The following is a 71,573-nucleotide window of genomic DNA, read 5'->3' as shown; positions in this document are numbered from 1 at the left end:
TTTGTTTAAGTGTTTAAATGTAAACATGTTTACCGTGTGGTCTCCATGGCAACGTTAATGCTGTCGGAAAGCTTCAAAATGGCCGCAGTGAGGGTCTATGGCTGGAGACGCTGGTCATGTTCAGGTCTGGGTCAAAGTGAAAAAGAGAGTGTCCATGTGCTTTAGAGAGGTTCTCAGACTCAGAGGAACTGCGCCAGCTTCAGTGAGGTGTGGAACATGTCTCAGACCCGGAGCAGAGGCTGCGAGATGCTGTCCAGCTGGTGGAGCCCGACGTCTTCTGTCATCTGTACGACGGCTTCATCGGACGGGTCACCGGAGACCAGCCTGAGGTCACTATCCACACACACTACCACTGCTGGGAGTAACTCCACTCAATATAACGAACACACTGATCTCTACCTCACTCTCTGTTTACTGCAGCTCCGCACAGAGGAGGGTGGGACCCTTGTGGTCCCCTCGGGCCCTGTGATCACATACAGTGTGAGTGAAGCTGCTGGGTTCATTGTGAATTATTTATACTTAAGTGAGCCCTGTTCTCATTGGTTTCCTCATTTAACTTCAGTGTGAATGGGCGGGGCTTAACTGCTGTAGGCTGAATAGGTGGATGTATGGTAATGTGTTGGTGTATGACGCCACAAAAAGGAGTGAATACTAACTGTTCATATTTGGACGGTGCGTATCTGGACCACTAGAGGGCGCTAACAGTGGTCACCGATGGAGAGAATGAGACTCATATGAGCTCTTTAACTTCTGAGCCTGTTTGTAGTGGTTCATTCTAATGTGCACCACCCCCCACCCCCAAAGTGTTCCAGGCTCTTTCTGGAGCGGCCGGTCGTTCGGCTTCATGGAGGAATGCAGAGGACTTTCTGGACTCAGCGTTTCTCCAGCACAGAGTGGCACCGTGCAGACAAGAAGGTATGCACCTTTATCTGTTCAAGACCTCCTGTCTGGTGTTGTTAATCACATCTGTGACTTTGTAGGGTCTTATTTGCCTGTGTGTGTGTGTTCTGTGTGTCTTCCAGAGGGTCCATGTCAGGCTCCACTACGTTGAGCTCACGCAGGGGGCACTTGCATATCACTGGTGGATTCACACCAAGGGTTTTTTCATTCCATCGGCTAAGGTCCACACCTCCTCCCACTGCACTCATCTCCAGCACCATTCTTTCATTTTCTCTCATTCATTTCACTAGTCGTAGTTTATATCATCCATATGACGACCAGAACTTCTCTTACAGTGCCCCGTTTGGACCGCATCCACCGCGAGGGTCACCCTTGCCCAGGTGAGATCTCTCAGACGTGTCTATGTTCACTTCAGCCTGGTCTTTTGATGGAGCTTGACTCACACTGTGAAGCTGGTGTAAGGAGCTGAGCTGTTGCTGTTGATTCTTTTTTAGCGAGTTGACGGTCTCCTGACGCGAGTGGCATCCTGCGCGTTCACCGAGGAACACAGCTGTAAAACATCTGGAGGTGTTGAGGTGGGTTCAGCGTGTTCTAGTAAACACTAACACACCTGCTCTTGTACAAACCTCACTTCCAAAAGAGTCGGGGACAGTTTAAAAGTTGTAAATAAACCGAGAAAGCAGCTATTCATTCTGTTTGTAACAATATACTCAGTGTTTTATCTTAAGAACTTATTAATAATCAGTGTTTATTTGTTTCATATTAGGGCCCTCTTTCCTGGACCTGATCTTTGTAGAATGCCTTTTGAAAAACCACTGCACTGCGCTGTTCCCAAGTACTGAGTGTGTTGTTGTTGTCCAGGTGACGAAGGTGCTCCGCACGTGTCAGTCCCTCTTCATCGGACAGGAGGCGTGGTCCTTCAGAACCAGCTCGGGCACAGAGGTGACCCGCCCCGACCCAGACCCTCAGCCTCAGCCTGAGCCCACTCCTGAGGTAAAGCAGATGTGCAGCTGTTATTACGGTAATTAGAACTCCCTGAATGATATAAGACTGGAACAGGAGGTGAATGTGTGGTGTTACAGACGTCTGGAGATGCAGAGGCTGTGGCTCGGGAGGTGCCCTCTTTGCAGTGAGTACAGGGGCAGCTTTAACCCTTTTACGTCCCACACTGAATAAAAGTGCTGGCATCTATTAACAGAACTGACCTCATGCAAAACCTGCTCCTTCTCCACAGCATCTACTCAGAGATTAAGAGGATGACCAGCTTCCCTCTTAAACTGCGGGCCCTGCGCCAGGCCTTCACTGTAAGAGAACCACATGAAACCACTGTATTTCTACCTCATCTGAAGGCCGCTGTCTTTAAGCAGTGATGAGTCTCCAGTCCGTTTTCACTGAAACTCCTTCCATTGCTTGTGTAGACCACACTCAGTGAAGCAGGCTGTCGCTACAGTCTCCGTGAAGCTGGCTGTATGATGTTGGAGGACCTGGCCGCCCTCAACGACAGGGTAAGAAAATGATCGCTGCGTCATATTAAATGATGTGATGTAATATAACTGCTTCACTAATGTGATTCTGTGCATCTCTTTACATCCTGCAGGACGTGAGACTCTTCCAGCAGCTCTACCATCGTCTGCTGGTGACGGCCGAGTCTCCCTCCTGTGGTGAAGGGGTTGTAGAGGAGCTGGCGGAGATCGGAGTGAGTCTGAATAACCAGACGTGATGGAAAGCATCGGCACTACTTATGAAACCGGACCGTGTGTGTCACTAACGCTTCCTCTCACTCTCAGATCCAGCTCTTCAACTTCATGGACGTCATCTTTGAGGTTGTGCTGCTGAGAATCCAGGCGGGGGCGGAGCCTCAGATCTGTCCAGTAAGATGTCCTTCTGTTTCTCCAGTGGAGCGTGTGTGTGTGGTGTCCATCACTGCTTCTAGAATGGATGTGACCCCTAGGGGCCTAGAATAACTAAATGGCAGCGCTCATGTCGTTTGAACTTCATTTTCAGAGGCCAGGAGGATTCCTCCACCACCTGATGGCCGTGATCTCCTCGGTCTCTGCAGTCACCAGGCAGAGCAGACCCAGAGCTGACCAGTGCCTGCTCCTTGTCCGGGTAACACTGACCATCCATCGCCACACGACACACCTGTGCAGCAGCAGCTCAGTGTAGAAATGATGTGCTTTTCTTTTGAAGGGGTTTGTTGGCCTCATTTGAGCAGAATCTCTACTTCTGTCTTTCAGAACGCGATGCTGCTCTTTTTGGAGAGCGTCTTTACGCTGGAGGAGTCAGAGTACAGCTCTCCTGGGTCTTTGTTCAGAGCGGTGTGAGAGATCTTCCAGAGCCACGCTGAAGATCTCTTGGACAGGCTCGAGGACATCTGACCATCTACGCCTCCTTCAGCTCCTCACTTTATTCTTCTCATTCATTTTTAATCACTAGTTTTAATAATAATAATAATAATGTAGTGTAATGCGTGTATATTATTAGAGTAGAGTGAGTATTATTTGTGTCTGTATTGATTTAGCTGTGTTTGTACAGTTCAAGGGAAGTCAAGGTCAGTTTCTGTAGATGGTAGGAGTAGGATCTGTAGATATGTGCATGGTTCATTTTAACACTGTCTCTGTTTGCAGTCTCTCTCTTCTCTTGCTGTCTCTATTTGCAGGGTTCCCACTGGATCTGAGGAGTTAGTTTGTGGTGTTAGACGAGCTGTAGATGTGCGTTTATACTTCGTGTCTGTAGATGCTAGAGGAAGTGTGTGTTGTGATTGTGTGTGTGATGTCATTCCTCGCCTTTGTGGACTGTATTTCCAGGGAATGCCAGGTGCCGTGTGATCACAGCCTCTATAAGCAAACACCAGTCAGTCCAGTAGTGCACCATCTCTGCTGGACTGACTGCTCACCACCACAACCCCCTGTAAGTAAACCATCCTGGTGTTTGTCTACTGTCCATTTGTAATGATCCTGTGTAGAGATGAGAAACACAAACACAGTGAATCTGAGCCCATGTTTCTGTCTGTCCTCCCTCTGTCTGAGGGGTGGAGCCTTACCACACAGACATGTACAGACCCAATAGAGCCTGACAGACCACAGGAAACCTCTGTGACTGACTTCAGAGTGAAGAGGGAGCACAATACGACAAGAACAGCACCTCGTTTTTCCTTTTATGGCCTGAATATCTCATTATTCGTTCTTTATAAACTCCATAAGCGAGTCTCCAAACGTCCACAGCACGCGTCTGAATGGAGGCTCTTTACAGGGTTCTTCTCCAGTCTCAGAAACAACCTCAAAAGCAGAAAGAGTGACTCCTCTAACGTCAGCGCTGAAGACAAGGTGAGACAGCCGTCTACAAGACTAGATGTGGTATATTTAACACATGAGCACTGGCACAATCACTGCACTCTTCTCTTAGGGGCGCTGTCGAGGGCGATGTTGAAGCTCTTATTAAAACAGAAGTACCTGCTTGTATCTGGCCAGCTCTGAGTCCTCAGTCTACAGTAGACTGCAGTTCTCATGAATGTCCAGCTGCTGCAAGGGACGTGAAGAGCCAGACGCAGATGTGAAATCCTGCGTTTCATAAGGACTGAGTAGGAGAGGACACTGAGCCTCAGAGACAGCAAACACATTTAAATACATCGCTGCAGATGAGAGTCCCCCCCTTGCTCTTTAAACAGTGTTTCTGGACGAAGTGTGGGACAGTTTCTGAACGTCCGGACTCAAGACGCTGAAGCAGAAGTCGGAGAACAAAGAATTATGATTATATTAATAGAGTTTACAACATTCATCACCTGTGTTTGAAGCATAAAGCATTTCAATGTGTTCACTACAGATCTCAATCAGCTGCTGCTGAGTAGCACAGTGTTCATATTAATATTCACTCATTCATTCATTGTCTGTAACCCTCATCCAGTTCAGGGTCGCTGTGGGTCCGGAGTCTACCTGGAGTCACTGGGCCCAAGATGGGAACACACCCTGGAGGCGGCGCCAGTCCTTCACAGGGCGACACACACTCACACATTCATTCAAAATATAAACTGGGCTCAGTGCTGACAGGGGATTCACTCAGTGGAGAACTGTTGGACGGTGCTGGACCCTGGTGTAACTGTGGGGGACCAAACCAGTCACATCATTTCCCTTGAGGAAGGGTCTTGTGTTTTTGAACACTGTTTAAAACCGGGCCCTCTTCAGATTTAAGAGGCTGGAGGTGAGTGAGGGGTTAAGCCACAGACCGTCTTCAAGCGCAGCCTGAAGTGCTCTCAGTCCATGTTTCTGTAAGATATCGGTGTGGACTGGAATCAGAGGGGTTTCTTTTGAGTGGATCACATTACAGCTGCAGTATGAAGAGGAGCACTGACTCTTGCTTGTGACACTTGGAGTGTGCTTCATTGTTGAGGTGATAATGTGAGCAGTGTTACTTTCTGCACTGCTCCAAGTCGAAGTCTCAGATTTAAAATGTATTTGTAAATTACTGAATGTTCAGATTCATCACTTTACAAATACATTTTAAATTCGAGACAGTGATTTTACAAATATATTCAATGTAAATTTAAACAAATGTATTTATTTTCGCATAAAATGATGATATATCTATGAAAACCAAACACGTGTTTATGAATGTAACTGTATTTGTACAAACTGCAGACCGTGAGACACAGAGTGTGATGTGTTCATTTGTGAACAGTGAAACATATCTGTGACTTGTGTTTAATTTGTGGATTAACATTTACGCATTTGTAAAGTATTTTGAGACTAATCTCTCTCCATAAAACTACCAGCAAAATCATTAAAGGAGGGAGAGGAGGTAAAGCGCTGCGGGCTCACACTGCCCCCCTGTGGCCCTCGTTGGAAATACCGCTCTTATGTGGCTCCCTCTCTCCCAGGCCCAGAGAGAGTGAGTGATCTCGGCACATCGACTCTCTTTGTCTTACTCTCAGTCGCTGCTATTGGTTTACATTGGTGTCAATCACTTCTGACCCGCCCCCTCAGAGCTGTGAGCGAATCCCTGTGGAGAGCGGCGTCCGGCAGCGCACCCCTCCCCCGGGGAATAGGACCCCGCTCACAGCCGGCAGCCGCTCATTGGTCCACAGCTGCACTGAATCTAAGAAGGAACGCCCTCAACTTTGAATTCACGAAGACTTTACGTCAAATCTTACCATTGCCTGGGCGCTAGGAGCTCCAGAACAGTGCGTTACCGTTACTCAGGAAATAAAGACACGTTTACTGTGGCGTGGTGAGTAAGGGATTGTCTTTTGGAGCTTTTCACCGGTGCGGCGCCTCTCTCCTGAGACTGTGTTTTTTTAAAGACAGAATCTGAAGAGATTTTACAGTCTGTTATGGTTTAAATGTCCGAGTTTAAATGTCGTCCTGCTCCAGGTGTAAACAGTCAGTACCGAGCAGGGGGCTGAAAGTCAGTGTGTGTGTAGTGGTGTTACTACTGAGACATATGAGGTGGTGTTGAGGGCTTTTTGATCAAATAATTTGACGCTGTGAACTAATTAATGTTGATTAACAATAGAGGGCGTTTCTGTACAAAGGGTTTAATGGAAACTTTTACATCTGAACATAAAACTGTGCACTAATGTGACAAATGTTGTCTTTAAAAAAATCCCTAAATAAAATAAAGAGCAGTTATTAACGATTCCTAATGAAAACAAGTGCACAAGTGTAGTACAATAGGAAACAGTGCTTAAACAGTGAGTGTGTGGCTGTGTTTGCGCTGCTGCTGCTGCAATTATATATGCAGTTATAACATCTTCATCTGATATCCATCATATACTTTAATGACTGCTGACTGACTAACCCTTCTGTTAGATGTAAGCAGTCACTGCTGTAAAGACACAGAGATAAGAGTTTATTACGGATGCTGGAAAAGGCAGTGAGAAAGCAGCTGAGAAATGAAATAAATAAATATAAATACACTCCACATTGGGTGCAAAACCAACAGAAATGTTAATATGTCTTCATTTTATGTTTTATGTGTTTTCAAAAGTTCTGCTTTCAATTCTTTAACTTTTAATAGAAAAGAGACCAGATGAAGGAAAGTCTTCGTATCATTGTGTCAAAGGATAAATGATGCACGCCGTTTACTTCAACACTTCCTTACATTCACTTCATAATTCATATGTACACAGTCTGATGAACACTAAACTGATATCTTTTGTCTTTATGGACTAATTAAGGTCATAATAATTATTTCATGTGCAGTGACTGCGTGCCCTGTGAAGGACTGGCGCCCCCTCCAGGGTGTATTCCTGCCTTGCGCCCAATGATTCCAGGTAGGCTCTGGACCCACCGCGACCCAGAATTGGATAAGAGTTACAGATAATGAATGAATGAATGTATGCAGTGACTGCAGTGATTAGTACCAGGGCTCGCACATTATAAGGGTTTTGGCTAAAGGTAGCTTGCTTCAGTGGAGCCCCCAGTGATTTAATTAGTTATTTCATAAACAAATTACTAATTCATTCACTTGAATGAACTAAAACATGCGCACAAAAAAGTGTATAGTTTTTTACTCATGGCCCCTCCAGGGCTCCATATGTAACCACCTACAAACATTCATACAGAGTCAGGTCAGGTGTAAGCTGCTTTATCTTCTTTATCCCAGTAAAGCCCTTTATGTTTTTCCTCATTGGGAACTACAAGCTTCTCTTTACACTGTGTTACAGCTTCAGCAGGAATCCACCAACAGAAAAGCTCCAAAATGACCGTTTAAAATGTCTTCACAGTAACTAATAAATATTCACATTTAGGACCATTTCTACTGTGTTTAGATCTGAAGTCTTACCTTCGTCACAGAAATCTCTGATGAGGAGCTGAAGCTCTGCTGCTGTGAGTGAGTCAGGGTGTGTGTCACTGGGCTGTTCTATAGAATTCCCTACAAAGTGAAAGTAAAAGTGCAGCAGGTCTCTGACAAATATAAACCTGAATGTTAAATATATTTGTATTTATTTCCTCCTTCATTTTCTTTCCTATATATTATTATTGTATTAAAAATCATATACTACTGAACGTTCAAGATGGACACTGCCCTTGTGTTGTTACATGGCCACAGCTTAAAAACCGTTAAATGGGACATGTTATGAAAAAAAAAAATCAGTGCATTAGTCTGTTCATCTGTGGATCTGGAGCTCCTCCCAACCCACACACTGTGAAACAATATCACCCAGTCAGTTTTCTGTTGTCTGCCCAAGTCGGAAACCATGGCATGAAATGAGTCATTCTAAATTTGTGCTGTACCTCACACAGTGTACACAGACTATAGAACTGCCCCGCCCCCTCGTCAGACTCCCTCCAATCACAGCACTGGACCTGTGTTTATATCATACTATTACTTGTATCAGTTTACCTCATCAGACTGTGATGTAGCTCAGCTTAAGACCTGCCTTTGATTTGAGATCAGAAACCCACTCTGAGTAGTTATTGTTAACAATGGGCCTATTATTATGGCAAAAAAATCAAATAGACCGCTAAAATACATTTCCTGTTTATTTATCATTGTCTGTATGCTGTTCTATATCATAGAGCATTATATTTAGCCCTCAACATATATTAGTTTATAATGATAATTGCCTAGCACCATTAGTCCTTGTTTGTAAACCTCAGCTGTTAAAGTAAAAATGCCTGAATGAAAATAACTCCTGGACTAAAGGTGAGTTTTGGGCGGAATGCTGTAATTATAAAGCAGGGTATGTTTGCATCTATTTTCAACTCTTTACTGTGAGAGCTACTTGACATTCTCCTGCTAAATAATTGTGGTCATGCTTTTTTTTCTTCAGACTTTCACATCAAAATAAGTAAGACGTAGAGGCAGAGTGTAGGACTGAGTCATGTTCACGGGCAGCAACAGGAACAGTGTTGTCTGAGGAGATGAGTCAAGAAGAGGGTGAGGTGACAGTACCTCCCTTAACATTACAGGAAGGGCATGTGGAGGAAGGAGCTGTGGATGAAAGTGAGGGTGCAATTGTAAAAACAGCCCACATGCCACGTCCTACAGATTCATCCCATGAGGAAGCATTTCACATCGGGTGCAATGAGAGCTACATTGCTATGGGCTGCAGTGTAAGGCTCTGTCAGGTTCAGAAACATTGGTTTTCTGGAAACTTGTGGCTGGAGTCTTCCCCCAGTGTGAATTCAATGCACTGTTTCAGTTGATGGCTTTTTCAACTTAAAGGCTTCAGACACTTGGGGCTTCTTTGCTTTTTGTCTTTTAGTCTTTTTCAAGGCTAAACAGGAAAATGACTCGGATTTTGAAATGACTGCAGGCGTCAGACTCATGGCTCAGGCCCCTCAAACATAGTCCAAATAGACAGAAGGTCTATATTAATTTTGTCCCTAATAGAGAACTATAGTAAACAGGGCTTTAGTTATTCCAGCAAGAATTCAACACCACACCCAGAGCATGAAGGAGACCTCTGACAAAGCTTACGGACCAGCAACGACGAAGACAGCCACACGCACCCTCAGAATGACCTTCTGAGATGAGGCCCAGGAGAGACCTGCATGGACGTGTCTCTCACAAGGCGGCAGATCAGCGATGACAGAGAATCCCCACAGAGAGCTTCAGAATGCCACCAGCTCCGACGGAGGGGTCGCTGTGTCTGAATAGGGGGAGAAAGGGAACGCCCGCGGCCGCAACCTGCCAGGCCTGCATCTGCATCCCTCCAGGAAGTCGTGCCGGAAAGCACAGCACGTCAACGACATACTCCCAGCTATCTCCAGTCCATCTCCACGAATACGTAAGGTCACATGGTCTCATTTCTTTCATTGCTCAGTAGGTTGGTGGTGAATGCTTCCTGGGATCAACAATAGCGTTTTCTAGAATTTAGGGTAATTATCATAGAGAAATCTCCTCATACATTAATCTCCCTGTTCCCTCATGTATCGCTGTAATCCCTTTCATTATATGAATGTCTAATTAATATTCATTATTTGATATTATTATTAATAATAGATAGATAGATAGATAGATAGATAGCTTTTATTGTCATTGCACATGTACAACGAAATTGAGCAGCAATCCTTAAAGTGCTTAAAAAAAAAAAAAAAAAACAGTAGAAACATGCAGTTTTATACAATATAAATAACAGATTATTGCACAAGCCCTGAGTAGTTGAAGAGATTAATGTGTGTGTGTTTGATGTGTATTACACAGGCCCTGAGTGGCTTAAGAGATTTGTGTGTTCAGTTGTGTGATGAAATCAATCCTTGGTTATTTGTTTGTGTGTTCAGATTCCATTTCAGAGTCAAGAACCCACGGCGGGTCAATGAGCATAATTCATTAATAATAGTCATTTCTAGCTAATTCTGCTGTATAATATGTGAAGATGACCTACTTATCTAAGCTAAAATTGGACAGTTAAAGACACTACATATTATTGAATGGCTCCCAAACATGGAGCTTAGCAAAACGAATTAAATAATTAAATATTAATAAAATAATAATGAATTATCATTGACTCCTATGTAGTGCTTATGCAACTGCAACATGTGCATAACTATTTCCACTACAACACAATCAGTGACCAATGGAGGTTTGTGAAGCCCCTGCCATCCGTGAAAACTGTTTCAAAAGTCAGAAGGAAAAAAGGAAGCAGAAGCAGATTTAAAAAAAGAGAGGTTTAAAAAAAGAAACAAAAGACAGGCAAAATACAAAGAAAAATATGTATGAAATAACTGCAAAATTATAAAGTAACCAAGAAACTTTTAAAACATTTATTTACGTTTTCTGTTTTTCGTCCACAATGTGGTTATTAACAAATTCATAACAGAGACTCATCATTCATTTATTAACAACTGTACAATTAGTTTAGAAACAGAAACAGCAACAAATCCATACACAGTAATAAAAACAGACATCTATTTAAATGATCATGGTCTGGAAGAAGAGCCAGAATTAAAGGATGAAGTTAAACAGTGGGAAATTTTGAACAACCTCAGTCAACGTACACGTTTATAATTTCTCTAAATGAAAAAAAAGAAGAATTATAGCTTATAAATTAAGCATTTAATCCACAGTTTCTGTTTATTTTTAAACATAACATAGTGGGAAATTCAGAAAATAAAAAGAGAAGCAGAAGTGAAGTGAATGTGTTCATCTCCTTCACCTCAGAGACTCAACCATGTACTCAGGTGTACCCAAACTTGTGATGAACTGCACTGAAGCTGCTGATAGAAAGGAGGCGTGTCACGGCTGTTGTGTCAGAACCTCGTATCTCTAAAGAGTGCCTTTACAGGAGCAGTGAAGTGAAGCCCTGGTCTTCAGCTTCAGAACAGAACTCACAGCCCTGAAAATCCCAGCTCTGGAGCTTTTTAACATCTGAAGGAGTTCAGAGATCTTTGGCACGTTCTCAACAAGCTCCACTATAAAGTTCATTACTGGAACCGCCTTGAAACAGATTTTACACAGATTCCTGAAGATAGTTGAAGATTTACTGAAGCTCCATCTGACACAACCCCACTGAATATTCACAACCATCCCAACCCCCTGAGGAGACACCATCACACAGACTACACCCTGAATAGAGGGCTTCAGAGTGTGTGTGTGTGTGTGAGAGTGTGTGTGGAGATGCAGTAGAAAGACAGACTTCTGTTTTTAAGAGATTTATTAAATGTTCATAATATTAAACTTTAATAAAAGTATATTTCAGAATTCTTCTTTTCCACCAACAAACATCACTCTTTCATTTCCCCCCACAACAAACCCCCAGAATCCAATCTCACAGAAAGGAGAAGAGTTTCTTAGAGAAGCCCCATCTTTTCCTTCGGTTCCTATGTTTGTGTTTCCTTTCAGCTTTAAGACACATCTCTTAACCCCCGTCCACTCAGCATCAACACACTGTCTGTGCTCAGTTTACACCATTAACCAGATTAACAAGAACAAAGACAGTTCAGTGTTAGCCCACACTTACATTGTGTTTGGCGTCGTTTGAAAACTAAATATTTAATATTTACAAATATCTGAAGAGTTCTGGAGGTGGAAGTGCACTATGACGAGGGTCTGTGTTTACACTGACGACACAGATGAACACAAACCACCCATTACACCCTGATCCCCTCTGTCCTCTTTCCTCCTACAGGAAACACCTTCACTCACTCACACCCTCACTCCTTCATTACAGAGTAACAATAGAAACCTCTCCCATGTTCTGGGCTAAGGCTGGTTCTCTCTGTTTGAAGCTATATTTCCTGCTGTAGAGAAGAGGCGCTCAGATGGTGTTGAGGAGCCTGGGATACAGAAGTAGGACCGAGCTGGACACGTCAGAGACAGAGAATCCACTGTTTTGTAACTGACTCCCCATAGATTTGATGTGAGAGACGATGGAGACCAGCGCACAGTGTAAATAAACACAGCGCTTTATAACGAGAGAAATCAAATAAACAGCTGAAAAATCCTGTTTACATCAGGGATATAAAAGAGAGAGAAGTGCAGGGGTGTAGCGTTCACTCAGATCCAGGTTTTATCACTGTTTTGTCCCTGAAGAGTCTCTCTGCTCGCTTTCTTTTACAAACTGAGCTTCATTTCTGTTTCATCGTCTTTTGTGATTCTCCTCACATTTTAAAGCAGCAGCTCGTTTGACAGAAAAGACCAATCAAAACAATAGATCACACACAGCACTATTTTATCTGACACAAACTCACTGAGGAGTCTGAATAAAGCCTAAGCCCAGCACAGAGGGGTTCAGTGAATGTGGTGGTGAGTGTGTGTAAGTGTGTGAGTGTGTGTGTGTCAGTGGAGACGCTGTAGAAGGACAGAGTGCCGGCCAGACAGTCCACATACACTCCTACTCTGTTAGAGCTGGAGGGAGGAGGAGGGACATCAGTTCTGTTCTTATTGTGACGGACAGAGTAACTGTTATTAGAGCACTTCAGACTCCAGGACTTTTCATTCCATCCAAACCAACAGTCAACACTGCGTCCTTTTCTCCTGATTGATTTATACGCCACTGAAATATAACCCCCTCCCCCACTCCACTCAGTTTCCCAGTAACAGCGTCCAGTCAGACTCTCTCTGCACAGAACCTGCCTTTCATCACTGAATCTCTCTGGATGATCAGGATACAACTGTTTGTCCTCCACACGCTTCACCTTCCTGTTCCCCTCAGACAGAGAGAGGAGTGTGTTCACTGTGTTTGGGTCCAGTGTGAGCTCACAGGCATCTGCACACAACAAGATACACACCACACAATCAGACACACCACCCACAATCAGACACACAATAGTACCGCATTAAAATAAGAATACGCTAATAAAGGTTATTAATTACACAGTGAACACTTTAAAAGTGATTAATAATCCTTTGTAACACAGAGAAAGGAAGTGTGACAGTGAACTCTGTAGTGTGTAGTGTGAGAGAACTTAGTGAAAATGTGGAGGTAAAGAATAAGCTCAGACCTGAGAATATGAGTTTAGTCATTTCACAGGTTAAGGTTCACCACATTATCATTAAAGTAGAAAAAGACACTCTGGTGGTGGGTAATTCATTAAAGGGTTAAACTCATTAACAAATATGTGCTGGAGCTGACGGGGTTAATGTCGACTGATGGAGGAGACACAGTGAGGTCAGTATTCGGCAAGATCTGAGGTTTAAATGTAGATGGATGTGGGTTCACTATTTGGCAAACAACAGGTCACTGGTGCCCTTTATATCTGTGTTATAACTGATTATTAATGTGTTAACAACATAACTATTAATAAACAGACTTTAAAAAGAGATGAATATCCAGAAAAAACGGAGAGATTAAAAAAAAGAGACTGATAAAGAAAAATAAAGTGAGTGTCAAAGAGAAAGAGGTTTATCACATTTCGTTGTTCCACTTTGTTTACAATCAGCAGAAAATATTACAATTAACAAAGAAAATAATCATCTCACAATGTCTCCAAATACATCATCATCAGAGAGAGAGGCAGAGAGTGATAGAGAGAGAGAGAGAAACCTACATTTTCTTGGTCCTGGTTTAATCCTGATCTCTCCTCCATGCTCCAACCTACAACACACACACACACACAGTTGTGAGTTGATGGTTGTGTTTGAGTGGTGTGTGTTCTCACTGTTCTCTCTGAGCCCCACATTCAGCTTCATTACGGCGTCATTCATTGATGTCATTTTTGGAAACAGAAGAAAGATCATCATCTGTGGTGTTTCATCCTCTGTCTTTTTATCACAGAGAAATATTCTGTTTCTCTTTCTCTGTGTTTCATTTCCTCCAACTTCCTCTGTTCCTCTCAGCCTTTAACACAGAATAATGCAGCAGAGTCGCTCTTCTACAACTGCTCCATTAAACCCTTTCTAGATCCTACACTCAGCTGCTCATTTATTAGGTTCTTCTGCCTTGTACCTGCTCTCACTGACCATTTCATCACACACCCCTACACTGCCCGACCAACACAACTCACACACTCTAATATTTCACTGGACCACCTTTAGCTTTGATTACACTCCACATTCACCACAGCTCTGTTTCTACAACCTTCTACAACACCACAACATTTATTTCCTCCAGAGCTGCCTTCATTTTTGGTGGAGATCTTGTATTGATGACGGGAGAGTCAGACCACTCCGTAAAGTCTTCTCCAGCATGTCCCAAAGACTCTCAGTGGGTTCAGGTCAGGACTCTGGGGTGGTCAGTTCATGTGTGAAAATGATTCCTCACCCTTTCACAATCTGAGCCTGATGAATCTTGGTGTTGTCCTGAAACAATCCAATGCTGGGACGACCTGGTCATTCAGTCCATTCAGGTCCTCAGTGGACTTCATTTTACTGCCACACACCACTGCTGAGTCTAGACCTGACCCACTGAATACCCCCAGATCATAACACTGCTGAGTCTAGACCTGACCCACTGAAGACCCCCAGATCATAACACTGCTGAGTCTAGACCTGACCCACTGAAGAACCCCAGATCATAACACTGCAGAGTCTAGACCTGACCCACTGAAGACCCCCAGATCATAACACTGCTGAGTCTAGACCCGACCCACTGAAGACCCCCAGATCATAACACTGCTGAGTCTAGACCCGACCCACTGAAGACCCCCAGATCATAACACTGCTGAGTCTAGACCTGACCCACTGAATACCCCCAGATAATAACACTGCTGAGTCTAGACCTGACGCACTAAAGACCCCTAGATCATAAAACTGCTGAGTCTAGACCTGACCCACTGAAGACCCCCAGGTCATAACACTGCTGAGACTAGACATGACCCACTGAAGACCCCCAGATAATAACACTGCTGAGTCTAGACCTGACCCACTGAAGACCCCCAGATCATAACACTGCTGAGTCTAGACCTGACTCACTGAAGACCCCCAGATCATAACACTGCTGAGTCTAGACCTGACCCACTGAATACCCCCAGATAATAACACTGCTGAGTCTAGACCTGACGCACTAAAGACCCCTAGATCATAAAACTGCTGAGTCTAGACCTGACCCACTGAAGACCCCCAGGTCATAACACTGCTGAGACTAGACATGACCCACTGAAGACCCCCAGATAATAACACTGCTGAGTCTAGACCTGACCCACTGAAGACCCCCAGATCATAACACTGCTGAGTCTAGACCTGACTCACTGAAGACCCCCAGATCATAACACTGCTGAGTCTAGACCTGACCCACTGAAGACCCCAGATCATAACACTGCTGAGTCTAGACCTGACTCACTGAAGACCCCCAGATCATAACACTGCTGAGTCTAGACCTGACCCACTGAAGACCCCCAGATCATAACACTGCTGAGTCTAGACCTGACCCACCGAAGACCCCCAGATCATAACACTGCTGAGTCTAGACCTGACTCACCGAAGACCCCCAGATCATAACACTGCTGAGTCTAGACCTGACCCACAGATGACCCCCAGATCATAACACTGCTGAGTCTATACAGTTACACACTGAACAGTGGAGACAGAGCGGTGAAGGGTGATACTCTAACCATTAAATACTACTAGAGCAGAGCAGAGGCTAAATGAAGAAGGAACAATGAGCTGTAGAGCTTTATAGAAATACAGTAACAGCAGATGACATCAGTAACTGAACACACACAAATACAGAAAGCTGTCCGTACCTGAGTGTGTCCAGTCTGCAGTGTGGATCCTCCAGTTTAACAGAGAGCAGCTTCACTCCTGTGTCTCCTGGGTGATTGTAGCTCAGATCCAGTTCTTTCAGGTGTGAGGGGTTTGAGCTCAAAGCTGAAGCCAGAAAAGCACAGCCTTCCTTTGTAACTAAACAACCAGACAATCTGCAGAGAGAGAGAGAGAGGTAAAGTGAGAGATGTGGTATTTACTCAGTGCAAAACAAGCTGCTGTTTAGAATCAAACCAACAAGCACCAAATTCTGTTTAATTTACAAAAACACTCCAGTATCAAACAGGCTAAAATCTAATGGTCAGGGCAGTTTCTCTCAGTGAATGCTATTGGCTGATGTCTCCTGGTTCTGTGACTGCCTCATACACTGTATATGTTCCTCCTACTGGGAGAAGCAGAGGTACTGTTTTCCCCGGGACAGCACCATGGATAAACAGAGTTGAGATAAGGTCATATTCCACTGTCTACAGTGGGTTCAGATCATAGTAATATGTGATAAACAAGTGGAAATGATGTTCACTGCAGGAAGGCGTTAGAAACCTTAGATTGAGTCGACTGAGAGTTGATTCTTTAAATCATTTGCCAAGAGTTGATGCTCGAGTCATAGTTCCAGATGCTCAAAGAATAGATTCGTTTGTGAGTCGACTCCTGTTCACTAGCTACATTTACTTTATATTTCACCCACTCTCACTCCACAGAGATGCTGTGTAGTGGAAATAGTATGCATATGTTGCGGTGGCATAAGCACTACATAGAGGAGTCAATGATTATTAATTATTATTTTATTAATAATCAATTATTTAATTCATTTTGCTAAACTCCATGTTTGGGAGCCATTAAATAATATGTAGTGTCCTTACCTGTCTTAATTTTAGCTCAGACAAGTAGGTCATCTTCACACATTATACAGCAGAATTAGCTAGAATGAACTATTATTAATGAATTACGCTCATTGACCTGCCGTGGGTTCTTGACTCTGAAATGGAATCTGAACTAGAAATTATAATTCCATACAAGAAAGGTGCACACACACAAAAAAATAACCAAGGATTGGTTTAATCACACAACTGGTTTATTAATAATAATATCAAATAATGAATATTAGGCATTCATATAATAAAATAGATTACAGCGATATATGGAGGAACAGGGAGATTAATATATGAGGGAATTTCTCTATGATAATTATTACCCTAAGTTCTAAGAAAGGCTATTGTTTATCCCAGCAAACTTTCAGTACCAACCCATGAGCCATGAGAGACATGAGACCATGTGACCTTACGTATCCAGAGATGGACAGTGAGCATATCGCTGACGGTGCCTTCCGGCACGACTTCCTGGAGAATTGCAGACGTGGGCCTTGTAGTTTGCAGTCGCGAGCGTTCCTTTTCTCACGAGGCTTTCAGACGCAGCCGTCGGAGCTGGTGGCATTCTGAAGGTCTCTGTGGGGATTCTTCATCGTCGCTGATCTGCCGCCTTTTGAGAGAGTCCAAGCAGGTCTCTCCTGGGGCCTCATCTCAGAAGGTAATTCTGAGGGTGCATGCAGCCTTCTTTCGTCATTGTTGATCCGGAGGCATCTTCCTTTTTAGGGTCAGAGGTCTAAGGCTTCCATGCTCTGGGTGTGGTGTTGAGATTTCGCTAGGATTAAACTATAGCTTTTCTTAATCTATAGTTTCTATCTGGACATAGAAAAATCGGTTCTCTCTGGACCACGAGGGGCCCAATACTGTTGAAGAGAGCCATGAGAGAGACTACGTCTGCAGAGGAGCGCTATGACTACCCTATCTGAGAAGCAATGTCTGCTGAAAGCAGGAGAGAGATGTTCTTCAGAAAAACGTCTTCCTCTCCAAAATTATCTAAGAGTGTGTCTCAGAGGAGTGTTAAAAAGAGTGAGCGAGAGCCCCTAAGTGTGGTGTGTGACTGGCTTTTACCAGAGTTTTGAAAACCCGCCCTGAATACCTGATTCGTCCTCAATGAGGGAGAATTGGAGCTTTTCTTGCTCCTGATTGGCTGTTTCCTCTACCTTGGGAGTGGCATCTAATAGAATTTATGACACTTGACAAGACAAAGACTTGACCATCCCTGGTGAGTGAATATCCCAGGATTCTGAATCATACTTTGCAATATAAAAGATTATATGTTAACACAAAGTAATATCATTAAGAAAAAGACAACAATTTTCTATATAATTATTAACCAACTACACACATAATATGTGGCTACCTTGGTTCTACATAAATTCATATAAACAAAAATGACTTTAAACACATGTAAATTAATCCCACCCATTTTGATTGTCCAAATGGAATTAATTTCAAACAGTTGTGCACATATGTAACTTCAAATTGTTTTAAACCAATGGGAATCATGTTTTAATTAAAGTTAAACTGATCCTCGGGAGTGTCTCTCTGCATCCTGCTTTTGAGAAGAGTTCCATGATCCCCCAAGACCTGGTTATAAACTTTCCTTGAAAGGACCTATAGTGTCAGTTTTATGACTCTCTGACACAGACAGCCAGGCACCAATTTGGGGCCAGTTAATAATAATACATTTTATTTTTGGCGCCTTTCAAGACTCTCAAGGTCACCGTACATAATAAAATCAAAGCAAAACAACAGGTATATAAACAAAGCTAGTTAGCTAAACTGGCTAATTAAAGAGATACATAAAATCAAAAATCAAAGGACTAGGCTAAAGACTGTATGCTGTCCTGAACAGGTGGGTCTTGAGGTGTGATTTAAAAATGTCCAGGCAGTCAATATTACGAATGTCCGGTGGGAGGGAATTCCAAAGACGGTGTGCGGTGCGGCTAAAAGCTCTAGACCCCATGGTGGTCAGACGGGCTGGAGGGACAGTGAGACTGATGGATGAGGAGGATCTAAGAGTCCGGCAGGGTCTGTTTATGTGGAGGAGCTCTGTGAGGTATGGTGGGGCAAGGTGATGGATGGCCTTAAAAGTAAGCAATATGAGTTTAAAGTCAATGCGAGATTTAACAGGAAGCCAGTGGAGCTGTTGAAGAACAGGGGTGATGTGATCAATGGATGGAGTTCTAGAGATAATACGGGCTGCAGCATTCTGAACCAATTGCAACTTATGAAGGGTCTTGAAGGGGAGACCAGATAAAAGAGAATTGCAATAGTCCAGACGGGATGTGACCAGGGAGTGGACCAGGATGGCAGTATTGTCAGGAGTGAGGGAAGGACGGAGGCGGTTGATATGACGAAGATGGAAGTATGCAGAGCGAGTGATGTTATTTATATGGGTTTGGAAAGACAGAGTGCTATCAAGGACGACACCCAGACTCCTTACCTGAGGTGGAGGGGGAAACAAAAGTATTGTCATTGGGGATGGAGAAACTGTTTACTTTTGCAAGAGTGGATTTTGAACTGATGAGGAGAACCTCTGTTTTATCACTGTTGAGTTTGAGAAAATTGGAGGAGAACCAAGACTTGACTTCCTCTAAGCAATTGCATAGGGAGGTGGGAGGGAGAGAGGAAGTGGGTTCGCTAGAAAGGTAGAGCTGGGTGTCGTCAGCATAGCAATGAAACTGGATGTTGTGTTTACGGAAGATATGACCAAGGGGGAGAAGATAGATTATGAAGAGAATTGGACCAAGGACAGAGCCTTGAGGAACACCGGAAGTGAGAGGAGATGGCTGGGATGTGAATGTCTTTAACTGAATAAACTGAGTGCCGTCAGAAAGATATGAGGTGAACCAGTCCAGTGGTGTGTTGGAAAAACCGATGGCTGATAGTCTATGGAGGAGGATAGAATGGGAGATGGTGTCAAATGCTGCACTCAGGTCAAGAAGAATGAGTATAGATAAAACACCCGAGTCTGCTGCAGTCAGAAGGTCATTTGTTATTTTGAGGAGAGCTGTTTCTGTACTGTGATGAGGACGAAACCCAGATTGAAACTGTTCATAGAGGTGGTTATTAGAGAGATGGGAATGAATCTGAGAGGCAACTGTCTTCTCTAGGATTTTTGAAAGAAAAGGTAGGTTAGAGATGGGACGAAGGTTATTGAAGTTGTTAGGATCTAGACCGGGTTTCTTAAGAATAGATCCAGAAGTGAGGGAGGAGTGAATAATGGCAGTTATCAGAGGCAATAGTGAAGATAAACATGTTTTAACCAGGGGTGTTGGGAGAGGGTCAAGTTGAGAAGTGGAAGGTTTAGATTTATGGATGAGATCAGAGATATTGGAGATAGTTGGAAGTTGAAATGTAGTAAATGGGTGAATATAAGGGGCTGGAACTGGAGAAAATAATGTACAGAGAGTGTCAGGAAGCAATTGTTGGTGTATCAGATCTATTTTGGTATTGAAGAATGACATTAGTAAGTTGCAATGGTCGGCAGAGTAGAAATGAGAAGGTAAAGAGTCTGGTGGGCGGAGAGTGGAGGTGACCAAAGAAAACAGGGCCCGTGTGTTTCCATCACCAGCTCTAATTAGTTGGGAGAAGTACTGGGATTTTGCTGTGCGAAGGTTGTCTTTGTATAGAAGGAGATGGTTATGATACAGATCCTTATGGATTGTGAGTCCAGTTTTCTTGAAGAGGCGCTCCAGCTGGCGTCCAGTAGCTTTGAGCTGACGTAGGTAAGTTGTGAACCAAGGAGCGGAATGGGTGAAAAAGACAGTCCGGGTTTTTAAAGGAGCGAGTGAGTCCAGTAGAGAGTGAAGTCCAGTGTTATAGAGTTGAACCAAATCATCAGTAGTGGCTGAATTACTCGGATTTGGAAGACTGTCAATACCTGATAAAAGTGAGGTTAGATTAACATTTTTGATATTACGATATGTAATGGTACGTGGTGGTCTATTTTTAGATAAAGCCATATTGATTTTGAAAGAAATAACAGAATGATCAGAGACAGGGAGTTCGTTGGCAGTACAGTTGTGTGGAGTTACACCAGAACAGCAGACCAGGTCCAAGGTATGTCCTTTAGAGTGAGTTGGCAAGTTGACATGCTGTTGTAATCCGAAACTGTCCAGGCAAGATGTAAAATCCTTAGTAGTGGTGTGGTTTACATTGTCCATATGTATGTTGAAATCACCAAGCAGAATAATATTGGAAAAATGTGAACAGAGGAAAGTGAGAAATGCTGAAAAGTCATTTATGAAATCCTTATTAGGCTTGGGAGGACGATAGATATTAGCCAGAACAGTTGGTTTTGGACCATGCAGCTGTATGGCTACTACTTCAAATGTGATGTAAACAGGTAAAATGAGTGTGGTGGCTTTCAACTGCTCACGGTAAAGTATCGCGATACCTCCTCCTCGACCAGTAACACGCGGCTGAGAGATGTAAACAAACCCAGCCGGCGTTAGCTCATTCAGCTGGGAAAAGTCCCCTGGTTGTTGCCACGTCTCAGTAAGACAGAGAATGTCGAACTTACGGTCGAGGAGGATGTCCCGGAGGAGAAGGCTTTTACCCGTGAGGGACCGAGTGTTGAGAAGCCCGACGTTAGCTTCACAATGGTCCGTGGATTCAATGGTGTTAGCCGACCTAGCTATCCTGACTAAGACAGCACGGTCCACTTTCCTGTCAGGGTTTCTCCAAGGGCGACGAGATTTAGACCAGATGGTACTTATGGCCAAGGAGTCGTCAATGTGGAAGTTCCGTCGGGATCCGCGGTGGATGTATCTGCGTCGAGGAGGCCGGGCGATGTCCGGGTGGATGTGAAGTACTGGCGGCACAAGGGGCAGGTGGAACCGCAGCTTGAGAAGTTCAGCAGCTGAATACTGGTGTAAGGTTGCAGATGGATGAATTACTGTGGACAATACAGCCCAAGCGAAGACAAACCTTACAGACAAGACATTAATCCACATGGCGAAAAAGTAGAGATAGGAAACAGCAGGAAAATAAATAAATAAATAAATAACCGGAGAGCAGCGGCAGCTACACGCGCCAGCGTTCACTCTCGCGGCCCTCTCTCATACATATCATACATACAATGAATGATATATCTTGGATATCAAGTTCTTTCTGAAAAGCTTATCTTCAAATTCCAATCTTGCTTGGTGTGTCTCTGAAGCGAGCTAAAGTTTGGGTATATCAAATACTCTCCGAAAGGCACAATTTCTTATTAGAAATTAATACACATTCACATCATATCACACTACAGCTGTGGGACGGCCTTAGAAGCATACTCTCAAAATTATTTTGGATACGGAGTAGTCTCCTATTTTACATTTTCCCCATTTCAAAACGAAACATTAATAACCACGGTACACATCCTCCATGTTTGTTTTTCTGTAGAAGGCTTCTCCCAGTAGGAGGGACATACAGTGTATGAGGCAGTCACAGAACCAGGAGACATCAGCCAATAGCATTCACTGAGAAGAACGGCCCTGACCCCGCCCCCAAACCTCCCATTTCAAAACCTTTGTAAAAGAATATAATATTCTCTCTCTCTCTCTCCATGGGTTTTTCACATTCGCGATTAACTAACACAATTTTAACAAGGTACAGATTTAAATGTTCCACCTGGTTTTACTGCGTCCTCTATTTTTGACATTGATGTGACGCCATATGTTTCCTTTTACAGACACAGATACACATTAAAAAGTACTTGTGTTGTGTTTTAATCCCAATGGAGTGTAGCCTTGGCTAATGGTTAGAGACCGGGCTTGGTACCGGAAGGTTGCTGGTTCAATCCCCAGGTCCAGCAGGAACATCCACGGCTGAAGTTTCCTTGAGCAAGGCACTGAACCCCAAACGCTCTGGATGTGTGTTTACAGCCCCTAGTGCACTAGTGTGTGTGTGTGTGTGTGTGTGCCACAGATGGGTTAAATGCGGAAGACAGATTTCATTGTACGTTATACAATGACAAATAATTGCACATCATACATTACATATTCCATTATGTAAATTATAATCTAGTAATCCATTTTTTTCCTTAATATTTTATACTAGAGCTTATTTTATTTTTTCTAAATGTATAAAGTCATGTTTGTGAGGAGTAGAAAATGAAGAATAAAATCCCAGAACTCTGACCTGAGTGTCTCCAGTATACAAAGTGAACTCTTCAGTGCAGCAGAGAGCTTCTCCACTCCTGAATCCTGCAGGTCATTGTTACTGAGGTCCAGTTCTTTCAGGGAGGAGTTCACCAGTAAAACTGAGCCCAGATCTTCACAAGACTTTCCCCCAAGTTTACACACAGTTAGTCTGTAAAGAGAGAGGACATTACTCACTGAATAGTTACAGGAACATTTCATGAACAGGTTCTCCTTCATATATTGACCTGGCTAGGAACATCACGCTCAGTGACAGAAGGAGAAACGTCACTGTGTTTTCTTTTCTCACAAACTGCCTCATTTCTCTAACGTCATTCAGAAAAGTGAGGTCAGAATCAGCTACAGTTTGTGACGGTGTGTGAATGTGGTACAGAACCTGAACGACTCACTAATCTTTACTGAACCTGTGTGAGTTCTGAATGTGTCAGTTCTGAGTTGTGTGTGGTGTTTGATTTCAGTAAAACCCTCCCCTGAGAAAAATCAGCTGATGATGTGTAGGTGCAGACATCAACATTTACAGCGCCCCCTCCAGGGTGTGTTCCTGCCTTGTGCCCAGTGATTTCATGTAGGTTCTGGACCCACCGCGACCCTGAACTGGATGAGCGCTTACAGAGAATGAACGAATGGATGAATGAATGAATGAATTAATGAACTTTATTTTAGCAAAAGTGAACACAGAAGAAAACACGTCTCAATGAGACCAGTCTCTCCCTCTCTCTCTCGTTGTCATGGTAATTGAAGTTATGTACCTCCACCCTGTCTGCACCCTTTTCTTTTGTGTGTGTGTGTGTATGTGGGGTGGGGGGGGGGGTGGTCTAGTTTCATACGCGGTCATAAGCCACCCTCAACTCCTCCCCTCAGACTTCTGAGTTCACCCCCCTGTTTCAGTCTTTGTGGGCGTGGTCTGGATTAACAAACGTGTACTAAGTGCTACTTTGTGCATGTTTTGAGAATTTGATCAGACTGGAGAATAGACTGAACAGATAAACACCTCCGTCTGGGTCCATGTTCCTTCTTTTTTTATCTTAAAATCAGATATTAAAAAAAAAAAAACACACATAAACAAAGTGCTCACTTTGATGTTTTTACACTTGCTCTTGTAAGGTCACTGTTGTCAGAGCTGTTAGTTTCAGAGCAGGACGGGTTTAGAACCACACTTTGAAACAATTGTACACACGGCAAGAAGGGGACTATATTCTACAGCCGTCTCTGAGGCTATTCCTCATTGTTATGGAGGAGAAAAGGGTTTTCCCTGAGGTGATTCACTGGGGTCAAGGTATTTGCGCTTTGGAAATTGATGGTAAAGACATCAGCGCTTCAAATCCGAATGCACGTTTAGGCACAACATTGTTTTTTATTATTGAGAAATGAAATAATATATTGAACTAAAATTAACAAGTTATTATGATAATGTTTCATTTCAGATCACTTTAATGAGGGAAAACACGCACTGCTCATCTTATATATTTATGTATATTTACAATTATTTATATGCATTTTAGCAAAATGATACAGTTGAAGGCCAAGGGGTTCTTCTGTTTAATGACAGTGGAATGATTCTGGCGTCAAACTCATCAAAGTATTAATTGTGTATTAATTTATTTATAATTGGTACAGAACAATTTCACCTGTGTCTCTACATCAGTCTCACCATTCAAAGACAATTAAGTGTTCATAAAATAAATGATTATAATAAGAAACACACACACACACACACACAGTAATACCTTGATTTATGAGTTTAATTCGTTCATGTTTTTCTTTTCATGTTCTATCTCTTAATTTGCTCGCTACACCGTTAATGCTACAATGCGTCACAGATTCAGAACCTGGTAACCGACTCCTAGTGATGGCACTCTTGACTCTGAAGCTTGAAGCACGCACACAACATTCTCTCATGTTAAATACCTCATAATGCAAGCCCACATGAGCCTCGCCTACGGACAAAACAGGCAATGGATTATGGAGAGAGATTAGTCTCAAAATACTTTACAAATGCGTAAATGTTAATCCACAAATTAAACACAAGTCACAGATATGTTTCACTGTTCACAAATGAACACATCACACTGTGTCTCACGGTCTGCAGTTTGTACAAATACAGTTACATTCATAAACACGTGTTTGGTTTTCATAGATATATCATCGTTTTATGCGAAAAGAAATACATTTGTTTAAATTTACATTGCAAATATTTGTAAAGTCGAAGTCTCGAATTTAAAATGTATTTGTAAATTCTTGAATCTGCGTTTGTGAATCGAGTCACTGACGAGTTTTCCGTGACGTGCATTTGTTCATTTTGTTTTTGGATTTTGAGACTTTCCTCTCGCATTTCACTCGATCCAAATACAAATGCAGCCTGATCCACAAATGAGGCCAGCAGTGGAACAAGCCGCCGCTAGCCACCCTCTCTGTCTCTCTCTCTCTCCCACACATGCACACACACTGGAGCAGATTAACACAGGGCATGAAAAAGAACAGCGGTTTGGTTATATGTAAATGGTTCGAAGTCTGCTTCACAGGAAACTCACTGCAAGCTTCATTAGCTAACGCTGTGCCTTACGAAGAGAAAAGTACGAAGTGGTGTTGTGTTACTAAAGTGGTAGTTTACTACAGAGCAAAAGGGTCTGCTCCCCTTCTCAACAGTAGAGAAAAAGGGCTCCAAAAGGCTGATTAAAACTCCTGACCCACGATAACAATTGTCCAGTCGCAGTTGCACGAGAAGCGCTGCCTTTCAATGTACAATTATGGGGAAAAGGTAATGAAAACCTTTGTCTTAAACACACATGGACATTTCATTTTCATTTGAATATTGAGAGACGAGGTGGAGCTAACACACAAAACTGAATGTTCTGTTTATAAAATGTTCATAAAACATTTGTTCACATTATTTTTCACAACATATATCGTATATCACTATTCAACTAAAATATATCGAGATATGATTTTCTGTCCATTTCGCCCAGCCCTACTGATGACTGAAGGATGGATTTATTTTTATTTCATTCAGTCTGTTTACATGATTTGTTATTTACACAAAGTACTAGACGTACAGGAGCACACACAGGAGGAAGCACTTTGGAAACTCACTTTTAAAGAACAAATGAAGTTTCTGCTATTGTTGCTCTGTATGTTTTCTGTTTACAGTTTAACAGCACAGCTATGAGTCTTTTGTTACACAGGAAAATAACAGTATTTTATTTAAGGAGCATTATTATTTAATATGTGCCAATAGTTTATTTTTGAGCAATGTCTCATGGACATCTACAGCTGAATGTTAATAAAAGTTCCTGTGTGACATTTGGGACCTGTAGCTTGGACTCAGAAGTGCCTTTTTGTGATTATCTCATGAGAAGAAAAATATCGAGATATATATCGTATATCGCCACTCAGCTGAAAAATATCGAGATATTATTTTTGGTCCATATCGCCCAGCTCTATTAAATATATATTATTTAATATAATTCATATTAATATAACATTTATTTAAGTATTTTCAGGGTTTTATTCATATCACCAAGAATATTGTTATTGCCAAAATTAGGGCCATATCCCCCACCCCTATTTACCTAGTTACTATTTACCTTTCACAGGTAAACTACTGTGTTGTTTGACTTCTGCAAAGGTCAAAGGGAATTGTATTAACCTTTTCCATTAAGGAATAATATCTCACCTGAGTGTCTCCAGTTTACAGTGTGAACTCTTTAGTGCCTCAGAGATCAGCTTCACTCCTGAATCCTGCAGGTCAGTGTGACTGAGGTCCAGCTCTTTCAGGGGTGAATTTGGTGATTTCAGAACAGAGCAGAGAGTTTTGTAGGAATTCAAGGACAGATTAAAGCCAGACAATCTGCAAGGCAAGGTACACACAGTGCTCAGGTTTTACATTTATCATGTTACACCTACACTGAACATCCCTAATGCTAACATTCTACTTCTACATTGACCCAAAAACAATCTGGAAATGGGTCTAATTCAGCATCAGCACTGAAATATTAAAATAAATTCACTGAGAGACAGCACTCACACGGCCTTTTTGCAGTTGCTCACAGCAGGGATCAGTCTCCAATAACCATGCTCAGTGGTGTTGTACTTCCTCAAGTCCAGTTCATCCAGCACCTCGTCTGAGTTCACGAGCATGTAGGCTAATGCTAAACACTCTCCAGCAGACAGTCTCTTATCTGAGTGTTCCTCTGATTTGAGATACTCCTGGATTTTACTGGATAAAGAGGAGTGATTCATTTCAGTGAGACAGAGGAACAGGTTGATAGATCTGTCAGAAGGAAGATCCTCTGATGTTATTATGTGTTTGATGTACTGAACTGTTTTCTTGATGCTCTCAGAGCTGCTCACTGTGTGTTTCAGTAGGTCCTGCAGGAGTTGTTGATTGGACTCCAGTGAGATGCCCAACAGAAAACGGAGAAACAGATCCAGGTGTCCAGTCTTACTCTTTAAAGCTGTACGCACAGCTCCCTTCAGCAGCTCGTTCAGTGAAACACTGTCAGACCACTTCATGTTTTTCGGCTTTAGAAGCTGCAGTTCCTCCGTGTTGTTGTTCACACAGCAGTGAAACACATAGAAAGCAGCCAGGAACTCCTGAAAGCTCAGATGCACAAAGCAGTAAACCTTCCTCTGGTAAAGCACAGACTCCTCCTTAAAGATCTCAGTGCAAATCCCAGAGTACACTGAGGCCTCAGTGACATCAATCCCACACTCTCTCAGGTCGTCTTCATAGAACATCACATTGCCCTTCATCAGCTGTTTGAAAGCCAGTTCAGACAGTTTCAGAAACATGTTCCTATTGGATCTCAGGAGTTCCTGCAGAGTTCCTCTCTCATCTTCCTCCTCATACTTCTCCTTCCTCATGATTGTCTGAGTGCACAGGAAGTGTGAGTACATTGCAGTCAGAGTTTTAGGGATTTCTGTGGTCCCTTGTTTCATGATTCGCTGAAGCACAGTTGCTGAGATCCAGCAGAAGACTGGAATGTGGCACATGATGTGGAGACTCCTCGTCGTCTTAATGTGGGAGATGACACTGTCGGCTTGGTGTTGATCACTAATCCTCTTCCTGAAGTACTCCTCCTTCTGTGGATCATTGAATCCCTGAATTTCTGTCACACGGCTGATGTACTGAGAGGGGATCTGATTGGCTGCTGCTGGTCTGGAGGTTATCCAGATGTGAGCAGAGGGAAGCAGGTCTCCTTTGATGAGGTTTGTCATCAACACGTCCACTGAAGACACCTTGGTCACGTCTGACACTTTCTCACACTCTGAGAACTTCAGTGGAATTCTGCTTTCATCGAGGCCGTCAAATATGAACACAGTTTTACACACGTCATATTCCTTTGTGTCCAGACCTCGGAGCTCAGGATGGAGGTCACACAGAAGTCCATGAAGACTGTACTGTTTGTCTTTAATCAGGTTCAGCTCTCGGAATGGAAGCACAAACATGAACTCTATATCCTGATTGGCTTCTTCTTCAGCCCAGTCCAGAATGAACTTCTGCACAGAGACAGTTTTTCCAATGCCAGCAATGCCTTTAGTCAGAACGCTTTTAAGTTTTTCCACTTGTGGATCTTCATCTTCTTCTCCTTCTTCACGTCTCACATCTTCATCCATCACAGCTCTGGTGTCGTCTTCTTCCATTTCTCCCATCGTACACTGTACAGGGTTAAATATGTCTAAACAGTTTATTGGTGTATCTGGCAGGTTTTGTTTCCAGGGTTTGTTCTCAATCTGTAAAACTTCATGTTCCTCATTCACTCCTTCCCTCTCTCCCTCAATGATGTAGAGCTGAGTGTAAACCCTGTTCAGGAGGATTTTATTCTCTTGTGTTTTGAATCCCTCAAATAAGCTCTCGTACTTGTTCTTCAGGCTGATTTTGTTTCTCTCTGAGACACTGAGCAGGACGTCTTTCACTGGTTTGTATTCATCCAGCTCCATGGACTCCTCCGTGTGTGGAAACTGAATAGAGCCTGTTTTAAACCTCTTTCTGCAGCAGGGACAGGTCAAGTCTCCTGAGTGGACAGACTGGTCCCTAAGGCTCCTGATGCACTGTCTACAAAAAGAGTGCCCACAGGTGATAGAGACTGGATCTGTCTGAATCTGCTCACACACTCTACACCTGGAACCATCCTGGAGCAGCACATCTGTCTCAGAGCTAGAGGAGAAATAAAAGAGGTGATGAATCAGAATGTGTAAGTGTGAGAGAGTCTGAAACTTGAACAAGACTTAAACATATGTTCGTACAAGTGAGTAATTCACTGACAACTCCAGAGACAACTCAGTTCAACCAAAGAGAAGCAACTCTCAATTTCTTCATCTACAAACCGGATTGTGAATAAAAGCTCAATGCAATGATGTGGAGATGGCCAATGTCAATATTTTATTCGTAATAGAACATAGATGACAGATCAAAAGTTTAATCTGAATAAATGTAACATTTCAAAGGAAAAATATGTTGATTCAAAATTTCACAGTGTCCACAAATCCCAAAAACGTTGGGACAAGTAGCAATAAGTGGCTGGAAAAAGGAAATTGAGCCTATAACGAACAGCTGGAGAACAAATTAACACTAATTAGGTCAATTGACAACATGACTAGGTATAAAAAGAGTTTCTCAGAGTGTCAGTGTCTCTCTGAAGCCAAGATGGTAAGAGGATCACCAATTCCACCATTGTTGCGCAGAAAGATAGTGCAGCGATACCAGAATGGTGTTACCCAGCGTAAAACAGCAAAGACTTTTAAGTTATCATCATCAACCGTGCACAACATCATCAAAAGATTCAGAGAATCTGGAACAATTGCTGTGCGTAAGGGTAAAGGCTCTAAAACTCTACTGGATGCTCGTGATCTCCGGACCCTTAAATGTCACTGCACCTCAAACAGGAATGCCACTGTCAAGGAAATAACAGAATGGGCTCAGGAATACTTCCAGAAAGCATTGTCAGTGAACACAATCCACCGTGCCATCCGCCATTGCCAGCTGAAACTCTACAGTGCAAAGAGGAAGCCATTTCTAAGCAAGCTCCACAAGCTCAGATGTTTGCACTGGGCCAGGGGTCTTTTAAAATGGAGTGTGGCAAAATGGAAGACTGTTCTGTGGTCAGATGAGTCACGATTTGAAGTTCTTTATGGAACACTGGGACGCCACGTCATCTGGACCAGAGAGGACCAGGATAACCCAAGTTGTTATCAACGCTCCGTTCAGAAGCCTGCATCACTGATGGTATGGGGTTGCATGAGTGCTTGTGGCATAGGCAGCTTGCATGTCTGGAAAGGCACCATTAATGCAGAGAACTATGTTCAGGTTCTACAACAACATATGCTCCCATCTAGACGTCATCTCTTTCAGGGAAGCCCCTGCATTTTTCAACAAGATAATGCCAGCCCACATTCTGCAGCAATCACAACATCATGGCTACGTAGGAGAAGGAAAGGGTACTGAAATGGCAGCCTGCAGTCCAGATCTTTCACCTGTAGAGAACATTTGGCACATCATAAAGAGGAAGGTGCGACAAAGAAGGCCCAAGACGATTGAACAGTTAGAGGCCTGTATTAGACATGAATGGGAGAGCATTCCTATTTCTAAACTTGAGAAACTGGTCTCCTCTGTCCCCAGACGTCTGTTGAGTGTTGGAGAAGGGGGGATGCCACACAGTGGTAAAAAATGGCCTTGTCCCAACTTTTTTGGGATTTGTTAATGCCATGAAATTTTGAAACAAATTTTTCCCTTAAAATGATACATTCTCTCAGTTTAAACTTTTGATCTGTGATTTGTGTTCTATTCTGAATAAAACTTTTTTGGAATCCGGTTTGTACTAATAATCATTTTAGCACAGAGGGTAATGTGTTACTGACACAGAAACACGGCTTAAACTGGAGAAAATAAACACGATGTGTATTTACAAAAAATAAATCAATGTCACATATTTAGAAAAGTGGATCACCTGCCTGACACAAGGCGCTAAGAAATGGAACCAATGTTGTTTCTCCTCTTTACTTCAGTGATGTACTGTTCACAGGATGTTACAAAAAAATCACAAATGAACACTTCACTGTTTGCATATTCCCTTTAGAACTGATCTTAATATTTTAATATTTAAAACTCATTCTGAAATACATCAAAGGAGAGGAATTAGAAACTAAAAGTGAATGAGTACATTTACATATTCTGATAATCATACTTCAGTAGACAAAGAACAAAGCCTGAAATATATCACTGGAGGATTTAGAACTAGCTCTGAAAAGCAGAGGTTTCTGGTAGTGGTCTCTGTAATAAACTAAACTCAGCACAAAGAGTAAGGAAATGTGTGTTTGTAGATTATTTCTTTGTTGTAATGCTTCTTGGCAATAAATCTTATACCATTAGAAAGTCTGTTAATTTCCCTTTTAAATGGTGTCACATTTATAACGAACATGCATTTGTGGGATGAGCAGTAGAGCTGAGTATGTGGGTTGCACCCATGAAAAATAGCCAAATCCTTTCTCTCCACAAACACAGCACACAAACGCCACACACTCCACAAACACACCACACAAAAACACATTCTCCACAAACACACCACATTAACACTGCGCACTCCCAACAAGCCACACAAACACTGCATACTCCATTGACACGCCACACGTGCACACACACACAAAAGAAAACTCAAGAAGAAATTAAAAGGCTGCTTGTTGAGGCGAGTCGTGCTAAAACTCACTAGAATGTGGTTCATGTCTCACCTCAGATCAGAACTGATTCTTTCATTGCTGAATTTTGGAGGCTCAAACATTGAGTTGTTGCTCTTCAGAGACACAGAGCTGGGCTCTGGAGATTCTGCTCTGAATGTCTGCAATCTGGAAATGTGAAGTGGAGACATAAGGAAGAGTTAAAGCCACGCTAGGCACTTTACACTCCACAAACACACCACACAGACACTGCAGACTCCACTAACACACCTCACACTCCACAAACACACTGCACACTCCACAAACACCACACACTCCACAAACACACTGCAAACTCCAACAAAACACCAGTCACCGCACACCCTACAAACACACAGCAAAAACTTTGCACACTCCACACAAACCCTGCACTCTCCACAAACACACCACACAAACCCTTCACACTCCACAAACACACCACACACTCCACACAAACACCACACACGCTATTAACACACCACACACACAAGAAAACTCAAGAAAAATTTAAAAGGCTGCTTGTTGAGGCGACTCATGCTAAAACTCACTAGAATGTGGTTCATGTCTCACCTCAGATCAGAACTGATTCTTTCATTGCTGAAATTTAGAGGAAGAAACATTGAGTTGTTGCTCTTCAGAGACACACAGCTGGGCTCTGGAGATTCTGCTCTGAATGTCTGCTCTCTGGAAATGTGAAGTGGAGACAAGGAAGAGTTAAAGCCACGCTAGGCACTTTACACTCCACAAACACACCACACAGACACTGCACACTCCACAAACACACCACACAGACACTGCACACTCCACAAACACACCACACAGACACTGAACACACCACTAACACACCACACAAAGCACACTCCACAAACATACCACACAGACACTGAACACACCACTAACACACCACACAAAGCACACTCCACTAACACACCACACAGACACTGCACTTGACTTTGTCAATTAATATTTGTAGCTTTATGTAATGAATAATATAATTATCACTAGAACCCCCTCCATTCACCACATCACTCCTGTCTGGCAACAGCTCCATGTTGCTACTCCCTCTCACACCCTCAGATCATCTCTCTCCATTCATCTGTCTGTCTCACTACCATGGGGAGTAGAGCCTTCAGCCGATCTGCTCCCCAGATTTGGAATTCTTTACCACCGGACATAAGGAATATAAACTCACTTTTACAATTCAAGTCCACACTCAGAACCCACCTGTTTAAGACTGACTCAGTTGTGTTGTCTTATTCCAACTTGTTTTAATGTTGCTTACTCTTTTGTTTCTTTATTATTTATTCTATTGTCTACTTTTTTCTGTAAGGTGTCCTTGAGTGACAGATGAAATAAAAATAATTATTATGATTATTATTATTATGATTATTATTATTATTATTATTATTATTAAACTCAAGAAAACCCTAAAGGCTCTTAGTTACTAGTGATGGGACGTTCCACACACTGTCGAAGCATTTCTCGTGAAACAATGTTTTTTTTGTATTAGGTTGAATGTGTGTTTTCAAAAGCTGGTGATATCATCAGTAAAAGAAGGAGCAGATTAAGCCACAGTGCAGCAGAACAAGTAATCTTACTGAATAAAAATACTCACGTCTACATCTGCTTAAGACAATGTGTGCTACTTATTTAAACATAACATTCTTATTTATCCCTCGAATATTCCATAATTAAATGCTGCATCGTACGACTGGGACCTCTGGGAATCAACATCACTGACAAGTGAGTAGCAGGAATCAATAAAACTGGAAAAAGTAATGATATAAAATCAGTAATAGAAGGTAACGCACTTTGAGTCTGAAGTTCTTTTTCCGCTGCTGAAGTTATGAGTCTCCATCATGAAGTTTCTATACTTTATAGATAAAGCTGGACACTGGACATTCTTCTCTGCTTCCTGTGAAAAGATATTCTCATTAAAGGCTGGACGATACGAACCAAAATGTATATCACAATATATTTCTTAATTTAGGTCAATATGATAATTCTCATACCGATATGAACAATAAAAAAAGACAAAGAAAAACTGCCAAGAACTGAAAGTAACATGACATTACCATCAAACAACACCCTCTTGGCTTCGTCAATATTAATATTTATAAACTAACTTTAAAACTGAGGGTAGTGCCCTGTAATGACCGTCAGTCAGTAACATGTGCTGTAAATAATGTATACAGAAATATGGAAAATGTGTTTTAAAATCATATCTTTGTTATTGAAACATTTAATATTGTGATATATATTGATATTTAAATATTGTCCAGCCCTAGGACAGTTCAATAAAATCAACCGAATCCAGCAGAAACCAATCCATCCCACAGCAAACAACAGCACAATGATTAACAGGGACAGGCTCAGGGTCAGAATTACAAACAAAGTCTAAATTGTGAGAGACAGGCAGAGAGAGAGAGAGAGAGAGAGAGAGAAAGAGAGAGAGAGAGAGAGAGAGAGAGAGAGGAAGACATACAGAGAGCGAGAGAAAGAGACAGACAGAGAGAGAGAGAGCAGAGACTCTGCCAGCAGTGCGGCTTCAGTCGACCTAAGACAGAGCTGCACTTCCTCACAGAATGGCCAAAGATCCGCAACGAGTTCTACATTAAATTTAGCGAAATACACCCGTCCTTCACAGCCCTTACCCCTACAGACAGACTCCCATATCTCCTGGGAGAACAGAGAGAGAGCTGCACTCTCGCAGCCCGATACGTCCTCGCCTGCCATCGCAAAAGGGACAGTGAATGACCCTGTCAAACACCCAAACACACATGCACACACACACTATGACCCCATATATAACCTTTTCCCCCCGTTCCAGTCACTGTTAAATGTTGCCAAGTGTTTCCAAGTTCTAAAAAGTTACCCCCTGTATTTATTTTATTCAATATATTATTGTTTAATTCAATGTTTTTCTTAAATTTTAAAATTGTAATCCAGGCTTTGACAATACAAATGTAACTAATTTGTCATGTCAATAAAGCACCTTGAATTGAATTGAGAGAAAGAGAGAGAGAGAGAGAGAGAGAGAGAGAGAGAGAGGATGTACTGAGCAAGAGTCAGATTGGATTCATACCAGATCACCGCATGTCTGATCACATTTACACCCTACACACCCTGATTGACTCACATGTTAAAAAGAATAAACACAAAATATTTGCATGTTTCATTGACTTCAAAAAAGCATTTGACTCCATTTGGCACCAAGGTCTATTCTACAAACGTATTGAGAGTGGTGCAGTGGGTGAAACATATGACATTATTAAATCCATGTACACAAACAACAAGTGCGGTATCAAGATTGGCAGCAAAAGGACAGGGCTGTTCTCTGAGGAGTGCGGAGTGAGACAGGGCTGTTCTCTCAGGAGTGCGGAGTGAGACAGGGCTGTTCTCTCAGGAGCACGGAGTAAGACAGGGCTGTTCTCTCAGGAGTGCGGAGTGAGACAGGGCTGTTCTCTCAGGAGTGCGGAGTGAGACAGGGCTGCTGCTTAAGCCCAACACTATTTAAAATTTATATAAATAAATTGGCCACGATTCTGGAGCGTTCTGCACGACTCAGAGATTAAATTCCTGCTCTAGGCAGATGACCTGGTTCTGCACAGAGCAGGGTCTACAGCAGAACCTGGACCTGCTGGAGCAGTTCTGTCAGAACTGGGCCCTCACAGTCAACCTGAAGAAGACCAAAACCATCATTTTCCAAAAGAGACCCAGATCTCAGGGACACTCCCCCTGCTTCACACTAGGGACACACAGGTTAGACTCCAGTACAGAGTATAACTATTTAGGGTTGAAGATCAGTTCAACATGAAGCTTCAGTCCAGTGCTCAATGAACTGAGAGAAAAACACGCAGGGCGTTCTACGCCATCAAACGCCAAATTCCCATTCAAATTCCGATTCGGATCTGGCTCAAATTATTGCAGTCAACTCTCGAACCCATTCTCCTGTACGGCAGTGAGGTGTGGGGGCCGCTCCAAAACCACACATTTGACCAATGGGACAAACACACAATGGAAATGATGCACACAGAATTTTGTGAAAGCATCCTGAAAGTGCACAGGACGACACCAAACAACGGCTGCAGAGCGGAATTAGGCCAGTACCCTCTGTTACTGAGAATACAAAACGAATGATTAAATATTGGCTACATCTAAAACACAGTGACCCCCTCCTATCACTACACAGCCCTGAGCCAGGAGCTGAGCAAAGAGAAGAGTTCCCTCACACAGCTGGTCCTGACCCTGACCTCACTAATCCCTGTCAGGACCAGTCTGAAACACCCCCAGTCAGAGTCAACCACATTATAACACACCAAAAACACAACTACATCACCCATTGGAACACACACACACAGGCACAAAGAATAATTCAGTGCTATCTGGCCCTAAATCAACAGTACAAATTTCTTCCACAATTCCACAGCTCCTCTAACGAAGCCAAACTGAGCGTCCTGCTCAGAGACACGGGGGAGAGTAGTGCCCTGGCAGCGAGATATATATCTAAAGCTGAGAGTAAACCACCGAGAACAGCTACAAACACTGTGTTGTGATGATGTGAATGGATTAGACACAGGATCCGCATTTAAGCTGATGCTGGTAAACACCATCAGCAGCACTTCTTAAGGTGGAAAAGAGAGTTCAAAAAAGCAGCTAAATTCACTCAGGGTCTGAAACCAAGATGTGCATAACACAGAATTTCTGTCAATGCAATCAACAGCAGAACAGGGCATGATGGTCCACACATATACATTTACAAGTGATAAGAAATGATAAATAATTGTATGATTAACTGGTGCCTGACTATATATATATTTCTTGTGTGAAACATTAAACAGGTGGCACAGTGGTGCAGCAGGTAGTGTCTCTGTCACACAGCTCACACAGGGACCTGGAGGTTCGGTTCTGGGTTCGATTCCCACTCCGGGTGACTGTCTGTGAGGAGTTGGTGTGTTCTCCCTGTGTCTGCGTAGGTTTCAAAAACACACGTTGGTAGGTGGATTGGCGACTCAAATGTGTCTGTAGGTGTGAGTGAATGTGTGTATTGCCCTGTGAAGGACTGGCGCCCCCGCCAGGGTGTATTCCTGCCTTGCACCCAGTGATTCCAGGTAGGTTCTGGACACACCGTGACCCTGAACTGGATAAGGGTTACAGACCATGAATGAATAAACATTAAACACACAGCAAATATTATGACTAATATATGGTGTTAAAATGAATAAGACTTTAAAATGACTTGGTGAACACTCACCAATGTGATGATGTCGTATTGACGTCAGGAGAAAGACGTCTAAAAACTTCGAAATTCAAATAGATTTCGAACATCGACGGACGTCGTCTGACCTGTGTTTACTGAGCGAGTACTGTATTGGGACAGGGGTGTCAGACTCTTTCCCTCTCTGCTGCTTGTTGAATACGCAGCTGATGACACCAGCACAGCACACTGGGAGTTGTAGTTCTCCTCTCAGCTTCTTGAATCTGGGGTATCCGTTAATTTTCCGGTCAAACCCTGTGTGATGCATCACTTTGTTTAGTAATGTTGTGCTTTAAGCATATTCATCTCTAAATAAACAAATTAATAATCCTTAAAGTAGTATATTATTGCTCTTAGCTAAAAGGCTAATCCGTGACACAGGCCGCTAGCAACAAGCTAACAATTGAACAGAATATTTTTCAATGTATTCACTGCATATACCTTTTGTGTTCTGGGTTTTTTTCTTTCACTTGTTCGTAAACATGTGGAATATCTATAAACATTAACACCCTGAATGAGAAAAGCGGTTACAGTGAATGAATGAATGAACGCATGTATTATCGGTTTGTGTGAAATTAAAAACGTTTATATTTGTTGTGTACTACTAAGCTTGATTTCTCCATTCCACCTTAAACAGGTGAAAATGCAAGGCTTTTCAAACATCATTTTTATATAATTTGAAGAATAACTTAGTTTAAAACACACACACCACAAAGAAACGCACCTTAAATCTGCATCAGTTTCTTTAAAAACAATGGTATTTACACGTTTCAATTCTGATGTTATTCACCCACTTCGTATAAAACATAGAAAACACAGTCCTATTTTTAAACCTTTCAAACATCGCCTTGCCTCACTTTCTTTAGATAAAACACAAAAACTACGATCTTTACTCTTTTTAATCAATACAGAGGCGTCTGTACTTCTATATTTTTTCAGAAATTATCTGCTGTTACATGTAAACATCCTCCACTTTTCAAACACAGGGTCAATATTTCCTCTCATTTTACTCCGTCTCTGGTCATGGAGACTTTTAGAAGAGCAGTGGGGCTTTTTGGGTCCGGTAAAATCTAACATTAACTAGTCATAAGTCATTTCATGGCTGTGAGACTCTGTTTGTAGACCTGGCCACACGGTGGACTGTAAAATGATTGGACAGAGGGCGAGATCATAGGAGCTCTGCTCCGGACTGGGCACTTCTCAAAGAGAATATACTGCAGTGCTGTGAGAGGCAGCAGTGTTTGAGCTTTGACTGTTTCCTTAATCTATGATCACACCCTGGACATTTAATGACTAAATACAGTTAATATCCTACATTGCTCCTTTAAGCATCCATGATGCCGTTTATATTATTAAAACTAAGTTGTGGTAGTTGTTGATTTAATCCTAGACTCCATTTATTATTTGACTTTGTTCATCTTAAATGCAGAACATAGCAGTTAATGAGAGATTTAACAGCAGTTAACATTTTAAATCCCAGGTGTATCTCTATTTCTCTGCAGCAGTTCCAGTGTGTTTTACTCTGATAAAAAATAACCCGTTTGTTGCCAGATATTCAGCCGTGTTTAGGTATTTGTAAACAAATGTCAAAATCACTCCTGTTTTTTCCTCGCCTGAAGCACAGACAAAAAGAGCGAAACAAAAAACAATAAATAATATTAAAAAAAAACATGGAAATGATTAATATTTTGGTCAAATATCTGGTTGTGTTTTCAAACAATTAAAACCAGAACTTTACTCCACCGTTTCCCTGAGTACGCGCCCTCGCGCTACTGTAATCCAAGGACATTGTGACGTGACTGGTGCCTTGTCCCTGAGTAGAAGCCTGTTTCTAGTCCAGAGCTAACACTAAACCGAACAGCTGTTTTATTAGATTCAGTCAGATATGAGTACTCCAAAACAAAACGATAACTCACACTGCTCCTGTTTCTAATGATTTTTAAATATATATCTTACCGTAATTACACCTGAAAAACATAATTAAGAGAAGGAATGGCAGATTAACACACATTTCTAATGTAAACAATAAGACCACTTTCCACAGAAAAATAATCTTAACGATTAAACACCTACCGAGTGAAATCCAGACCGTCTTCCTCTGAAATCTTCTTCAGCTCAGAGTCACTTTCGCTTTAGTTTGTTTCCTCATTCTTGTTTTTCACCTGTGGAACCACCTGATCTCACCTGATCATCACCCAGTGCTTAACGCCATCTAGTGGTCAGAAGAGCGTAAAATCCCAAAACTATACATCAGTACACATCAAAGTGTTCGGACTCTGTAATATTTTATGTTTTTAACCCATTGTGTTAAATCCAGTAAATAAACAGTGGTGGCTCAGTAAAGTTCACAGAAGTGTGTTCTCTGTGGAGGATGTGTTCACTTTCTGTTTAATAAAGAAATGATCAACACACAATATATGAATGCATTGGACTGTAACATAATCAAATCAAATCAAATCAAATCAAATTTATTTATATAGCGCTTTTCACAACTGATGTTGTCACAAAGCGGCTTCACAGAATTCCAGTAAGACAAGATTTGACATGAAATGTAAAAAACAAAATGTAAAACCCTCAAGTGAGCAAGCCAGTCAGTATATAATCAGTTCTGTTCTGGATATATACTGTGAATGAGGGAAAGAGAGAGGGAAAGTTCTGCTTTTCTCAGTTTAAAACCTCTTGTATCCTTCATGAAGCTGAAACCCAGGTGTCCACACATCAGCACAAGACTTAAACTCTCACTCAGTTACACACACAGCCTGTCCTTTCTGACACAAACTCACTGCGGAGCCTAAATAAAACTCCACACCTAGCACAGACCCAGACAGCAGACACATTTGGGCCGAATCTGTGTCAGTTTTGGGATTCATTTACGGTTCAGTAACGGCACTGGCACAAGTGTGGTGTGAGCTGGACCTGGGCCAAATGTCACGACCCAGGCCTGGCTTGAGTTACAGTTCGTGTTGTGTGGCCCGGCGTGGGCCGACTCTCAGGAGCTGGGCTTGACTTGGGTTATGGTGTGTGTTGTGTGAGTCAGGCGTGGACCAAATGTTGACATGTGGCTCATACACAGTGGAGCTGTGGCTGAGGTGAAGTATCCAGCCTCACCCTGAGCCAATGCCATCATTCCAGGCCAAATGTGACACCTGCTCCTCCAGTGCTTTTCTGAAATGAAGGGCATTAACAGTGGGTTTGTTGATACTTTGCTGCAGTAACAGTCTTCTATGTTCTAGGAAGGCTTTAAACTCTGTGCTGCAACATTGCTCTGAGGGTTTGATTGTATTCAGCGACGTTAGTGAGGGTCGGTGCTGAGATGAATCTCCAGCTCATCACAGAGGTATCATCAGACGGAGCTTCATCACTCCAGAGAGCACAGTTCCACTGATTCACCGCCCAGTGCTGGGAGATTTTACACTCTGCTTGGCACTGGACATGGTGACCTTAGGCTCATGTGTGGGTGCTTTATACCAGTGCTTCTCCAACTGTGCCTTATGCCCCCCACCTGCCCCCGGAACAGAGGGAGAATCAGGGGGCACATGTTTCTGAGTCAGAAACAGAGATGAAACTGAACACAGTCAGCCACTGCATCAAGAAACGCACCCTGAAACATTTCTGAAAGGAGAGAGCCATATAACATTTCTGTTCATAAACAGCACCAGGTTCTGAGCCCAGATTCATCTCAGATGCTGAAAGACTGAAAGTGCCGTGGTGAAACGAGTCCAGGTTTCAACTGTTTTTCCTGAAAAAAGGTAACGTTTGTAAAGTTTTAAAGTGAAATTTAAAGTGTTATTTATATAGAATCCCCTCATTTATTAATGATTTATTGCGGAGCTTTGTTACATGTGTGTAATCTCCTGTGTGATTGTGTAGTGGACACACCTCAGGTCATTGTGCTGATGAAAGTGGATGAAGCCTGTGAACTGGTGAAAAACGACTCGAGGAGAATTTACTGCAGCAGAAAGATCAAAGAGAAGGTGATATTATATGCGTTCATAATGTAAATATATATGTGTGAATCACTCTTTCTCTGAGCCAGTGTTCTGCATAAATACCTCATAAAGTGAGTGATATTCTTCAGATTCAACTCGACTGAAAACTGTGGGATTTCTCTGAAAATTAAAAATCAAGTGAAGTACTTTACGTCAAATTAATACACAATTAAATATTCAGCGTGTAACAGCTTCTAGATCAAATACATTTCAGAGCAATGTTCATTTAATGCTGCATTGTGTTTAAATAATTACTCGTGTCCTGCTCGTGTTAAACACTCGCCCCGTGATAAAAACCTTGACCATGTGCTAAAATTAGCATTTGTTTATTATTTTAGGAAGAATGATTGTGTCCACACACTTTTGCCCAGGGTCTGTTTCTGGCTCCAACACTGATTTAAACTAAACGTTACTTTAATGATCTCAAGAATTTAGGGATTCTACGTCATCAGAACGACAAGGAACTTTACTCAGTGGAAATTGTTGTTTTTTTTTTTAAATAAGGCTTTGTTCTTCAAGGTGAACCAGGTACAGAGCTTTTTACTCGACAGCCTCTTCCTCCTCACCCTCTACTTCTGGAGTCATAGCCACTACAGCTGTAGAAACACCCCCTGTGTCACGTTTAGCTTCAGGCTCATGGTTTTAATCCCAACAATAAAAAAATATTAATAAAAGTTTGTAATTACAGCAAGAATTAAACTGAAGAATTATTAAACACTGCTGCTGTTAACAGTGAGACTCTGATTTCTTTTCTGGGTTTGTGTTAAAACGATTAATATTTATTTACACTGTGGTTTATCAAGTGACTAATTTCATAGATTAAAACAGCATTAAAATCACATGAAGACACACAATAGAAAAGAATATTCTTCTCTTAAAACACTGTTGGTACATGATTATATAAACTGATTATATAAATAAAGCTCTTAATAGCTGTGGAGTTAGTCATGGGAACATTGGGTCTTTTTCTCTTTTTTACCAGAGAAATCACTGAGGATCTTTTGTGTTTACATTCTCTTATAGTCTTTACTCTCATACATTCAGCTTGTTGTTGCAGTGAAACACAACAGAATATTCTTCTTCAGTAACAGGGTGTGACCGCCACATCTGTGGATTAACATTTACGCATTTGTAAAGTATTTTGAGACTAATCTCTCTCCATAAAACTACCAGCAAAATCATTAAAGGAGGGAGAGGAGGTGAAGCGCTGCGGGCTCACACTGCCCCCCTGTGGCCCTCGTTGGAAATACCGCTCTTATTTTAAAACACTCATTCTTACACAGATGCAGTTTTCGGTATTTTCTGAAAATAGACAGTATGTACCTCAAAGTGACCAAACGTTTAAAACAGTCTGTCACCAACATAAAGGTTTTATTTGGTTGTTCTGCGATAAAACAAGTCAATTTAAGTTTATTCTAAAATATGTTCCCAGGCGCTCCCTCTCTCTCCCAGACCCAGAGAGAGTGAGTGATCTCGGCACATCGACTCTCTTTGTCTTCATCTGAGTCTCTACTATTGGTTTACAGAGGTGTCAATCACTTCTGACCCGCCCCCTCAGAGCTGTGAGCGAATCCCTGTGGAGAGCGGCGTCCAGCAGCGCACCCCTCCCCCGGGGAATAGGACCCCGCTCACAGCCGGCAGCCGCTCATTGGTCCACAGCTGCACTGAATCTAAGAAGGAACGCCCTCAACTCTGAATTCACGAAGACTTTACGTCAAAACTTACCATTGCCTGGGCGCTAGGAGCTCCAGAACAGTGCGTTACCGTTACTCAGGAAATAAAGGCACGTTTACTGTGGCGTGGTGAGTAAGGGATTGTCTTTTGGAGCTTTTCACCGGTGCGGCGCCTCTCTCCTGAGACTGTGTTTTTTTAAAGACAGAATCTGAAGAGATTTTACAGTCTGTTATGGTTTAAATGTCCGAGTTTAAATGTCGTCCTGCTCCAGGTGTAAACAGTCAGTACCGAGCAGGGGGCTGAAAGTCAGTGTGTGTGTAGTGGTGTTACTACTGAGACATATGAGGTGGTGTTGAGGGCTTTTTGATCAAATAATTTGACGCTATGAACTAATTAATGTTGATTAACAATAGAGGGCGTTTCTGTACAAAGGGTTTAATGGAAACTTTTACATCTGAACATAAAATTGTGCACTAATGTGACAAATGTTGTCTTCGAAAAAAAAATCCTAAATAAAATAAAGAGCAATTATTAACGATTCCTAATGAAAACAAGTGCACAAGTGTAGTACAATAGGAAACAGTGCTTAAACAGTGAGTGTGTGGCTGTGTTTGCGCTGCTGCTGCTGCCCTCGTGTGGTGCACATGTGTAAATGCGACCGGCACAAATCTGTGTGGAGACACTGACCGGTCGATCACGATAAAAACCGGTGTGGATCCTAATCGTCCCCGTCCTAATCCCCCTTCCCCTTGTTTTCCTGTGGTTGATGTCGTCACGTGATTGGATCAAATGTACGTCAATCAACAACTCGACAAGGACCCTCTAAACGATCAGACGGTTAATGCATGTCCGAGTTTTTACCCACATTAATATTCTTGTGTCTTATATGATTAATGAGAATCACTGAAAACACCGTCCCAGAGGGAACCACAGAGGGACCCCACAACTTCAACTTAAAAGTCTGTAGAATGATGAATAAAATAGTTGTGTAAATGTATCATTTATAACAAAATAAACTTTAACACTTTTCATTGATCATCGTGTGAAACACAACACAATTTAGAGTGTATTCTACGATTAAATGGTTATTTATATCATTATTGATCTTTTATTAGTTATTTTCAATGTTGTGTGTAGCTTTTACAGCAATTAATGGTTGTTTTTATTGTTCATCTTATTTTCTCATCATCATTAATCATGACGACAGTGACACTTCAATCACGGAATCAGAATCAAAAGATGGGAAAGGACTGATAATTAACCCCTGAAGCACTTTTTTACCAAGATCTTTGTGTTGAAAAACTGAACAGAATGAAATGCACTTTTATTAAATACATGTGCCTCGTGTTTCTTCAGTTTCAAATGGTATCATCTGTTCAGTGACGTACAAAAGTGTTCACATTTCTAATGAAGCTTTCTGTTCACTACGACACAGTGACGTTTCAAAATGATTGACAGTGAAGGAGGGTTAATGTGTGATGAGCTCATGAAAATACATCTACATTATCACTGTACGTCTATCGTCTATTGATGTGTTTTATGTTTTTAAATGTTCCTGTGTGTAAACAATTCACTTGAGTTCAACTGAACACCTTTATTCTTTTTGTGTTAAATAAACTGCCACAGTATTTTACATTGGTAAGAGATGGGTCAGTGTAGGAGCTGTATACGTCGTCTTCACCATATTAATGTTTTCTCTCTGTGTTTGTTTCCATGCGCAGTGGGGACATTAATGTTTGTCTGTGTTCATTAAATGTGAGAAAAAATGCTGAACTGTGACAAAGGAGACAAAGAGATGTTTTCACTTTCATCAGTTTATTATTATTAGAATTTCAGAATTATGGAGAATATTCAGTGAAAGGTCCATCGCAGCGTCCACAGCCCAACCCCCGAAAAACAAGACATTGGCAACAGTGGCAAAGAAGAACTCCCTGTCTGGAAGAAGCCTTGGAAGGAACCAGACTTTGACTTCTTCTTTTCCACCAACAAACATCACTCTTTCATTTCCCCCCACAACAAACCCCCAGAATCCAATCTCACAGAAAGGAGAAGAGTTTCTTAGAGAAGCCCCATCTTTTCCTTCTGTTCCTATGTTTGTGTTTCCTTTCAGCTTTAAGACACATCTCTTAACCCCCGTCCACTCAGCATCAACACACTGTCTGTGCTCAGTTTACACCATTAACCAGATTAACAAGAACAAAGACAGTTCAGTGTTAGCCCACACTTACATTGTGTTTGGCGTCGTTTGAAAACTAAATATTTAATATTTACAAATATCTGAAGAGTTCTGGAGGTGGAAGTGCACTATGACGAGGGTCTGTGTTTACACTGACGACACAGATGAACACAACCCACCCGTTACACCCTGATCCCCTCTGTCCTCTTTCCTCCTACAGGAAACACCTTCACTCACTCACACCCTCACTCCTTCATTACAGAGTAACAATAGAAACCTCTCCCATGTTCTGGGCTAAGGCTGGTTCTCTCCGTTTGAAGCTATATTTCCTGCTGTAGAGAAGAGGCGCTCAGATGGTGTTGAGGAGCCTGGGATACAGAAGTAGGACCGAGCTGGACACGTCAGAGACAGAGAATCCACTGTTTTGTAACTGACTCCCCATAGATTTGATGTGAGAGACGATGGAGACCAGCGCACAGTGTAAATAAACACAGCGCTTTATAACGAGAGAAATCAAATAAACAGCTGAAAAATCCTGTTTACATCAGGGATATAAAAGAGAGAGAAGTGCAGGGGTGTAGTGTTCACTCAGATCCAGGTTTTATCACTGTTTTGTCCCTGAAGAGTCTCTCTGCTCGCTTTCTTTTACAAACTAAGCTTCATTTCTGTTTCATCGTCTTTTGTGATTCTCCTCACATTTTAAAGCAGCAGCTCGTTTGACAGAAAAGACCAATCAAAACAGATATAGAAAAAAAAATAGATCACACACAGCACTATTTTATCTGACACAAACTCACTGAGGAGTCTGAACCCCAAAGATGAAACCCAGCACAGAGGGGTTCAGTGAATGTGGTGGTGAGTGTGTTTAAGTGTGTGAGTGTGTGTGTGTCAGTGGAGACGCTGTAGAAGGACAGAGTGCCGGCCGGACAGTCCACATACACTCCTACTCTGTTAGATCTGGAGGGAGGAGGAGGGAGAGCAGTGCTGTTATTATTGTGACGGACAGAGTAACTGTTATTACAGCAGATCAGACTCCAGGACTTTTCATTCTCTCCAAACCCACAGTCATCACTGACTCCTTTTCTCCCGATTGATTTATACACCACTGAAATGTAAACCCCTCCCCCACTCCACTTAGTTTCCCAGTAACAGCGTCCAGTCAGACTCTCTCTGCACAGAACCTGGTCCCAGACACTGAATCTCTCTGGATGATCAGGATACGACTGTCTCTCCTTCACACGATTCACCTTCCTGTTCCCCTCATAAAGAGAGAGGTGTGTGTTCACTGTGTTTGGGTCCAGTATGAGCTCACAGGCATCTGCACACAACAAGATACACACCACACAATCAGACACCTGGCCCACACACAATCAGACACATGCCACACACACAATCAGACATAACACACAATCAGACACACGGCACACACACTCACAAGAACGACACACACAATCAGACACACGACACACACAATTAGACATAAAATGGTACCACATTAAAATAAGAATAAACTAAAAGGTTCATAAATGGTTAAAAAGCCTGTTGTTACATGGTTATTAATTATGCTGTGAACACTTTAAAAGTGATTAATAATCCTTTGTAACACAGAGAAAGGAAGTATGACAGTGAACTCTTTTGTGTCTAATACTGAAAGTGTGAGAGAACTTGAAAATGTGGAGGTAAAGAATAAGCTCAGACCTGAGAATGTGAGTTTAGTCATTTCACATATTAAGGTTCACCACATTATCATTAAAGTAGAAAAAGACATTCTGGTGGTGGGTAATTCATTAAAGGGTTAAACTCATTAACAAATATGTGCTGGAGCTGACGGGGTTAATGTCGACTGATGGAGGAAACACAGTGAGGTCAGTATTCGGCAAGATCTGAGGTTTAACTGTAGATGGATGTGGGTTCACTATTTGGCAAACAACAGGTCACTGGTGCCCTTTATATCTGTGTTATAACTGATTATTAATGTGTTAACAACATAACTGTTAATAAACAGAATTTAAACCATTTATAAACCTTTATAAGTGAAGTCTTATTCTGAAGTGGTACCTACACAACACACAAACAACACAAAATGAGACACAACGAATGTAAAGAAAAAGAGCAGGAGAGAAAAGGAAAAGAGACAGAAACAGAAAAAGCAAAAGAGCACGAGAGAGAGAGAGAGAGAGAGAAAGGGAGAAAGACAAAAAGACTGATAGAAAGAGATAGTGAGTATCCAGAGGAAAGAGAGAGATTCAAAAATTAAAGAGACTGATAATGAAAAATAGAGTATCAAAGAGAAAGAGGTTTATGTTTTTTTGTTCCACTTTGTTTACAATCAGCAGAAAATATTACAATTAATAAAGAAAATAATCATCTCACAATGTCTTCAAATACATCATCATCATCATCATAGAGAGAGAGAGAGAGAAACCTACATTTTCTTGGTCCTGGTTTAATCCTGATCTCTCCTCCATGCTCCAACCTACAACACATACACACACACACAGTTGTGAGTTGTGGTTGTGTTTGAGTGGTGTGTGTTCTCACTGTTCTCTCTCAGCCCCACATTCAGCTTCATTACAGCATCATTCATTGATATCATTTTTGGAAACAGAAGAAAGATCATCATCTGTGGTGTTTCATCCTCTCTGTCTTTTTATCACAGAGAAATATTCTATTTCTCTTTCTCTGTGTTTCATTTCCTCCATTTCCCTCTGTTCCTCTCAGCCTTCAACACAGAAAAATGCAGCAGAGTCGCTCTTCTACAACTGCTCCATTAAACCCTTTCTAGATCCTACACTCAGCTGCTCATTTATTAGGTTCTTCTGCCTTGTACCTGCTCTCACTGACCATTTCATCACAGACCCCTACACTGCCCGACCAACACAACTCACACATACTAATATTTCACTGGACCACCTTTAGCTTTGATTATGCTCCACATTCACCACGGCTCTGTTTCTACAACCTTCTACAACATCACAACATTTATTTGCTCCAGAGCTGCCGGAGTCGGACCACTCCGTAAAGTCTTCTACAGCACATCCCAAAGACTCTCAGTGGGTTCAGGTCAGGACTCTGGGGTGGTCAGTTCATGTGTGAAAATGATTCCTCACTCTTTCACAATCTGAGCCTGATGAATCTTGGTCTCGTCCTGGAACAATCCACTGCTGGGATGACCTGGTCATTCAGTCCATTCAGGTCCTCAGTGGACTTCATTTTACTGCCACACACCACTGCTGAGTCTAGACCTGACCCACTGAAGACCCCCAGATCATAACACTGCTGAGTCTAGACCTGACCCACTGAAGACCCCCAGATCATAACACTGCTGAGTCTAGACCTGACTCACTGAAGACCCCCAGATCATAACACTGCCTCCAGAGGCTTGTACAGGGGGGCACGGGGCATGACGGGGGCATCACTTCATCCACTTCCCTTCTGACCTTGACACCCCCATCGCTCTGGAATAGGGTCAGTCTGGACTCATCAGATCACATGACCTTTCTCCACTGCTCCAGAGTCCAGTCTTTATGCTCCATAGTGAACTAAAGTCTTGTTTTCTGATTAATCTCTAACACTGAGCAGTGGTTTTCTAAAGACCACACAGCTGTTTAGTCCCAGTCCTGTGAGAAATGCTCTTACTTTCACTGTTAAACACAGCAGTGAGTTCTACTGTCCATTTTATACCATTCTACTTCACCAAGCGGTTGTGTGACCTCTGATCAGGATCATTCAGGAAAAACAAAACACACAGTTGAACAAAACTGATGATGAATTAAAATATTAATAACCAAAGAGTCAAAGTCTGTATATCACTATAATAAATAAAGCTCTGCTCTGGTTTGTAGCCTGTATGACTGATGACACCACTCTGGGTATTAAAGTCTGCTCTTCAATCTGTTGTCCATTGATCCCAACTCATTTAGACGCCCGGAAATGATAGGAATACAGAGATAATGATGGACTAGTCGACTCAGTTTCAGGATGCAGCAGCAGTAGAGGATCTTTCAGTCTGAAGTGTTTCAGCATTGAGGTCGTAGAACTGTTGTACCAGAGTACTCCTGTACTTCCCTAAACACTGAATGTACATTTCTGAAGACTCTTCTAGAGATAGTCTACAATCCACATAAAGAGACTGTTTTATATGGGGCTTAGTTTTACTTCAGTGTCTCACAAGCCTTCAGCCTGACAACAGTTACACACTGAACAGTGGATACAGAGCGGTGAAGGGTGATACTCTAACCATTAAATACTACTAGAGCAGAGCAGAGGCTAAATGAAGAAGGAACAATGAGCTGTAGAGCTTTATAGAAATACAGTAACAGCAGATGACATCAGTAACTGAACACACACAAATACAGAAAGCTGTCCGTACCTGAGTGCATCCAGTCTGCAGTGTGGATCCTTCAGTCTAACAGAGAGCAGCTTCACTCCTGTGTCTCCTGGGTGATTGTAGCTCAGATCCAGTTCTTTCAGGTGTGAGGGGTTTGAGCTCAGAGCAGAAACCAGAAAAGCACAGCCTTCCTTTGTAATTAAACAACCAGACAATCTACAGAGACAGAGAGAGAGAGAGAGAGATGTGGTATTTACTCAGAGCAAAACAAGCTGCTGTTTAGAATCAAACCAACAAACACCAAATCCTGTTTAATTTACAAAAACACTTCAATCTCAAACAGGTTAAAATCTAAAGGTAAAAGTTATAAAAAAGTTTTAAAAAATTTTAACATAATTTTAAAAAAGACCTGAATGTTTGTTTTCATAAATCTAAGACATTTAGACTAAGACTAAGAAATGAAATCAAATCACAACACAACATTATCACAGCAGTGTCCCACAGAGGGGTTATTACTAGAAGTAAATATACACACATTAATCCAGTAAAGGTTTCTATACCCTGACCTCCCTGTTTAAGTTATGATCCTAATATTATTCTTTTACAAAGGTTTTGAAATGGGAGGTTTGTGACCGTTTGGGGGCGGGGTCAGGGCAGTTTCTCTCAGTGAATGTTATTGGCTGATGTCGCCTGGTTCTGTGACTGCCTCATACACTGTATATGTCCCTCTTACTGGGAGTAGCAGAGCTGCTGTTTTCCCCGGGACAGCAACATGGATAAACAGAGTCGAGATAAGGTCATATTCAATTGTCTACAGTGGGTTCAGATCATAGTAATATGTGATAAACATGTGGAAATAATGTTTACTGCAGGAAGGCGTTAGAAAACTGTCGACAGTGAGGTTGATTCTCTGAATCATTTGCCAAGAGTCGATGCTCAAGTTGTACTTCCAGATGATCAAAGAATTGATTCGTTCACCAGCTACATTACTTCATATTCCACCCGCTCTCACTGCACAGAGACGCTGAGGGACGGCCTTGGAACCATACTCTCTAAATAATTTTGTATACTGAGTAGTCTCCTATTTTACATTTTCCCAGTTTCAAAACGAAACACAAATAACCATGGTACACATCCTCCATGTTTGTTTTTCTGTAGAAGGCTTCTCCCAGTAGGAGGGACATACACAGTGTATGAGGCAGTCACAGAACCAGGAGACATCAGCCAATAGCATTCACTGAGAGAAACTGCCCTGACCCCACCCCCTAACTGTCACAAACCCTTCCATTTCAAAACATTTAAAATGAAGAGGACAAAACACCATTTGAAAATAAGAAAACAGACAGTTTGAGAGTGAGATTATGATCTGTGTGTGAGCGCAATTCCTCTCTCTCTCTCTGCTCATGGGTTTTTCACATTTGCGATTAACTAACACAATTTTAAAAAGCTACAGATTTAAATGTTCCACCTGGTGTTACTGCGTCCTCTATATTTGACATTGATGTGACGCCATATGTTTCCTTTTACAGACACAGATACACATTAAAAAGTACTTGTGCTGGGTTTTAATCCCAATGGAATGTAGCCTTGGCTAATGGTTAGAGACCGGGCTTGGTAGAGGAAGGTTGCTGGTTCAATCCCCAGGACCAGCAGGAACATCCACAGCTGAAGTGTCCTTGAGCAAGGCACTGAACCCCAAACGCTCTGGTTGTGTGTTCACAGCCCCTAGTGCACTAGGGTATGTGTGTGTGTGTGTGTGTGTGTGAGACAAATGGGTTAAATGCGGAGGACAAATTTCATTGTATGTTATACAATGACAAATAATTGCACATCATACATTATATATTACATTATGTAAATTATAATCTAGTAATCCAGTCTTTTCCTTAATATTGTATACTAGAGCTTATAAAATAACTATTTTCTATTTTTAATGTATAAAGTAATGTTTGTGAGGAGTAGAAAATGAAGAATAAAATCCCAGAACTCTGACCGGAGTGTCTCCAGTTTACAGAGTGAACTCTTCAGTGCAGCAGAGAGCTTCTCCACTCCTGAATCCTGCAGGTCATTGTTACTGAGGTCCAGTTCTTTCAGGGAGGAGTTCACCAGTAAAACTGAGCCCAGATCTTCACAAGACTTTTCCCCAAGTTTACACACAGTTAGTCTGTAAAGAGAAAGGACAGTACTCACTGAATAGTTACAGGAACATTTCTGAAAGGATTAAGAAAGACATGTTGATTTTTTTTAGAGGAGAAACAAACAAACAACAACAAAAACAAAGTAAAAAATCCCACTGCGACTCATTTTTACACCAGTGGGGGGAGAAAATGCTTCATTTAAACATTAAAACACACAGTTTAACAGAACAGAACTGAAGCTTCACAGAAACCTCTTACAGCAGCTAAAGAGAAATGCCTCAAATAACAAGATAACTTTAGGAATAACAGAGTTCAGTCTGATCTTTTACATTACACTGATCAGACTCTGTGTAGAACACATTAAAAGATAAAAACCAAAGAGTCAGTGTCTGTATATCACTATAATAATAAACCTCTGCGCTGGTTCATAGCCTGTATGACTGATAATATCACCATGGGGAGAGTCTGCTGTTGACTGTTACTCCAGAAGTGGAGTCCTGAAGTGTTCAGAGAGCAGAGATAATGTAGGAGAAGATGATCTGATTTTTGTGAGTAGTGAATTATAATCTAGGAATCATCTTTTGCTTTCTTCTCTTGAGCTTGCTTTGCCTAGTCTCGGTGCTAGCCCATTTAGTTTTGCTAACGGCTATCTAAATGAGCTCGCAAGCAGCTACCCGCCATGGCAGGAAAGTCCCCCGCCCTTGTCCTCAAGGGTGTGGGTTCACTATTCATGAGATGGACCTACATGATGCGTGCCCAGTTTGCCTGGGAATCGTTCATGCTAGGAGGGCCTTACTGCAGCCTGAGGCATGCGAGTTCTGTCACCGGCTCAGACGTTCTACCCTGGAGCGCAGGGTGTCGTTTGTTGAAAAAAATTCTCGGACAAGCAGCGTTGGACTGTGAGGATCCCGTTTTCCGAACAAGTTGAGCCTTCTCACTCGGACGCTGAAGAGGCTGAAGCAGTGGGTGAGCCGTGTATTAATTGGGCTGAGCACATGGAGAGTCTGGGGGACGTGTGTGAAATGGGTTCGCAGTCACCTGCTCTCTTAATGAAGCCCCGGATCCCCGAGCCCGCAGCTGAACTCGAGGATGACGACCCTTTTGATCTCGGGTTAGATGAGCACGGTCTCTCCGAGGACGAGCAGGAGGACCTACCGGCTCCTCTTGTTGCAGTCGCTTCAGGGGGGAAACAGGACGAGGCGGACACGTCCTTTATCTCCCTTTATCGCCGTGCTGCTCAGAAACTGGACGTCCAGTGGCCCGCTCCTCACACAACCAAAGCGGCTACGAGATTCTCTGGGTTTTTCCTTCCCCGGTCCTGACAGCGGTGAAACACTGTCTCCCACTGTTTCCGGACTTCATCGCCGAGCTAAAGTCCTCATGGGCTAAACCACTGTCGACCCGTACGGCGGTTCCGGGTTTCGCTCCATTTCTCGACATAGAGGGGGCGGAGGAGACAGGTCTGCTGAACCCCCCTCCCATGCAGCCGTCACTAGCAGCTTATCTCGCCCCATCACACAACCTAGGGGTAGCAGGACCAGCCGTGCTTCCCTCTAAGCCCTGCCGTTTTTCCTCCTCGCAGCTGGATAAGGTTTACCGTGCTCAGGCAGGCAGTGTCTGTCAGTTTGGTGTCTGTTTCAAAGGTGTCTGTTTCAAGCAAAACAATAAACGATCTGGCATTAGTGAGCCTGAGGAAGCATTCTGTATGCTCCCCAGCTCAGCCACAGGAGGGCCTCATTTCCCCACAAAAATTTCCCCTGTTATCACGGCCGACTCGCAGCTCATGCAGCAGAGTGGCGCACATGCGCAGTCTCTCCTTGGGTAGAAAGGACAGTGTGTGTAGGGTCCCGTTTACAATTTCGAATTCCCCCTCTCCGCTTTTCCAGCGTGGTGTTCACCCGAGTATCAGGCAGTGCTGCAGCGGTCCTCAAGGAGGAGATAAGAAATCTCCTCAGCAAAGAGGCAATAAGAGTGGTGCCTCAGACCGAATCACGAAAGGGCTGGTACAGCCGTTACTTTGTTGTGCCGAAAAAGGACGGAGGGGCTCGTCCAATTTTGGATCTGAGAGTGCTAAACAAGCATTTGAGAGTTTTCACTTTCAAAATGCTAACTCTGCGCCAGTTCCTTCGCTCGATTGGCCCGGGGGACTGGTTCACGTCCATAGATCTCACAGACGCATATTTTCATATAGCAATCCATCCAGATCACAGAAAGTATCTGAGGTTTGCATTCGAGGGAGTGGCGTACGAGTGGCTCGTTCTCCCGTTCGGGCTTTCTCTAGCTCCTCACACTTTTACGAAGTGTATGGAAGCAGCTCTCGCCCCGCTGCGGGGGCGAGGAGTGCGCATGCTCGCGTATTTGGACGACCTCGCTATAATAGCGCGGTCGGAAGTGAAAGCTCGGACAGATACAAACGCTGTGCTTTCTCATTTGAAGCAGCTGGGTTTTTTGGTCAATTTAAAGAAGAGCTCTCTAATCCCCAGTCAGAAACTTTCTTTTCTGGGGTTAGAAATATGCTCGCTCTCCGGCCGAGCATGTCTGTCAGAGCGCAGAATATGGGCGCTTCGTTACGGCCTCGCTCAGTTTCAGCAGGGACGCAAACTGCGCGTTCGCCAGTTTCTCCAGCTGTTGGGCCAGATGGCTTCTGCAATAGCGGTAGTTCTGCTAGGTTTACTTCTAATGCAGGCATTTCAGCGCTGGCTCTTATTCCATCGCTTGATTGCCTCGTGTCAATTAGGGAAAAGGATAGTTGTGACAAGAGCATGCATGACAGCGTTGTCCCCTTGGAGGGAGTCCCGCCTATTGTGTCAGGGCTCGCCGATAGGCAGAGTTCTGTTTCGCAAAGTGGTGTCGACGGACGCGTCCCTAACGGGTTGGGAGGCAGTGTGCGACCAGGTTGCGGTGAAGAGGGCGTGGTCTCTGGCTCAACGCTCACACCACATGAATTGCTTGGAGCTACTGGTGGTTCATCTAGCTTTAAAGCACTTTCTCCCCGTTCTGTGTGGGCAGCATGTCCTAGTCAGGACAGACAACACCACTGTGGTGTCTTATATAAACAGGCAAGGGGGGACACGTTCCCTTCCTCTGTTGAAGCTGTCCCAGACCCTTCTGTTGTGGAGCAGTCTCCACCTTCTGTCACTCAGGGCGACGCATATACCAGGTCACCTGAACCTGGGGGCAGACCTCCTCTCCAGAGTGGGCCCTTCAGCACGGGAATGGAGAATCAGTCCTCTGGTGGCAATGCAGATATGGGATTGGTTTGGCAGGGCCAACGTAGATCTCTTCGCATCCAGAAAAAACGGGCATTGTCCTCTGTTTTTCTCTCTAACGGACCACAGCGCGCCCCTGGGAGTGGATGCGCTGGCACACCCGTGGCCCAACACTCTTCTCTATGCGTTTCCGCCAGTAGCTCTTATATTGCCAACACTGGAGAGAATGCGCCAGGGAAACCTTTCCCTAATTCCTGTAGCCCCCTGCTGGCCATCGAAACCATGGTACGCAGAGATAACCAGTCTCCTTGCAGGGGACCCTTGGCCTCTCCCTCTTCACAAGAACCTCCTGTCTCAGGCAGGTGGAGAAATAGTTCACCCTCGACCGGAGTTGTGGTGTCTCCACGCTTACCCGCAGAAAGGTCAATGTTAATGGCTCGTGGCTTACCTTCCAATGTAGTTCTCACTATTCAGAGTGCAAGAGCAGCCTCTACAAGAGGTCTGTATGCATTTAAATGGCATGCATTTGAGCTTTGGTGACAGGAGAGGGAATTGGTCCCTTTCCAATGTTCCATTGTTGATATTTTAACTTTCCTTCAGGAGTTATTTGAACGAGGGCTCTCTTTTTCAACAATAAAAGTCTATCTGGCAGCTATATCAGCCTGTCATGAGGGCTTTGGTGGGTTGTCACGAGGAGCACACCCCCTAACCATACGTTTCATGAAGGGGGTGAGGCGCCTAAAGCCTGTATCTAGACCTACTGTTCCTCACTGGGACCTGTGTATGGTACTTGGTGCACTATGTGCACCTCCCTTTGAGCCACTGGAGTCTGTGGACATCAAGTTCATTTCATATAAGACTGCTCTACTCCTAGCTTTAGCATCTGCAAAACGGGTGGGTGACCTCCACGCACTGTCAGTGCACCCTTCTTGTACTCAGTTTGCACCAGGGGACACTAAGGTGACTCTGTGTCCTAATGCAACATATGTGCCAAAGGTGTTGCCTATGTCTTACAGCTCACTGGCTTTTGAGTTAAATTCTTTCTCTCCTCCTCCATTTACATCTGAGGTGCAGCAAAGACTACACATGCTCTGCCCCGTGCGGGCACTGCGCACATACATTAATCGTACTCAGGATTTCCGTAGGTGTGACCAGCTTTTCGTCTGTTTTGCTAACCCAGTTCGTGGCAAGCCTTTATCTAAACAACGTGTCTCTCACTGGGTTTTAGAAACTATTTCTATAGCTTACAGCAGCAAAGGTATGGATTTACCAGAGGGGGTGAGGGCTCATTCCACAAGAGGAATAGCTACATCCTGGGCTCTTTTTAAGGGTGTCCCAGTTGGAGACATCTGTGCTGCTGCTAGCTGGGCATCACCTCATACATTTGTTCGTTTTTATCGCCTGGATGTGCTGGCCCCTTCGGTAGCTCATGCTGTCCTTTCTATAGGGTCTAACATGCACTAGGCTGCTTTCTTGGTTCGGTGTCTGTTTCTCGGGGCGTGAATTTAGATCCCATACAGCTTGTGTTGTACCGAGTGAATCGACTGATAGGGAACGTTAGGTTATGCATATAACCACTGTTCCCTGAAGAAGAGGAACGAGGTACAACATGGGCTGCCCCGCTTCACTATTAGCTCGGTGAAGATCAACATCTTGAACTGAAGAGAGACGCTAGTGTCCAGAGGTTATAGGTGAGGGGCGTCACTATGCCCTCGTCACTATGCGTCATCTGCCTTACAGGCGTGATTAGAGGTGTCTTCAGCCAGATATGGAAGAGGCATAATATCCCATACAGTTTGTGTTGTACCTCGTTCCTCTTCTTCAGGGAACAGTGGTTATATGCATAACCTAATGTTTTTGTACATGCCTGGCTTGTGTATTTAGACAAAACAAAACAATAAATAAAATATTTGGAGCAAATAATATAAAATAATTTTTTCTCTTAAATAAAAGTTCTCTTTTGGTACCAATAGTTCTATTCAATCACAATCACAGTTATCAATACTTTCAACTTATTTGGGTGCACCTTTCTGATTTACCATAGGCTTCAGTTCATAATAAAACCACTTCAACTAAATAAATCTCAAATTGCATTGATCTCACCAACTGTTGCAACAAAACCTCACTTTGGAGGGATGGATCCAACCTGTCCATACCAAGTCCACTACCTGCTGTGTGGAATGTGTAGAGTCCGAAAGCAGTCCTTAAAATTCCTAGCAAAGCATCCAAAAATCCAAGGGAATGTCTGTGTACGTGTGTGTGGGGGGAGGGGAGAAGAAGGGACAGCAGGTGCAGAATGGTGCAGCAGAGGTCCTTGTTGTAGCTGGCCTACCGCACTGTGCAGGGCAGCACAGGAAAAGGTTAACCGGCTCATCTGTGGGGTGGGCTCGCCATCACATCATGGAATGATCCAAATCGCATCAAGCGACGATTAAAATAAAACCAAGGAAAAATAAACCTGACCTGTCAACGACAGCGTCATAAATCACAATGAGTTATCAATCAATCACAACTCACAACTTGTTAGCACTTTCTGTAACATTAACCATGTTCACAATTGAATGAAGAGTCGTTTAACGCTACTCTTAAGAGTTTAAACATTCACCATTTCACTCACATTTACAATTTACAATATAAACAATTTCTTTAATCACCCTTAGGAACATTTTACTCGCACTAAACTCATGAAACTGCAAATTAACTATAGACAGAGAAAACAGTTTGCTCACCGATCTCACAAGTGGACAGCGCAGCAGCACAAAAATGGGGCCGCCTCTAATCTAACTCTCTTTTTTCAGCCAATCTCTGTCACATTTGTTCAATAAGCCCGCTCAACACTGAAACTGCAGCCGGAAAAGAGAGAGCAAGGCCCGCACTTGGAGGCAAAAGCAGTGGGCGGGACAATGCGCCGTTTGGCAGCAACCCATTGGCTAAGAGCGATACCCCCGTTCTCAGAAAGGGGGGTTAACTCTTTAATTGCTGACCATGACAATAATTCACTATAAACAAAACACAACTATTAACCAAAAACTCTTTTTGTGTTTTACAAGATCAAAAATAATTCTTTAGTTACAACCATAGTTAACTGTGGGTTACACTAAGATCGATAAAACTAATGTTGGTGAAGCATTAAAAATCAAGTCTGAACTGACAGAACTGACCTGAGTGTCTCCAGTTTACAGAGTGAACTCTTCAGTGCAGCAGAGAGCTTCTCCACTCCTGAATCCTGCAGGTCATTGTTACTGAGGTCCAGTTCTTTCAGGGAGGAGTTCACCAGTAAAACTGAGCCCAGATCTTCACAAGACTTTTCCCCAAGTTTACACACAGTTAGTCTGTAAAGAGAGGGGACATTACTCACTGAATATTTACAGGAACATTTCATGAACAGGTTCTCCTTCATATATTGACCTGGCTAGGAACATCACGCTCAGTGACAGAAGGAGAAACGTCACTGTGTTTTCTTTTCTCACAAACTGCCTCATTTCTCTAACGTCACTCAGAAAAGTGAGGTCAGAATCAGCTACAGTTTGTGACGGTGTGTGAATGTGGTACAGAACGACTCACTAATCTTTACTGAACCTGTGTGAGTTCTGAATGTGTCAGTTCTGAGTTGTGTGTGGTGTTTGATTACAGTAAAACACTCCCCTGAGAAAAATCAGCTGATGATGTGTAGGTGCAGACATCAACATTTACAGTGCCCCCTCCAGGGTGTGTTCCTGCCTTGTGCCCAGTGATTTTCTTCTGGTTTGATACGCAGTCATAAGACACCTTCAACTCCTCCCCAAAGACTTCTGAGTTCACCTCGCCCCGTTTCAGTCTTTGTGGGCGTGGTCTGGATTAACAAACGTGTACTAAGTGATACTTTGTGAATGTTTTGAGAATTTGATCAGACTGGAGATTAGACTGAACAGATAAACACCTCCGTCTGGGTCCATGTACCTTCTGTTCATTCTTTTTTTATTAATCAGATATTAAACAATGAAAAACAGATGGTTATTTGATTTTCATGTCATTCTCCAAATCCAAAATTTTTTTTTAAACAAAACATAAATTCACAAAGAATAAGAAACAGAAAAATGGTCAGTCTTTTTATTTTTCTCAAACCGTCGTCAAGGCAACTCAAGACACGTAAATACAAAGTGTTCACTTTGATGTTTTTCCACTTGCTCTTGTAAGGTCACTGTTGTCAGAGCTGTTAGTTTCAGAGCAGGACGGGTTTAGAACCACACTCTGAAACAATTGTACACACGGCAAGAAGGGGACTATATTCTACAGCCGTCTCTGAGGCTATTCCTCATTGCTATGGAGGAGAAAAGGGTTTTCCCTGAGGTGATTCACTGGAGTCAAGCTATTTGCGCTTTGGAAATTGATGGTAAATCCATCAGCGCTTCAAATCCGAATGCACGTTTAGGCACAACATGGTTTTTTATTACGGAGAAATTAAATAATATATTGGACTAAAATTAACAAGTTATTATGATAATGTTTAATTTCAAATCACTTTAATGAGCAAAACACGCACTGCTTATCTTATATGTTTACGTATATTTATGATTATTTATACGCATTTTAGCAAAATGATACAGTTGATAGCCAAGGGGTTCTTCTGTTTAATGACAGTGGAATGATTCTGGCATCAAACTCAAAGCATTAATTGTGTATTAATTTATTTATAATTGGTACAGTAAAATTTCACCTGTGTCTCTACCATTCAAAGACAATGAAGTGTTAATAAAATAAATGAATAAATAAAATAAATGGTGGAGGAGGTTGGGGGAGTTTTTCTTTTCGTGTTCTATCTCTTAATTTGCTCGCTACACCGTTAATTCTACAATGCTATAAAAACAGTGATACGATTGAGAAAAAAACTCGGAATAATTCGCTGCGTATAATGGAGCAGACACAGTGTAACTGTGGAATGCAGTGTGTTGCTTAAGTCATGCTATGGTATAGATTTCAGGAATAAACACTCAGTTCTCTTCCACATCAGGACCACAGTGTGATTAGTGTTTAAACCCTGAATCGGTGCACGAACCCATGGCATGTAGTTTCACATGATACAATTAATGAACACGAAAATGATGGATCCAGAGTGAGTAGAACTCCGGCGCCCATGCACAAGGCTTTAGTTTTTAGAAATTGTATCATGTGAAACTACATGCCCTGGGTTCGTGCACCGAATTATTCCGAGTTTTTTTCTCAGAATTATTCCAAGATTTTTTTTCTCGGAATTCTGACTTTAATCTCGGAATCTTGTTTTTTTTTCAACGCTATGGCCCTAAAACTCTGTCGTAAAATATAAATGCAGCCTGATCCACAAATGTGGCCAGCAGACGAACACTGTTGTTTTAGGACGTGTGGGCACACAGGGCATGAAAAAGAATAACAGCGGTTCGGTTATATGTAAATGATTCGTATTTTACCGGTCAGATGACAAGAAAGAAATGTATATGATTTAAAAAAACACACTGTTTTAAAAGGTTTGTTTTTGTAAACAGTGGGAGAACATTTACAGAACACCTCATTTATTTACTCTTTTCAGGAACTAAATTAGAAGAAGAAGAAACACCTTTATTGATCCTCTTAGGGAAATTACTTCTCTGCATTTTACCCATCTGTGGCAGTGAACACACAAACACACACTAGTGAGCAATTCTTCACAAACACTAGGGGCAGTGAACACACACACAACCAGTGCAGGGGGCTGCCAACCACCTCAGTGCCCGGGGATTAGTTCAGGGGTTAGGTGCCTTGCTTAAGGGCACTTCATCTGTGAATGAACTTTTCCTTGAAAAATTTAAGGAGCAACCTTCCAGCGTCATGCTCACTTCTCTAACCTCAAGGCCACGGCTGCCCCTGTTATTAGCTCCCGTTATAATCTGTGACTGTTCTCCTGTGTTTATGTCCTTTGTCATGTTTTGATCACGTGTTCAGTTCTGTTTTTCTTGCCATGTGTCTTTTCCGCTCGTTTCCTAGCCACGCCCTGCACCTGTGAGTCCTGAGCGTTCACAGGTGTTTCCTATCGTGTTTTCCTTCATAAGCTCCTCTCTGTGTCCCTGGTTTTTCCTTCATTTTGTGTCTGTGTCATTTGTGCTCCCTTTGTTTATTTCTTGTTCCCGTTACTTGTTTAATAAATCTCCATCTCTGCATGTGTTTCAGTCCCTTCGTCTCGTTCCTGAACTGACAGCTCCATAAATCCAGATCCATGTGGAAGATCTCAGTAAATAGTGTTGGAGAGTGTGGTTTGATGAGACACATTCAATAAAATGACCCATAAAATATGAAATAAGAATAAGAACAGAGTGAACATGTGCTGTGTGTAAAATATAAAGTGAATCATGAAGCTGAAGCAGCAGAGCCATGCCGTCAGACCTCCACAATCTGATATTTCAAACACTTTCAAACATTTCTGTCAGAAATTAAAAGATAAAAAGCTTGTCTTACCTGAGTATCTCCACTTTACTGTTTGAACTCTTCAGTCGGTCAGAGATCAGCTTCACTTCTGATTCCTGCAGCTCAGTGTGACTGAGGTCCAGCAATTTCAGGGAGGAGTTTGGTGATTTCAGAGCAGAGAAGTGAACTTCACAGGAATTCATGGTGAGTTTATACACATTCAGTCTGCAAAGCAAAGTAAATACAGCACAGTTCAAACAGAATGTGGATTTCAGACTCAGAATCAATTTAATGAGTAAAATAATACTTTCCATTATTTACATTATTCAGAGGGGCATTAATAACAGACTCAGTCTGAACATTTTTTCTGAATATTGTTCTGAATATTTTCAGCACTGTTTGTATTCTCTTCTCCACATGAACTTTCACCCCCAAAATTAAACTCTCTTTAAACTCCCTCTCACTTCAGGAGGCAGAAACAGGGGAAGAAAGAGTTACAGTCAGATGAAGACAGTGTTGAGGACTAGTCTCAGTGGAAAATAACTATAGTCTGCTCTAAATGTCACCAAAATAACCAGTGAATGAAGGAATAGATGCCTTTGTTAAATGTCAGTTACAGCTTCATCCTGATCAGAGTCACGGTGGGACCGGAGTCTTAATAAAAAATCACTGGGAGCATGGCAGGGACATCACACACACACACACACACACACACACACACCAACATGTGTGTCTGGACTGTGGGATGAAATCAAAGTCACTGGAGGAAACCCACACAGACACAGGGAGATGAACCCTTTATGTTACAGCTGGAAAACTTCACCCATATTCAGTGGACACTCAACAGGGGAGGGACAAAACATAAAAGATTCTCTGCATGTGTTACATTGTGTCAGGCAAACCTTTACAAAATAAGCAGCCAAAGCAAAAGAATGACAGTCCAGGAGGCTCTGGAAGTCATCATTGATCATGACAGTGATATAGAGGAGGATGTGTCTGAAGACGAAGACCATCTTGAGCTAAATTCTGATTTTAATGATTCTGATACTGGGGCGGCACGGTGGTGCAGCAGGTAGTGTCGCAGTCAAACAGATCCAGGGACCTGGAAGTTGGGTGTTCGAGTCGGGTGATTGTCTATGAGGAGTGTGGTGTGTTCTCCCTGTGTCTGCATGGGTTTCCTCCGGGTGACTGTCTGTAAGGAGTGTGGTGTGTTCACTCTGTGTCTGTGTGGGTTTCCTCCAGGTGACTGTCTGTGAGGAGTGAGGTGTGTTCTCCCTGTGTCTGTGTGGGTTTCCTCCGGGTGACTGTCTGTGAGGAGTGTGGTGTGTTCTCCCTGTGTCTGCATGTGTTTCCTCCGGGTGACTGTCTGTGAGGAGTGTGGTGTGTTCTCCCTGTGTCTGTGTGGGTTTCCTCCGGGTGACTGTCTGTGAGGAGTGTGGTGTGTTCTCCCTGTGTCTGTGTGGGTTTCCTCCGGGTGACTGTCTGTGAGGAGTGTGGTGTGTTCTCCCTGTGTCTGTGTGGGTTTCTCTGGACCCACTGCAACCCTGAACTGGATAAGCGGTTACAGACAATGAATGAATGACAAATCCTCCGGGGTTTCTGGTTTCCTCCCACAGTCCAAAATCATGGAGGTTAGGTGAATTGGCTTCTCTCATAACTTTCCTGGTGTGTGAGTGAATAAGTGTGTATGTGAATGAATGTCTGTAGTGCCCGATGCAGTCCTCCAGGTGAACGGTCATTCCTGGTTGAGAGTATGCTGTGCGTTTGGCTGCTACTTCTCACCAGTGTGTGTGTGTGTGTAGATGGAATGTTGAGTGTTGATTGTAAAGTGTCCTTGGGTTTCTAGAATGGTGCTATATAAGTGTAACGTTAAATAAAACACATTTAGATGCATATTTGGGGCTCCTCATCCTGGCTGGGCTCTATAAGTCAAAGGATGAATCGACAGCCAGTCTTTCAAAAGTAATAAAGTGGTGAAATGTTAAATGTTTTTTTTTTTTATGTAAAACGAGTGAATTATCCTAATTGAACCATTACCTGTTAGAGGTAAGGAACACCACTGCACTAAATATTGATTGAATAATTAGTAATGGAGTTAGTAATGACATATTCACACTGCTTGATAGGATTTTTTTGGTTTCAGACATCTTTTGAATAATTAAAATTGCACCGGGTCAAATTTGACCCGGGAACATCATTGCTGTTCCTAAAAAATTAACATAACAGGAGGGTTAAATGTTTTGTGTAAAACTAGAGCAAAAACTGTTTCTACAAACCTTTTCTATTCAGTAACACACAGAAATCTCACCTGATTATCTCCAGTGTACAGTGTGAACTCCTCCATCCCTCAGAGACCAGCTTCACTCCTGAATCCTGCAGGTCAGTCTGACTGAGGCCCGGCTCTTTCAGGGGTGAGTTTGGTGAGTTCAGAGCAGAGCAGAGACTTTCATAGGAAATCAGGGTGAATTTACAGTCTGTGAGTCTGCAAGGTAAATACAGGAGAAAGTGAAGTTAAAATAGAGAATGTGAAATTCAGACTCATGTGAATCAGGAATTATGAGATTTTCATACATCAGTATTTCTCCAATATTAATTATTCAGGGGTGTGTACATTATGAGCTCAATCTGAACATTTGTTCTGAATGTTATTCTGAATATTTTAGTGCTATTTACATTCTATTTCCACATGGAATTTCACTCTAAACTAAACACTCTTCACTCTTCTTTCACAAACAGAAACAGAGTGAGAGTAAACTACAGTCGGCTGGAGCAGGAGAATACACACATAAGAGCAGGGGAGTGAGTGACTGGTCTTAGTCTCACTTTAGCCCAGGGTCTAGTCTCTAGTCCTTCCTTGAACTGATCGTCTTCTGTCGTGTCTTATGTAGTCGTAGTAGTCCCTCTGTTAACAACAGCATTAATATCATTACTTTATTAACTCTGTTAACATCTTCAGTGTGTTGTAGCACATTTCCATTTTCCTTTCACAGATAAACTATGGTGTTGTGCTCTATCACAACTTTTTAGAGAACTGCAAATGGAGCACTGACCGTGTTAGGCCTGTGAAGAAATGTGTCAAAATAATCAAGGAAAACTTTTTTCTCCCTTTTTCCTTTTCTCAATGCATTTAAGAACTGTAGCACATATCACATGTTTATCATCATCATAGATTTTCTGAAATGCAGCATATTAATTATTATTATTATTATTATTATTATTATTATTACTTTATTAATTCATTATCTGTAACCCTTATCCAGTTCAGGGTTGCAGTTGGTCTGGAGCCTACCAGGAATCACTGGGTGCAAGGAAAGAACACACCCTGGAGGGGGCGCCAGTCCTTCACAGGGCAACACACACTCACACACTCACATCTACAGTCACCAATCCATCTACTAACGTGTGTTTTTGGACCGTGGGAGAAAACCGGAGCACCTGGAGGAAACCCAGGCGGACATAGGGAGAACACACCACACTCCTCACAGACAGTCACTAGGAGTGGGACTCGAACCCACAACCTCCAGGTCCCTGGAGCTGTGTGACTGCGACACTACCTGCTGTATCACTGTGCCGCAAATTATTATTATTATTATTATTATTATTATTATCATCATCATCACTGGTAAAATGCTGTTACTCTGATTTCTGCTCTGCAGGAATGGTTCTCTGTCTCTGTGCCTGAGAATAATGTTTTCTTTTGGGAATAAATTTCAGTTTACAAATAGAATATAGTAAAAACACAAATAGTAAAATTTCTCAAACTTATGGATGTAAAAACAATGGCCTAAACTTTTCGAGGGCAAACTACAGCCAATCAGAGCAGGAGAATACACTCATTATCCACATGGACATTCATCCAAAATCTCACCTGAGAGTCTCCAGTTTACAGTGTGAACTCTTCAGTGCCTCAGAGATCAGCTTCACTCCTGAATCCTGCAGCTCAGTCTCACTGAACTCCAGCTCTTTCAGGGGTGAGTTTGGTGATTTCAGAACAGAGCAGAGAGTTTCACAGGAATTCATGGTCGGCTTACAGCCAGACAATCTGCAACACAATGTAAACACAGTGCATAATACAGTAAAAAACGTGAAGGTGAGGAACTGTCTGTTAGTTTGGTTTGTTAGAGCAAATGTGAATGCTTCCTTTCGACACAGGTGCTCACCAAACAAGCAGCAACTCCTTTTTTATTCTGTGAAGTGGAGGAATTTCAGGTGCTGTTTTGAGTCCTTTATCCATTTGACCACATCTTGTTGTGTTTCCAGTTGGAAAAAATACCACCAGGTACACAGCCCCAAGAAGTGCATTAAGCTCAGTGCGGGGCATTGTTCAGACGACAAAACTAATGTCATACATGCGTCGCTTACATACGTCACACATTTATTCATTCATTATCTGTAACCGCTTCAGTTCAGTTCCAGTTCAGGGTCGCTGTGGGTCCAGAGCCTACCTGGAATCATTGGGCGCAAGGCAGGAATACACACTGGAGGGGGCGCCAGTCCTTTACAGGGCATTCGTCATACATCATCGCTTTTTTTTTAAAATACATATTTGGTTCAGGACCAAACCAGGACTAAACTATAACAATGTATGAATTTACATATTTGGTCTAACCCAAGGAAACAACTACAATCTGAACACTCCTTGAAATTCAGCCTCACAGGAATAAAAATGATCAGACTTGAGGAAAATACTGCTTTTATAAACTTGGGGGATTTGTGTGAGGTACAGTGTGAGTGAGAGAAAACAAGAGAAAGACATCAGTCTTATCCATGTTCATCAAACTCCACCTGTTCTGTAATGTCTCATTCATTTTATTTATCACATCCTAATTATACACACAGTGAGGAACGTCTACTCACAGTAAAACAATCTGGAAACTTATCTCAGTCAACAACAACACTGGAATATATTTTTAAAAAAAAACATATAGAAACAACACTCACACGGCCTTTCTGCAGTTGCTCACAGCTGGGATCAGACTCCAATAACCCTTCTCAGTGGTGTTGTACTTCCTCAAGTCCAGTTCATCCAGCACCTCGTCTGAGTTCACGAGCATGTAGGCTAATGCTAAACACTCTCCAGTAGACAGTTTCTTATCTGAGTGTTTCTCTGATTTGAGATACTCCTGAAGTTTACTGGATAAAGAGGAGTCGTTCATTTCAGTGAGACAGAGGAACAGGTTGATAGATCTGTCAGAAGGAAGATCCTCTGATGTTATTATGCGTTTGATGTACTGAACTGTTTTCTTGATGCTCTCAGAGCTGCTCACTGTGTGTGTCAGTAGGTCCTGCAGGAGTTGTTGATTGGACTCCAGTGAGATGCCCAACAGAAAACGGAGAAACAGATCCAGGTGTCCAGTCTTACTCTTTAAAGCTGTACGCACAGCTCCCTCCAGCAGCTCGTCCAGTGAATCACTGTCAGACCACTCTCTGTTTAGAGAACTCAACACATTCAATTCTTCATTGTTCTTGTTCATAAATCGAAACATATGGAAAGCAGCCAGGAACTCCTGAAAGCTCAGATGCACAAAGCAGTAAACCTTCCTCTGGTAAAGCACAGACTCCTCCCTAAAGATCTCAGTGCAAATCCCAGAGTACACTGAGGCCTCAGTGACATCAATCCCACACTCTCTCAGGTCGTCTTCATAGAACGTCACATTGCCCTTCATCAGCTGTTTGAAAGCCAGTTCAGACAGTTTCAGAAACATCTTCCTGTTGGACCTCAGCAGTTCCTGTCGAGTTCCTCTCTCATTTTCCTCCTCATACTTCTCCTTCCTCATGATTGTCTGAGTGCGCAGGAAGTGTGAGTACATTGCAGTCAGAGTTTTAGGGATTTCTGTGGTCCCTTGTTTCATGATTCGCTGAAGCACAGTTGCTGAGATCCAGCAGAAGACTGGAATGTGGCACATGATGTGGAGACTCCTCGTCGTCTTAATGTGGGAGATGACACTGTCGGCTTGGTCTTGGTCACTAATCCTCTTCCTGAAGTACTCCTCCTTCTGTGGATCATTGAATCCCTGAATTTCTGTCACACGGCTGATGTACTGAGAGGGGATCTGATTGGCTGCTGCTGGTCTGGAGGTTATCCAGATGTGAGCAGAGGGAAGCAGGTCTCCTTTGATGAGGTTTGCCATCAACACGTCCACTGAAGACACCTTGGTCACGTCTGACACTTTCTCACACTCTGAGAACTTCAGTGGAATTCTGCTTTCATCGAGGCCGTCAAATATGAACACAGTTTTACACACGTCATATTCCTTTGTGTCCAGACCTTGGAGCTCAGGATGGAGGTCACACAGAAGTCCATGAAGACTGTACTGTTTGTCTTTAATCAGGTTCAGCTCTCTGAATGGAAGCACAAACATGAACTCTATATCCTGATTGGCTTTTCCTTCAGCCCAGTCCAGAATGAACTTCTGCACAGAGACAGTTTTTCCAATGCCAGCAATGCCTTTAGTCAAAACACTTCTGAGGTTTTTGGCTTTTTTGTCTCTTTCATTTCCCTCAAGCACAAAAATGTCATTGCAGCTGATTGGAATGTCGTCTTGATGTTTTCTATGTTTTTCAATCTGTAAAACTTCATGTTCCTCATTCACTCCTTCCCTCTCTCCCTCGATGATGTAGAGCTGAGTGTAAACCATGTTCAGGAGGATTTTATTCTCTTGTGTTTTGAATCCCTCAAATAAGCTCTCGTACTTGTTCTTCAGGCTGATTTTGTTTCTCTCTGAGACACTGAGCAGTACGTCATCCACTGGTTTGTATTCATCCAGCTCCATGGACTCCTCCGTGTGTGGAAACTGAATAGAGCTTGTTTTAAACCCCCTTCTGGGACAGGTCAAGTCTCCTGAGTGGACAGACTGGTCCCTAAGGCTCCTGATGCACTGTCTACAAAAAGAGTGTCCACAGGTGATAGAGACTGGATCTGTCTGAATCTGCTCACACACTCCACACCTGGAACCACCCTGGAGCAGCACATCCCTCCTAGAGCTAGAGGGAGAGAGAGGAGAAAAGGGCAGAAGGAATGATTGAGTGAGTGTGTTTCAGTAATAAATTCAGATACTGAATGACTCTGTGGTGGTTGAGAGTATTTTTCTTTCATTTAAACCAGTGTGTGTGTGTGTGTGTGGGTGGGTGTGTGTTGTTTACACCGCTATATATGTGTGTAACTGAGTGACACTGGTATTTTAACACATCTGACATCTGTTATAATGATGGAGAATCCCAGAGACGGTTCTCTGCAGAAAATGTGTATAATCTTCCACACACTAGACACCAGTGCGTTTGTGCAAGCACCAAAAACATCCAGGGTGGGGGGTCTACATTATCGGTTGTAATATCACCTAAAATTCCAATACTGCAGCAATAACATCAACTAAAATAATCCACATATCAGCAAAAAATATATCAGGCCCCGACGTATTGTGCATCACCAAATAAAAGCTAAAAAATAATACAAAGAGAAGCCTAGAGCTCCATATACAGTATATTTCCTGATTTAGTTATTGAAGATTCCCACAAAGAAAAATACTCACCTCAGATCAGTGCTGGTTCCTTTATTACTGGAAACTGGAGGATGGTCCATCGAGATGTCGCTCTTCATAGACACACAGCTGGGCTCTGGAGATTCTGCTTTGAATGTCTCCTGTCTGAAACATAAGGGAAATGAGAAAGATTAGTTTAATAATTGAACTGAACTCTACAGAGGTCTACCATCCAGTATTCAGTATATTTCCTAATTAAGTTGAGGATACTAAAACATCCACAGAGAGATATTGGAAACATAGCCTTGAAGCCTGATGACAGGTCTCAATCACTGATTTTCAGAAAGAATGGAAATGTATAACAGGATGCAGTAGAGCAGCAGGGAGTGTCTCTGTCACACAGCTCCAGTTTCCTGGGGTTTGGGTTTGAGACACACCTTCAGGTGACAGTCTGTGAGGAGTGTGGTGTGATCTGCCTGTCGCCCTCCTGTCAGGGTTTCCTCAGGGTGCTCTAGTGTCCTACTACAGTCCACACGATGGTAGATGGACAGGCTGTTTAAAAGTGTCCATAAGTGTGAGTGTCTGTGATGGACTGGGGCCGTGTTCCTGACTAGTGCACCGTGATTCACACCATGGCCTTAAACAGGATGAACTGATGACAGAACAGGAATGAATGAATGTAGGAATGGAAATGTATAAATTAACATCTTTGGCTGAACCATGTGGAACACCACAAAAATCCTTTTTTGTATTGTTTTAATGCCTTTTTTTGTATTGGTTTAATGCCAGTGATAAAAGCAGTAGGAAATGATCTGAACTGGTCTTTATAAATCTATGGTTAATTTACTCAATGGAGAATAACCTGGGTCATTAAGAATAAGGTTTCCTTTCAGCTCACATGGCAAAAACCAGGCTCAAATGTTTTGTCAGTTCAATTATTGTCTTTTGCCCATCCCTACAGACACTTCAAACATGAAGACTGTATTCAACAGCAACAACTGCATCAAAGAAAAAAGTCTTGCAGCAAAGCAGCAGTGTACACCAAAGTAAGAAGTGAAGATGTGCTGTTTTTGTGTCTCACCTTGGGTCAGTACAGGTTCCTTTATTACTGAACATAAGAGGAACCACCATTGAGTCATTGCTCTTCATAGACACACCACTGGGCTCTGGAGGTTCTGCTCTGAACGTCTGCCGTCTGAAATAAATAAAGTGGAGAAATGAGAATGAGTTCAGTGTGGATATTTAGTGAAAGCTAAGGGTCATATTTGGAAGAATTGTTCTATTTATCAGCATCATTACTGTCAGTCATGATCAAAGATAATTAACCAGTCTGAAATTACACCAAGATTTTGTCCTTTGGATTTTAGAAATGTATCTAAGGGGCCTGCAGTTCAGTGTTTTCCTGATTTAGTTGAAGATATTGTGACATCCACAGAGAGACAATGGAAACATAGCGGTGAAGACAGATCTCAGCAGGCAGTGTCTCTGTCGCACAGCTCCAGCGTCCTGAGGTTGTAGGTTCAAACTTTGTCTCGGGTCACTGCTTGTGTGTTCTTCCCTCAGCGCATTGGGAAACCTTGGGAGGAACCAAGACTCGTATGGGGAACCCATCCTCCTTGGGTCGTCACCGGAGACACAACAGAGAACAGAAGTAAAAATGAACCTGACAGAGATATATGAGTTATAGTAATGTGAAAGTAAAATATTAGTGATATATGAGTCTGAGGGAGGAGGATGTGGTCAGTGATTCTGTGTAAAGGTAAAAGCAGGTGCAGAGTTAATTTGGGATAAAATATCATCTCTGCAAGGTCAAGTGTGATGCTGCCAAGATCTTGTACAGAATACACAGTGTCAGGGGCTGGATCAGGGCAGCACCTGGAGAGCAGCAGGACATTTCGAGGTATGAGAGAGACAGGAGAAAGAAAGCAGACAAGGGAGAGCCAAAAGCTTGTTTGAAAAGGTAGGTTTTTAATCTAGATTTAAAGATTGAGAGTGTGTCTGAGCCCCGAACAGTAACAGGAGGCTATTCCAGAGTTGAGGAGCTTTGTGAGAAAATGCTCTTCCTCCTGCAGTGTTTTTCATAATGTGAGAAACAGAGAGTACATGAACGTCCTGTGAACGAAGTGTATGTGATGGGAGATAGGGTATGAGACGTTCAGTAAGATACTGTGGGCCTAAACCATTTAGAGGTTTATAAGCTAAGAGGAGTATTTTATAATCAGTGTGAAATTTTACAGGTAGCCAGTTTAGGAACGACAGAATCGAGGTTATATGGTCAGATTTTCTAGCTCTAGTGAGCACTCTGCCTGCTGCATTTTGAACTAACTGAAGATAAAATTGACAGAGTTCAGCTCAGTTACCTTTATTCAAACAAGCAGTGACTAGCACCACATCTACAAATCAGGAATAAGGTCCTTGTGTCCCATAGAACACAGGAATGGAGACTGGTTCCTGTGGAAGTACTGTTTTGTTTACATGACAACAAGAGACACATGAGTCTGTTTATCTACTGGGGTTTATATAAAATACAAGTTGGCAGATGGTGCAGTGCAGTGACAGCAAAGACCACTGTTAACTAAGTCACAGGAAAGTGCAATGTAAGTTTAAGGTGAAAATGAATGTAATGGTAAAAAATTATCTTTATTATTTTGAAAATTGCTCCTATTTGTGGAAATATAACAAATTGCTCATTTATATTATTGATAATTGCTAACTCACTTGGTGTCACAGGTTCCACTGCTGAAGTCTGTTGTGCTTCGAGCCTCCATCATGAAGTTTTCACATTCACAGATACAGCTGGACCCTGGAGATGCTGTTGTCTGCTCCGTGTGAAGAGTTTTTCGTTTAAAACATGACTGAGATTCTGAAACACAGATCGTAATGAAGAGTTGAATCTCTCTCTCTCTCTCTCTTTCAAGAGAGAACACTCAAAGCTGGTTATAAAATCTCCCACCCTTCCCTTATTATTTCTTCTCTTCCTCCGCACCATTTTTAATTCACTCTCTCCCTCGCTCCACCTGCCATCCCTTTCTCCCCATTTAATCCAACATTCTCATCTCCTTCTGTTTCACTCAAAACATAAGTGCAGAGAAACAAGTTTACTGATTTAATGTGGTGAATATGCAAAAGAAGTACAAAAAGAACCAAGTGAACACTGAAATGAGCTGTGGCTCATTTTCGTCTAAAAGCTGCATTTCAATGTTGAGTCACTGTTAAATCAATGTCACAGGGCAGTGGTGAATCAT

At 42.5% G+C, this 71,573-nt stretch overlaps 3 protein-coding genes across 8 annotated transcripts; 1 reads left to right on the top strand and 2 right to left on the bottom strand.

Annotated features, from left to right (window-relative positions):
- The first annotated feature begins 232 nt into the window (after positions 1-232).
- LOC136687352 (uncharacterized) lies at positions 233-10,258 on the top strand. Of its 6 annotated transcripts, XM_066661746.1 has the most exons (17): positions 233-480; positions 805-915; positions 1,023-1,121; positions 1,236-1,280; positions 1,395-1,475; positions 1,762-1,893; positions 1,983-2,029; positions 2,135-2,204; positions 2,319-2,405; positions 2,498-2,596; positions 2,688-2,771; positions 2,905-3,009; positions 3,138-3,611; positions 3,708-3,810; positions 3,951-4,226; positions 8,672-9,631; positions 10,125-10,185. In XM_066661746.1, exons 1-13 carry the CDS (start codon positions 247-249, stop codon positions 3,222-3,224), a joined length of 1,281 nt encoding a protein of 426 aa, XP_066517843.1. In that variant the 5' UTR covers positions 233-246; the 3' UTR covers positions 3,225-3,611; positions 3,708-3,810; positions 3,951-4,226; positions 8,672-9,631; positions 10,125-10,185. The 6 variants fall into 6 exon arrangements, with proteins under 6 accessions (XP_066517843.1, XP_066517842.1, XP_066517844.1 ...); XM_066661745.1 differs by having other exon boundaries at positions 8,672-10,258; XM_066661747.1 differs by lacking the exons at positions 8,672-9,631; positions 10,125-10,185 and adding an exon at positions 4,306-5,527 and having other exon boundaries at positions 4,153-4,226.
- A 2,251-nt stretch (positions 10,259-12,509) lies between these two features.
- On the bottom strand, positions 12,510-33,163 carry LOC136678388 (NLR family CARD domain-containing protein 3-like). The gene is made up of 9 exons (XM_066656443.1): positions 33,153-33,163; positions 32,255-32,368; positions 28,654-29,153; positions 27,021-28,560; positions 26,670-26,843; positions 22,977-23,147; positions 15,966-16,139; positions 13,833-13,879; positions 12,510-13,051 (listed from the first exon to the last, which is right to left on the bottom strand). Exons 1-9 carry the CDS (start codon positions 33,161-33,163, stop codon positions 12,510-12,512), a joined length of 3,273 nt encoding a protein of 1,090 aa, XP_066512540.1.
- A 12,390-nt stretch (positions 33,164-45,553) lies between these two features.
- On the bottom strand, positions 45,554-71,096 carry LOC136678378 (NACHT, LRR and PYD domains-containing protein 12-like). Its single transcript, XM_066656432.1, has 12 exons — positions 71,047-71,096; positions 69,410-69,523; positions 68,380-68,493; positions 65,792-67,732; positions 64,719-64,892; positions 63,159-63,332; positions 60,902-61,075; positions 57,619-57,789; positions 51,104-51,274; positions 49,153-49,326; positions 47,210-47,256; positions 45,554-46,098 (listed from the first exon to the last, which is right to left on the bottom strand). Exons 1-12 carry the CDS (start codon positions 71,094-71,096, stop codon positions 45,554-45,556), a joined length of 3,849 nt encoding a protein of 1,282 aa, XP_066512529.1.
- Positions 71,097-71,573: the final 477 nt, after the last annotated feature.

Source organism: Hoplias malabaricus, chromosome 2, assembly GCF_029633855.1.
Source record: "Hoplias malabaricus isolate fHopMal1 chromosome 2, fHopMal1.hap1, whole genome shotgun sequence".
NCBI lineage: Eukaryota > Metazoa > Chordata > Actinopteri > Characiformes > Erythrinidae > Hoplias > Hoplias malabaricus.
Note: the sequence above shows the minus strand (reverse complement) of the source record. Positions and strands in the feature narration are given on the sequence as shown.

What these genes read in the sequence shown, in the direction of transcription:
- LOC136687352 (XM_066661745.1), top strand. Translation starts at nt 247, where the DNA reads ATGCTGTCCAGCTGGTGGAGCCCGACGTCTTCTGTCATCTGTACGACG. An exon ending in AGCCTGAGCCCACTCCTGAG is followed by an intron (nt 1,894 to 1,982) that starts GTAAAGCAGATG and finishes GTGGTGTTACAG; the next exon opens with ACGTCTGGAGATGCAGAGGC. An exon ending in TGGCCGCCCTCAACGACAGG is followed by an intron (nt 2,406 to 2,497) that starts GTAAGAAAATGA and finishes TACATCCTGCAG; the next exon opens with GACGTGAGACTCTTCCAGCA.
- LOC136678388 (XM_066656443.1), bottom strand. An exon ending in AGAATCAGTTCTGATCTGAG is followed by an intron (nt 29,154 to 32,254) that starts GTGAGACATGAA and finishes TTTCTCCTCTAG; the next exon opens with CTCTGAGACAGATGTGCTGC. An exon ending in TGTATACTGGAGACACTCAG is followed by an intron (nt 16,140 to 22,976) that starts GTCAGAGTTCTG and finishes CTCTCTCTGCAG; the next exon opens with ATTGTCTGGTTGTTTAGTTA.
- LOC136678378 (XM_066656432.1), bottom strand. Translation starts at nt 71,096, where the DNA reads ATGGAGGCTCGAAGCACAACAGACTTCAGCAGTGGAACCTGTGACACC. An exon ending in GGAACCAGCACTGATCTGAG is followed by an intron (nt 67,733 to 68,379) that starts GTGAGTATTTTT and finishes CTCTTTTTGTAG; the next exon opens with ACAGTGCATCAGGAGCCTTA. An exon ending in TAAACCAGGACCAAGAAAAT is followed by an intron (nt 46,099 to 47,209) that starts GTAGGTTTCTCT and finishes TGTTGTGTGCAG; the next exon opens with ATGCCTGTGAGCTCATACTG.